The sequence below is a fragment of the Globicephala melas genome, chromosome 11 (genome assembly GCF_963455315.2).
Source record: "Globicephala melas chromosome 11, mGloMel1.2, whole genome shotgun sequence".
Classification (NCBI taxonomy): Eukaryota; Metazoa; Chordata; class Mammalia; order Artiodactyla; family Delphinidae; genus Globicephala; species Globicephala melas.
The window spans coordinates 80,168,617-80,223,848 of record NC_083324.2 but is presented as its reverse complement, the minus strand read 5'-3'; the positions used below and the strand labels follow the sequence as shown (position 1 = coordinate 80,223,848).

At 46.9% G+C, this 55,232-nt stretch overlaps 2 protein-coding genes across 7 annotated transcripts; both read left to right on the top strand.

The window, feature by feature from the left end:
- Nucleotides 1-1,911: 1,911 nt before the first annotated feature.
- LOC115850862 (BOLA class I histocompatibility antigen, alpha chain BL3-7-like) lies at nt 1,912-49,142 on the top strand. Of its 5 annotated transcripts, none has more exons than XM_060307326.1 (8): nt 1,912-2,027; nt 2,349-2,618; nt 2,820-3,095; nt 3,716-3,991; nt 4,110-4,220; nt 4,651-4,683; nt 4,826-4,873; nt 5,037-5,345. In XM_060307326.1, the coding sequence occupies exons 1-8, from the start codon at nt 1,964-1,966 to the stop codon at nt 5,039-5,041; spliced, it is 1,083 nt and encodes a 360-aa protein (XP_060163309.1). In that variant the 5' UTR covers nt 1,912-1,963; the 3' UTR covers nt 5,042-5,345. The 5 variants fall into 5 exon arrangements, with proteins under 5 accessions (XP_060163309.1, XP_060163310.1, XP_060163307.1 ...); XM_060307327.1 differs by having other exon boundaries at nt 1,936-2,027; nt 4,651-4,718; XM_070046744.1 differs by having other exon boundaries at nt 1,958-2,027; nt 2,461-2,618.
- LOC115850966 (BOLA class I histocompatibility antigen, alpha chain BL3-7-like) lies at nt 45,568-49,142 on the top strand. Of its 2 annotated transcripts, XM_060307323.2 has the most exons (8): nt 45,568-45,720; nt 46,042-46,311; nt 46,513-46,788; nt 47,409-47,684; nt 47,803-47,913; nt 48,344-48,376; nt 48,518-48,565; nt 48,729-49,142. In XM_060307323.2, the coding sequence occupies exons 1-8, from the start codon at nt 45,657-45,659 to the stop codon at nt 48,731-48,733; spliced, it is 1,083 nt and encodes a 360-aa protein (XP_060163306.1). In that variant the 5' UTR covers nt 45,568-45,656; the 3' UTR covers nt 48,734-49,142. The 2 variants fall into 2 exon arrangements, with proteins under 2 accessions (XP_060163306.1, XP_060163305.1); XM_060307322.1 differs by lacking the exon at nt 48,729-49,142 and having other exon boundaries at nt 48,518-48,654.
- Nucleotides 49,143-55,232: the final 6,090 nt, after the last annotated feature.

The following is a 55,232-nucleotide window of genomic DNA, read 5'->3' as shown; positions in this document are numbered from 1 at the left end:
ACTGTTTCCAGGTCCAAAGGGGAAACACCTGTCCCCTACCTCCCTTCCCGGACTGAGGACACTCTCTGGGATCAATTTCCAAGGGGTAAGTTCTCTCCTAGAGGAGCCCCGGGGGCAGGGCCCTCAGCTAAGTGTGGGGAGGCAGGGAGTCCAGCTTAGGGAGAGGGATTCTCCAAAACGAAGAGGAGGCAAAGGCAAGGGTCAGTTAGGAGATTTTCCCAGGTTTATTCGAACAGCAGTTCTCAGAGTGTGATCTGTGGAACCCTTGAAGTCACTGAGACCCTTTCATGAGATCCATGAGGTGAAACCTACTTTCATAGCATTACTAAGATATTATTTGACTTTCCATTATGTTGACATTTGCTTTGAGGTATAACTCAGCAGCGATGGAGACTACTGTAGCAAACTGCAATATAATTATTTTCACCACAGCTTACTTGCAGGAAGAAAAAAGCAGGTTTGCTTTAAAACATTCTGGTTGATGCATTACAAATTTTTATCTTTCCTTAATAAGCTATAATGGAAAAGAAAATGAAAAAGAGTGTATATACACATGTATAGCTGAATCATTTTGCTGTACAGCAGAAATTAACACAACATTGTAAACCAACTATACCTCATTAAAAAACAACTTTAAAAAATACATAAAAATTCTTTTATTTCCTAAATCATCCTTAAATCCACTTTTTTTTTATAGCCACGCCCCACAGCATGTGGGATCTTAGTTCCCTGAAAAGGGATTGAACCCTTGAACCCAGGCCATGGCAGTGACAGCTCTGAGTCCTAACCACTGGACGGCCAGGGAACTCCCTTAAATCCACATTTTAAAAGTACCTTCTAAGATGACATGGGAAGTACCCATCAAGCCCTTCTGCTACATTCCAAAGTACTATGTCCCAAGGAAAATAACTTGTGTGACCTGAACTACCCTCTTCTTCATGGAATACAATGTTTACTTGAAAGAATGAATGACACTGGAAGATCTATATAACTTAGTGAAACAACGTATTAGTTTTTTAAAATCTTATTTTAGTCCAAGAGACATTCAATGTGCAAAATAGGGTTAAGGAGTTTAACGTAACAGAATAGGAAATAGTTAATAATATTGTCAGGTCCACTTTGCAAATAACCTTTGAGAAGCTACCACTTGTGTAGTTTTCGTTTTGTATCAAAGATTAACATCCATGACTGTCTGAAAAGGTTTTTGAAAATACTACTCCTACATATGTGTGGGCCTGTTTATTTTCATAGACTTCAATCAAAAGAACGGATTCATTGAAGAAGCAAACATGAACATCCAGGGCTCTTCTAATGAGACAGACAAGAAACAGAGAGACTTGCAAAAATATAAAAATCTGAAAAGCTCCACTTTTCCCACTACCGTGTTTATTTTGGGAAGTAGCTATTTTTCATATTAAATCATGGGTTATTAATATTATTCTAAATAAATTAATTTAAAAGTTTTAAACTCTATTATTTCTACTTTGGAAAGTACCGATAGAAGTATCCACGTAAAATTATCTGGGGGGTCGTCACTAGTTTGTAAGACTGTATAAATATTCTGACCACAATGCTGTGAAAATCGCTGACTACACAGTCCCTGGGCCAGGACTCAGGGAGACACTGTGACAAAGAGCTCTCGGTGCAGGAGGGGAGGGATCAGGCAGAGTCCCAGGTCCCGGGAGGGGCAGGCTCTCAGGCTCTCAGGCTCTCAGGGTGTCAGGCGGTCTCTGGGGCGGGGACGCTCCGTGGTGGGGATTCCCAGTCTCCCGGAGTTTCACTTTCTCTCTCACAACCTGTGTCGGGCCCTCCTGCCTGGATACTCGTGACGCGACCCCACTTCTCACTCCCATTGCGTGTCCGGTTTCTGGAGAAGCCAATCAGCGTCCCCGCGGTTCCCGGCTATAAAGTCTCCACCGATCCGCCGCCTGCAGTTTCTCCTCAGACGCCGAGGTGGTGGGTCATGGCGCCGCGAGCCCTCCTCCTGCTCCTCACGGGGGCCCTGGCTCTGACCGAGACCTTGGCGGGTGAGTGCGGGGTCGGGAGGGAACGGCTTCTGCGGGGAGGAGCGAGGAGACCCCGGGGGTCGGGGGTCAGGACTCCCAGGGAAGGAGCCACGCCGCCGCCCCCGGTCCAGACCCGCCCCCTCACCCCGGTCCCCGCCTGTCCCTCCCTTGCTTCCCGCCCCCTCTTCTCTCCCCGCGAGGTGCCGGCCCTTCTCCGACCTCCACACCTTTTCCGTCTCACGAGCCCCTCGCCCCCTCCCCCCTGCCGGCCCCGTCACCTGGGACCCGGGGACCCGCGCCGGGAGGAGGGTCGGACCGGATCTCACCCCTCCCCGCCCCCAGGCTCCCACTCCCTGAGGTATTTCTACACCGCGGTGTCCCGGCCCGGCCGCGGGGAGCCCCGCTTCATCGCCGTCGGCTACGTGGACGACACGCAGTTCGTGCGGTTCGACAGCGACGCCCCGAATCCGAGGATGGAGCCGCGGGCGCCGTGGGTGGAGCAGGAGGGGCCGGAGTACTGGGATCGGGAGACGCGGAACTGCAAGCACGCCGCACAGATGTACCGAGTGAACCTGAACAACCTGCGCGGCTACTACAACCAGAGCGAGGCCGGTGAGCGACGCGGGCCCGGGTCCGGGTCACGACCCCCATCCCCAGGGACGGTCCGGCGTCGCCCCGAGTCTCCGGGTCCTAGGGTCACCCCAACATTGCGGGACCCGCCCGGCCCCCCGACTCGGGAGGAAACGGCGGGACTTTACCCGGTTTCATTTTCAGTTTGGGTTTAATCGCTGCGGCTGGTCGGGGCGGGGTCAGGGTCTCACACCGTCCAGGAGATGTACGGCTGCGACGTGGGGCCGGACGGTCGCCTCCTCCGCGGGTACACACAGTACGCCTACGACGGCGCCGATTACATCGCCCTGAACGGGGACCTGCGCTCCTGGACCGCGGCCGACGCGGCGGCTCAGATCTCCAAGCGCAAGCTTGAGAAGGCCAGTGATGCGGAGCACCGCAGGAACTACGTGGAGGACAGGTGTGTGGAGGGGCTCCTCAGATACCTGGAGAACGGGAAGGACACGCTGCAGCGCACAGGTACGAGGGGCCGCGGGGCTTCCCTGGTGTCCCCTCGGGCTGAAGCTGGCTTCCCACAAGGGGAGGAAATGGGGTCCCTGTGGGAACACTGCCCCAACTTCTTGTCGGGAGAGGGAGGAATCCGCCCAGGTTTTCATATTCTGTACAAGACAGTGACTCGCCGGTGGCCTCACTTCTCTGAAAGACAGTGAAGGAATCCAGTCTCTTTGGGGAAGAAACAGGAAACCATCCCTGAAATAACTGACCAACGGTGCCCTTTGACCCTGACCCCCATCTTGTGAACCATGACTTTCTCTCTCAAGCCTGTTCTCAGCCTGAGAACATCTTAGGAGGCCTGACTCCAGCTTTTCTGAGTCATTCAGCCTCCACCAAAGTCAGAACCATTGCTCTGTATTCTCCCCTTAACATGGAGCCTCCTACCTTGGCTTTCATCCTTATCATAGAACTTGACAAGGACTGGGAGATCTTCCCAGACCCCGGAGCCCAGGCTGGTGTCTGGTGTTTTTGCTGCTTCTTTTCAAACCTGTTGTGCTGTTCATTCTCAGGATGGTCACATGATGCTGCTTCAGTGGCCCATGAAGGTAACACTAAGTGTGAATTTTCTGATTCTTCCTCCTCAGACCCTCCAAAGACACACGTGACCCAGCACCCCATCTCTGATCGTGAGGTCACCCTGAGGTGCTGGGCCCTGGGCTTCTACCCTAAGGAGATCTCACTGACCTGGCAGCGTGATGGGGAGGATCAGACCCAGGACATGGAGCTTGTGGAGACCAGGCCTTCAGGGGACAGAACCTTCCAGAAGTGGGCGGCCCTGGTGGTGCCTTCTGGAGAGGAGCAGAGATACACGTGCCACGTGCAGCACGAGGGGCTTCAGAAGCCCCTCACCGTGAGATGGGGTAAGGAGGGACATGTGGGGTGGAGCTTCCTCTCAGATAAAGCAGGAGCCCTTCTGGACACGTTCAGCAAGGTCGGGATTCAGGCCTGAAGTCAGGGCCCCTTTCCTTTCTTCCACAGAACCTCCTCAGCCCACCGTCCCCATCATGGGCCTCATTGTTGGCCTGGTTCTCTTGGTGGTCACTGGAGCCGTGGTGGCTGGAGCTGTGATCTGGAGGAAGAAGCACTCAGGTAGGGAAGGGGGGAGGGATCTGAGTTTTCTTGTCTCACTGGGGGGTTCAAGCCCAGGTGGAAGCTTGCCTGCGTGTGTATTGGGCAGCACCATTCAGAGACATTGCTTGTCAGTGTGCAGACTGGCACTTACCCTTTTGTAAAGCATGTGTGGAAATGAAAGACACGTTTTTCACCTTCATAATTCCAGTTGGGGACCAGGTTACCAGCACTTGAAGGTCAGAGAGGGAATGTTCCTGCTGACAGACCCCCAGGAGGGAAGAAGTTGATCCAGTCCCCGCACATCTCCTTTCTTCGTGTTCCTGATCCTATCATGGGTTTTGGTCAACAGTTCTGGAAAGTTCTCTGTGATCCAGGACTAGGGGGTTCCTCTAGGATCTCACAACTCAGTCTTCTCCCTGGCCTCTCACGTGATGTTTTCTTCTTACAGGTGAAAAAGGAGGGAGCTACGCTCAGGCTGCAAGTAAGTGTGCAGGGGCTGTGATTCCTGAGACCCTTGTGAGGGTGCAGACAGGAGGCCCTGGGGGGGGCTCACCCTCCTAAAGTTCCTTCTCTAGTTTCTCTCCTGTGGGTTCTGACCACGTCCTGGTTTTGTTCTCCCCCAGGCAGTGACAGTTCTCAGGGCTCTGATGTGTCTCTCACGGATCCTAAAGGTGAGACCCTGCAGGACCTAGATTGCGAGAGGTGTTGGGGCGGAGGAGATGCCCCGGGTGGTGGGGATCCTTGAATGGGACATTTGAGCATGTGGGGGGCTGTTGGGAAGGTCAGCACTTACATGACTGACCTGAATTTGTTCATGATTATTTTCTTTCACAGTGTGAGGCAGCAGCCTCGTGGGGACTGAGTGATGCACCATCGTACTTCTGTGGCTTCAGATCCCGTGACTCCTCTTTCTGCAGCTGCATCTGAATGTGTCTGTGTTCCTCGTAGCATAATGTGAGGAGGTGGGGAGACTGGCCCACCCCTGCCCACCACAACCCCTCCCCACCCTGACCTGTGTTCTCTTCCCTGATCCACTTGCCTGTTCCAGCAGAGGCAGGGCTGGGCCACCTCCATCCCTGTCTTAACTTCATGTTGCACTGAATAATAATGTCTTGCCTGTTGGAAATAAAATCTGTAGATGAATTTTGTTTTTTCTAATTCCTGCCATGAGGCGTTGATGGGATAATAAAGGAAAGGATTCTTAAAGTTTGAGAGAGAAAATACATGGAAGCGCTGAGAACCTTCCAGAATCTGTGTGCTTGCTGTGCTCTGTCTGTTGCAGGTGGCACAGGAGGAGGCGGTGAGGAGCTGAGTGTGGACGCGGCCTGTGCCCACTCCGTGCTCACTGCATCGTGGGCTTTGATGGGGTCACTGCTCTGCCAGGTCATCTGCTCTGTTCCTTTGTCCTCGTCACTTCAGTAGAACCTTGTCCCACCAGGACGTGTGATCTCAGAGGCTCAGAAATCAGCTGGGCCTCGTACTGTCTCCAGGACTGTGGGCAGCAAGGGCTTCCTGTAACCAGGTAGCCTTGGCTCGGGCCTTGCTCCCATCCTCGGACCCTGTCTTTATCATGCGTGTTTATATTTTGCTTATTTAGTTGTTGTTGTTGTTGGAATAATGACTGTTGCTTTTCATGTGCAGAGTTTGGTCTCCTTCTCTGGGTGTCCCCATCTCTGACAGCAGCCGGAGTCATTTTGCCTGTCTTGTCCCCACAAGTCCAAGGGGGCCCTGCACACAGGATTCTCAGTAGTATCAAGAGAGCAATTTTCAGCCTCATCCAGCTCTTGCCCGTCTTCTAGAGATGTCTGCTGGGTTCTTCTTTCCAACTTTTCCCCATCATTTATTTCCCCCCATGTTTTAAAAGGAACCAGATTCTGGAATTAGCAAACAGAAGGGACCCAATAGTCTCTCATCTTGACTTAATTCTTGCTGGATTTCTCTCTTCTCTGCAGCCTGGCCCCTCTTCTGCCCTTAGATCTTCTAAGCCTAGTGCTGACTCCAATCCAAACTGATGGATTTAGAAAGCAGAGTCTAACAGAGTCAGGGTACGTTGGAATATAGGACGCAAAAGTGCAGATATTCTTTTCTGAAGCGAGAAGGAGCATGGTGTGTGGTGTGCAGACTGATTGATGTGGGAGGGAGGGGAGATCAGCCCTTGTGAGAAAAGTACAGACATCACTGATGTCATTACGAATGGACGTTGGGCTGTAGCTGCCACAAGACAGCATGTGGCCTGAGGTCACGTTAATAAAGACACTGTCTCTAGAATAGGGAGGTGCTCTACACTGATCATTCATTCAATTGATATTTTTGTGTGCCAGATACATGACACACTATTTTTGCATCTAGGAAACCTCAGGGAACTAAGAACAGACAAAACTTGTCAGCCATGTGGAGTATATGCTCTAGGGGAAAGGGCAGAGTGCACTATGAGACTAGTAAGTGAGGGAAGTGTTTACATTAGAAGTTGGTAAGTGCTTTGAGGAAGGTGACCCAGCGTGTAAGTGTGTGGGGACAGGGATGATGTCTGTTTTACTAGGGCAGTCAGTGTGGGCCTGATTGAGAAGGTGACCTTTCAGTAGAGATGTGAAGGACATGAAGGTATGTCCATGAGGATGTCTGGGGCAAGTTCTCTCCAGGCAGGGGAGCCTCCAGTGCCAGTGCACTAGCAGGAGAGTGTCTGTGTGTTCAAGGAAGAGTGAGGAGGCCATCGTGGCTGGAGGAGAGAGGAACTGAGATGAGATGCAGTGTCCGGACAAATCATATAGACCTAGACAATATTAGAAGGGTTTTGATTTTGTCTGAGTAAGATGCGGAGTTTACATGATGGTTTGAACAGAAGATTGACCTGATGTGACTACTCTCTAGAAACATCTGGCTGCTGGGCAGAATCAGGAGGTGAAGGGCAAGAGATTCCATAGAGGAAACTGTAGGAAATGGTGCAGTGTCCAGGCTGGAGATACTGGTCCTTGTCTGGGGTGTGAGCAGGGAAAGTAATAGTAACTGATTGGATTCTGGATATATTCTGAAAATGGCGTTTTACAGCAATTCCTAATGGATGAAATTTGTGTTATAAGAAAGCAGAATGAAGGAAGACCCCAAATTTTGAGATTTGCAAGTAGACATGTGGGGCACCTTCCGCAGAAATGGAGAGACTCTGGAAGCAGCATATTTGAGGAGGCGGCAGCACTGGCATTCGCTTTAGGAAAGTACAAACTGTGTTTGGGGTTCAGGTGAGATGACCTGGCTGGGGAAATAGTTGGAGGAAGTGACACCCTATAAATGAGGTTTAAAGCTTTGCGAACAGATGAGGTCACCAGGGGAGAATTGGCTACAGAAGAGGAAGGACAAGGACTGAACCCTGGACCCCCCAGCGCTATGCGATCTGATCAGACCACACACCCAAGCAGACCGCACGGTTCTGAACACCGAGTCTAGACAGCAAAGAGACCAGGGGGTCCCGATCTTCCAGTGCACCACCTGCACACCTCAGGTGGAAGGGAGCGTGAGAATCTGCATTTTCAACAAGTTTGGTGCTGATGTTGCTGGTCTTCAGATCACACATTTAGTAGCAGCAATGTAGACCAGGATTCCCACGTGGCTGTGCATCAGCCTCACCTGTAGGGCTTGTTCATAAGGGATTCCTGGACCTCGTGCCCTCATTCTGAGATGGCGGGTTGGGGAAGAGGCCTGAGTACTTTGTAACAATCCCTACAAGCAGTCCTGAGGCTCAGGCAGATTGGGATCCACTGAGGTCAGGGATCAGAGAGTAATCAGGGTGGGGAGGGGTTTTAAATCCGCATTGAAATGTTTCTTCCCTGGGAAGAAAAAGGCAGGACATTTTCTGGGAGATACGTGTTTTCTCTACCATGCAGTATAGCCAGGTGGAAAATTTAAGAAGCAGTTATCCACTCAGCATAAAGAAAAGTTTTTGAGTTCTAAGAGGGTAGACCTAAATTTTCTCCACACACACGAAAAAGGTGATAACGTGGCATGATACAGTTGTAAGCTAATGCTACGGTGGTAATTATTTTGCAATATTAAGTGTATCAAGTGAAGTTGTACACCATAAACTTACTCAATATTGTAGATCAATCATATCTCAATAAAGCAGCGGGGAAGAGTCTCTGAATCCCTGCTATCTCAGAGTTTCGCTACATGGTATTCTCATGCAATTCTTTATGGGCAAAAAAGGGTTTCAAATTGTTCTAAATGGAACGGGGGGCGGGGACGGTGCGTGGGGAAGAGAGATTGTAGTTTTGTTTTATTTCAGGAAAAAGCCACAGAACAGCCCTGAGACTACACAGCCAGGAACAGAATCCACAATCCCACCCAGGTCGGGTCCCACAGAGGAACCGCTGCCCCTGCAGGTGGGCACAGATGCCACTTTTCAGAGCACTGTCAGCCCGGATGCTGGACAGCGCGCCCTGCGGCTCGTCCTGCTGTCTCTGCTGCTCCTGACAACTGGATGACACTACTGCCGCCTCTGCCACATGTGCCAAAGCGTTCAGCACAGTTCCCGCCTCTCTGTGTCACCACGTCCTGAGTCAGAGTCCAGCATGGGGTCACCTGCCTGGTGGAGCCTCAGGCTGTTTCAACCTGCCAGAATGTTTGGAAGCAGGTTTTTCTCTCCTATGGAAGGAGGTGGTCTCTACCTCCTACCAAGATCTTCAAGTTTGAAATTCCCCTAACTTGGGAAGAGGGTACAGATTCTAGGGGTGGAGGTTGAAGGTGAGGAAGGGAAAAAGAATGACAAATTTCAATTTTTGCAGCAGTGATCTAGACGAGCACTTGACCTGGTACATTGTAAGCAGTCAGGTTGGATGGATGAATAAGTAATAAGTGACATCTTTCAACTTCTTCTGTGATGTTCTGTTATGGGGTCCAGCTTCTGTCTACTCCAGTTTATACTCAGATAAGCAGAGTGCATTTTTCAATAATGAAATGATTACTCAAAATGTCCTCTCCCTACCTTTGTCTCTTTCTAAGCTTAAAAAAACAAGATCTATAAGTCTTCATGGGATCCATACATAAACACTGACATTTTATACTGTTTCATATTTCTTTGTACATGCACATCTTTCTGGGGAAAGTATCCATATCACTTATCAGTTTACATGTGATCGCCACAAAAGTCTTTAAAAAGTATCAGTACGAGTTTAGACACCAAGTTACTCAATCTCTGGTCCATGAGGAACTAATGATCCAACTGTCTTAGCAGATCCAATGACATGATATACATGCTCATCTTTTTCTTGGCAATTACCAGTCTGGGACAAGATAAAGGTAGAAGTTTACTCGCTTACACTCACTTTCAATGTCTATGTGTTTCTTATTGTGAGCTGAGAGCAAACATTTCACAAACCAGCATTGGCTCACACAAGTGATAAAGAATCATTGGTTTGGGTGGACTCGTATTCTCGCACCTACCATGGTGCCAGATAAATAGCAGGAGTGAAAAAATAGGTCATGGAGACTCCATTCCCAGTACCGCGATAGAATTTGTTTTAAGGCTGCCTCTTCCAGTGAAAACAAATAATAAAGTATAAAAAGCTTCCATAAGTACAGTACCAAGAGAATAATTGTTTAGGCCAAAATATAAACGTGGGTAATAACCCAGAGGGAAAAGTTGTTTTTATCCTTAGGGCATCATCCAAATCTGGAAAAATCTTACCTTTGGTTTTCTCAAGCTTATGAGCTGTAATTGGAAATGTTACCCAGAGAGCTCATATTGTTGTATTTTTGTTTGTTTGTTTGTTTGTTTTGCGGTACGCAGGGCTCTCACCGCTGTTGCCTCTCTCGTTGCGGAGCAGAGGCTCCAGACACGCAGGCCCAGCGGCCACGGCTCACGGGCCCAGCCGCTCCGCGGCACGTGGGATCCTCCCGGACTGGGGCACGAACCCATGTCCCCTGCATCGGCAGGCGGACTCTCAACCACTGCACCACTAGGGAAGCCCCTCATATTGTTTTTTTTTAATCTGTGAAGTAAAAGCTTTTAGTCAGAAAGGCTTAGTGGAATCCCCTGAAAGAGCCTCCCAAGCTCAGCTATGACAGAGCATTAAAAACAATATTGTGTCTTGGGATAATGAAAGAAGTTAACGTCATCCTCACAGACTTAAAGGATGCAGGGGTGGTGGTCACATCACGTACCAGTTAACTCACCACTGTGGTTCTTGCGGAAACTGGAAGCATCGTTGTCAATGACAGTGAGACAGCGCTAACTCTCAGCGCTGCTACCTGGCTTTTCATTTCCTACGTTTATGTTTCTACCTACAAAGTTCTCTCTTTTAAAAATCCCCAGTTACCTGGAAGATCGGGCCAGTTTTTGGGGAATACAATTTTGATCTGGATTCCTGTGACGTGAGCCCCAAAACCTTTGACTTGAACTCCTTATTTATTCTGGTCTCTGCATTGCTACCCTCAGCCGTGTGACAGGCCATGTAGTCGGATGGTCCCAAAGTCATCCTGTGGTCGGCAGACTCTAAGTTGGTCCCCGATGCTCCCTCCTCTGGTATCTATGCCCCTAATACTTTTGGAACATAAGCTGGACCTAGTGACTCACTGGTAACAAACGAAATAGGGGAAGTGATGAATGTATGTTTGGGGATCACCGGGGAAAAATATATGAGGGACCTGGGGTCCGCTGTCTCAGGGCTAGCTGTCCAGGCCTGGCTGGGGAAGCAGAGATTCCCGATGGAACCCAATGACAACCGATGCTGCATTCTCTCCCTACCTGAGGAGTTTCTCCTCTAGATGTCAGCCTCCACAGTCACTGCCATCAGACAGGAGGAGGAGGAGGAGAAGACCACAAGCAGGGATTCTCATCCTGGCTGGAATGTCAAGAGAACTGTCTGTGAAAAGGACAAGAAGGGACGTGAAGAAACGAAGGCTCCCAAATCTCTAACACCTGGTGACCCAAACGCTCCCCTATCAGACCCCATGGCTAGAAAGATGAGGAGGGTAACCGTCTCCCTGTGCTGCGCCCCCAGCCCTGGCCCAGCTCTCCCTTTCTCCATTTACAATAATGTCCCAGGAGCCCAAGTGGTGACACTGTAAATATACCTCTGCTCATCTTAGAACAGACCACCACAGCCCCACACTCCTGGGAAGTCCTTTTCTCCCGATATGTATTCAGTATGTGCAGCAGAAACCAAATAACAGTGGTCTCACAGGATGGAAGCTTGTGTGTGGCTCCCATGCCAGTGAGGCAGGCAGTTCCAGGGCTGCTAGGGTGGCTCTGCACCACGAGGATGTCCAGCGTCCAGGTCTCCTTGACCTTCCTTCTCTGCTGTCCCTGGGATGTTACCATTGTTGGCATGACCCAAGGTACCTAAGACCATGTTCATGGTCCATGAGCAACCAGGGAAAGCAGGGAAGGAAAAAAGGTTTCTTCCCTTTAAGATCAAAATTATAAAGTTCACATCTGCTTCATCATATTGGCCAGAACTTAATCAAAAGGATACAAGTAGTGGAGATTGAATGGTATTTTTTTTTTACTTTAATTAATTAATTAATTTAGGCTACATTGAGTCTTCATTGCTGGGCTTTCTCTAGTTCCGCTTAGCTGCATTGCAGGGGCTTCTCATTGCGGTGGCTTCTCTTGTTGCGAGAACAGGCTCTAGGCGCACAGGCTTCAGTAGTTGTGGCGCACGGGCTTATTTGTTCCGCGGCATGTGGGATCTTCGCCGACCAGGGATCGAACCCGTGTCCCTTGCATTGGCAGGCAGATTCTAAACCACTGCGCCACGAGGGAAGTCTCGAATGTGTTTTTATTCTAGGTGACTTTGTCCAGAAAAAGAACTCTATTACTATGGAAGGGAGATGATTTTTGCTATACTTAATTTTTTTTTTTTTTTTTTTTTTTTTTTGCGGTACGCGGGCCTCTCACTGTTGTGGCCTCTCCCATTGCGGAGCACAGGCTCCGGACACGCAGGCCCAGCGGCCATGGCTCACGGGCCCAGCCGCTCCACGGCATGTGGGTTCTTCCCAAACCGGGGCACGAACCCGTGTCCCCTGCATCGGCAGGCGGACTCTCAACCACTGCGCCACCAGGGAAGCCCTATACTTAAATTTTTTTTAATCAGCAGTGGAGAACTGTTATTATCAATATCTTAAGCTGAGCCAGATTTGTAGTTTAAAAATAGAATAATCTTACAATATATTGCTAACTGATAACAAAATTGCAGATAGAATATGTGATAAATACCACCTGATAAAATGAAATCGCTCTCTATAACGCTGTCGAAACTGGTAACAGTTACTGTGTCCAGGGAGGGAATTTGGAAGGGTTTTGGATGGGATGGAGGAGGAAAGTTACGTTTCACTGTATGTCTTCTATGTCATATGATTTTTTTTAACTTTATGCATGTATTAGTAAGTTGAAATAAATGTTGAATGACCAAAGAAAACCCCACACTCATTTAGTAATCATTTACTAGGCGGTTACTAGATGTCAGGCCCTGTGCTGGGCCTCAGTGAGTGACACATCAAGGAACTCACGATGGAGTGAAATGACCTGGCAAATGCAACATAGTCTATAATTAGTTGTTGGGGAAACAGCTTCCAGGAGGGAGGGAGCTGACTGAGAGCATACTGTGTGCCGGGTGTGGTACTCCCTGCCGGGGACATAAAGAAAGCTAAGGTCTATGCCTTGGTGACCTAAATGTCTCACCCCGATGAGGGTCTGTGGCAGTCCATGATTTCCCAGGAGCCCCACTCTTATCCTGTCCCTGTGTGGGACGTGAGCTGAGGAATGGAGAGACGACCTTCGCCCATTTGGTCCAAAAATTAGTGGAAAGGGTTAGTTAGAGAACACACTTTCTTAATGAAACTGAGTAATCAACATGAGAGAAAATCGCTAAGAAATAATCTGGATGAAGGGGAGGAAACCAACAAACTAGAATCACAAGGACTGACTCTGGGATCCTGTATGAAAGTAAGATGTGAGGAATAGTGGGAGCCCAGGGTTTGCTGGCAGGATGACACAGGGAAGAAAATGTGGGTGACTTTAGTGACAGCACTTTCCTAGAGGTGTAGGAGGTTTGAAAAGTAAGGGGGCAAATATTCAGAGGGGACCCTCTCAGATTCCCACAGAATTGGAGAGAAACCTTTCCGATGAAAGCATTGATTCTTGTATCCAGGTCGGTGCCGTGATAAACACAAGTCAGTTCTGCAGATCATCCTGCCTGAGGCGGACCCACAGTGACAATGACTGTTCAGTGACTGTGCAATCCGTGTGTGAACACGACCAGGGCAGAGTCCTCACTACCTCGTGCTCCTGCTTCTCTGACCTGGAATGTTCCAGTGCAGACAGACTCTGAGATGCTACCCAAGGATCCCTGCCTCCTGGGGTTCACACCTTGTGGCTCTCCGCCCCTGAGTGTGGGTGGGACCTGTGACTTGCTTCTGATCAATAGAATATGACAACGAGGATGTCACTCCTGAGATTAGATCATAAAAGAGCAAGACCCCATCTTGCTGGCTGACTTTCTACTGTCTTCACTGCTTGCAAGCTCTGAGGAAGGAAGCAGCCGCGTTGGCAAGTCCTACATGGCAGGAAATTAAGGTCAGCCTCCTGTCGACATGCAGCAGAAGTCTGAGGCTGCCAGTGTAACAGCCCACAAGAAACTACTCAGTCTTCTTCCCTAAGGCAACGCTTTCCTTCCCTTGGTGACAGACATTCTGCTTTCTCTTTACCAGCGTAATGTCAGCTTCTCTGTCTATTTTAGTTGCTGTCCTCTCAGTTCATCCAGGAGGCCCCAGAAGGGAGCAGCAGGCAGGGTGGGAGGAAGTGCTGGTGAGCAGGGCTGTGGCCAGACCCCTCCTCATGTGTCACCTTGGACAGCAGATGTTCCCAGGAAGTCAGCTGGCAGAAGAGCAGTCGGGGCAGCAGGAATGGGAAGGAGATGCGTGAGCACCCCTGTGACTCTCAGGCCCACGAGGGGCCGTGGTTTCAGGCTGTGGAATAACACAGTGATGAGTAAACTCTGCATGGGCCCTGCTGGTCGTCACCCTTCAGCATCTGGAAAGCCCAGCTCACACCCAGATGCAAACACCACTGAGGCCCTCCAGCCCAGATGTGACCCTCACTTCCCCCAACCTCCGACAAACACACTCCAGCAGCCAATGGAGAACCAACTCTCCTGTCACTTCAGACCCCATGGACACACCTATAGGGAGTGTGAGAAACGCAATAGACTCCCAGCCAGTCTCAGAGCCCAGAGTGGACAGGGAAGCTGTCAGAGCCCCCAGAGGAGGTGACCCTTAGTGAGGCTGGTGAACAGTGTATGGGAGTCAACACAGCAGAGTGAGTACAGACCTGGGAACAGCGGTCAGACCGCTTCCTTAGAGTCATGGCTCAGCCAACTGAGAGCCAGCCAAGTTCTCTGAGGCCTCAGTTTCCTTGTCTGTAAAATGGGGTTGATAGCTGCCCCTATCTCAGAGGACTCTGATGAGATTTAAATGATTTGCTTCATGTAAGTCCCTTAAAATGGTATCTGACACATTTATTAAGGCAAAATCCTGGGAAGGAAGAGAGTCCACACATGCAGCTCCTGTTTCTTTCTTCCGAGAGGATGAGGACCACTTCTCCCCAACACTCATCACCTCAGCCTCTTCTTACTCATGTGCAGATGGAGAGCTGTCCTGTCTCTTATATCCCCTGAGGTGGGAGGGGCACCTGGAGAAGGCCAGGGTGGGGGCCAGGATGAAGACGCATCAGAGCAATGCACACCCGCACACCACAAAAACACACATACACATACAGAGGCCCACACATGCTTGTGTACACTCACCCACACACATATACACAGACATCCACACACATTTGAGGAGGAAAGGAGAGGGAGGGGCCCTGACCTCACACCTGATCCCTGACCCTGCTGAAAGTCCCCAGAAGGGCTCCTACTTCCCTGAGAAGAAGGTTCCCCCTCAGATCCCTCCACACCGGACCTCAGAAAGAGGGGTGCAGTCAGCCCCTTGTGCTGCACGTGGCACGTGTGTCTCTGCTCGTCTCCAGAAGGCAATACCAGGGCCGCCCACTTCTGGAACGTTCTGTCCTCTGAAGGCCTGGTCTCTACAGGCTCCATGGCCTGGGTCTGGTCCTCCTCACCACGCTGCCAGGTTAGGGTGACCTCTGAGGGCCCAAGATCTCAGGGTGCCCTCTCCGTCAGGGCTGGGATGGTGTGTCACCTGTGCTCTGGAGGCTCTGTGGTAGACAAAGCAGGGAGGGCTCAGGCAGGGGCTTGCTGAGTAGCATCGACTCCAAAGATCAAGACACCATAACTCCTGATGGTTTGGCTGCCAACCAGCACGAGGCAGGGACCGTCCTATAGGCAGCGGGTGAAGGGAACGAGCACTAGACAGCCAGGTCCAGGACACGGAGGTGAGAACTCTGTCCAACATTCTCCTCCAGGATAAGATCCTCTTCAAGAACTCTCCTCCCTCTTTTTTTTTTTTTCCTGTCAGTGGTGTGCAGGGTTTTTTCTAATAGTTTTGTGTTTCATAGTTTTTAAATCTTGTGACCAGACAAGTTTGTTGCCATTTCTACCACTCTCCACTTATTGAGGCTTTCTTTTGTACGTTGTAAACTTTTGGACAGTTCCAAACATTTGAAAAGAAGGTACATTCTCTGTGTTCTTGGAATAGGATTTGCTATATCTCCATGAAGTTTTTCTTAGTAGTTTTGTTATTTAGGTATTTTGTATTGACACTTATTTTTTGACTTCTTGATATGTTATGGACTAGAAGAAATCACTCAAAGATTCCTATTAGCAATGAGTTTTTGCCCATTTTACTTGTATTCTTATAGTTTTTGCTTTTTATATTTTGATGCTTTCTTTCTGTATGACCTTTAGGGAGAGTTATATCTTAATTGTGGATTATAATTTCCTTAGTAACATAAAACACCCTCTGTAGTCTCACTTAATAATTTTTTGCTTTGAATACAATCCTGTTCGAAAATAAGATCAAGACCTCAGATTTCTTTCATTTCGTATTTAGCTTACACATCTCTGCCCAGCACTTCCTTAATTTTAACTTTAAAGCTTTAAAAAATGTATATTTAGGGCCTTCCCTGGTGGCGCAGTGGTTGAGAGTCCGCCTGCCGATGCAGGGGACACGGGTTTGTGCCCTGGTCCGGGAGGATCCCACATGCCGCAGAGCGGCTGGGCCCGTGAGCCATGGCCGCTGAGCCTGCACGTCTGGAGCCTGTGCTCCGCAATGGGAGAGGCGACAACAGTGAGAGGCCCGCGTACCGAAAAAAAAAAATTTTTTTTTTAATTTAAAGAGTACTGGGAGAATGAATCTAAAAGAGGTATCTTTGAGAGTGGAGAGAAATAGTATTGTCTAGGACTAGAAGTTTAGGGCTTAGTTTAAAAACAGGGAATATGCCCGAAGGTACTCTTTAATGAAGCACCAGGTGGGTTCAGCAGATGTTCGCCGGGATACTTACATGAACCACTTTAGACTGGACAGCTCTGGGTGTCTCCTGAATTGATTTCTCTATTTCACTTGAGTTTTCACGGTGCTTTGTCACCTTCTAAAATTATATTAGCCAACAGTAAGAGAATTTAACCTAGAAGATGTGGTGTCAGAATTGCTTACTGTCCTTTGGTACTTTTATTCCAGGAAAATTGATGAGGGATCTGGAATATAAAACAAGTGAGCATCTGGAGGGGATAGTGGCTGAAGTTTGCTAATTGCAGCTTTCCTATGAAGCTCCATTACTTATGGGTCAGCTCTTTCGTTTTAAAGAGGAAGGTCTTCGTGTGACTAATGTATCCAAATTCTTTATCCCGAGAATTCAGATTTCAAACCCACAAATCTTTCCCCAGATTTGTGCAGCTGCAGTGATCTCAGTCCTTACCGTTTTGCCCTCTCAAGTCTCATCACACTGCCTGTGCCCTTGAATTTTCTGTGTTCTCTTCATTTTCCAGCTGTGGTTGCTAATAGTATGAGGTCACAAGCAGTTTCTGGCCTGCTCCCCTGAGGAGTCCACCCCCATTGTCATAAAGGCCCCAGAACCTATGGGATAAATCTCAATTGCTGTCTTTTGTGATGCCACACCTTTGTCTCCTTGTGCCCACAGTGAGGATCATCCTGAATTCCCAGACAGCCAATGGCTTCCTCTCAGTGTTTCCAAATGGGAAGAGCATGATATTCACTGGCTTGTGGATGAACACATAGCAGCATGGTCAGCGATTTGATCCAGAGCCTGGTGTGCTGGGCAGTAAGGGCTTCACGCGGGGCAAAGTGTATCAGGAAGTGACAGTGGACAGGATCTGGTGGGGAGCAGGGGAGGAAGAAGCAGCAGTGAAATACGGGGGTGGAAGCAGAGGTGTGTTTGGCAGTGGCTATCTTGGTGGATTTCTAGGCATCCCTGATGGGTCTAGTTCTCCTGGATATAGAGGTGAGAAGGAGCAGTCGGAGGGGAATGGTCGCAGGACGTTGGAATGTGGCCAGAATTCTGCCTGCTGAGGGCAGCAGGAGAGTCAGTGGTGAGAAACGGGTTTCTCAGCTTCACCCCCGAGGAGGGTTTCTGGACTCTGCAGCTGTCTTCAGCTGGGGTCTATATACGCACCGGCCCTGAGCCTTGCCAGATCCTGTCCTACTGTCCAAGGCTGACTGGAGCTGCTCTGGATTATGATGGTGGGAAGGTAACCTTTACCAATGCCAGAACTCAAGAGTTTCCCTATGAATTCTCAGCTTCCTTCACTGGGAGAATTTCCCCTTTCCTGTGGCTTGACTGCATGAGATCCAGACTTACGCTGAGACCCTGAGAGGAGACCTCCTGGGCACAGCCCTGGCTGTTTGCATTGATCCTCTGCTCCTTTACCTCATTCCCAACTCGCTGCCTCAGCTGGGTGGTCCTGCTGGGTTTCTGAATGCGCTTAGATGACTGGAGCCTTACGGTAGTCAGGACTCTCTTGTCCTCACCGCTTTGTCTCTAAAATGGGAGTAGTAACGCTTGATCTGCTTTCTCTACAAGGGAATGGTTGAAATGTCTTTAAAGTACTTATTAAAATGCGTGTTAATTATTAATTTTTCTCTTCAGTTGCCTTTGATTTGGTTCTTCACTGCCACGGAGATAAAGGTATGAGAACGAGTGACTATATCATAGGACTGCAGCCCCTGCCACGAATAGGAATTGATTACAACAACCATATCCATTTCTAGAGCACCTTTTCTGTCACATAATTTCTCCTGCCATGCTTCTAAGCAGCTGAGGAAACAGTAAATGTTTTGCAACTCAGACCTGCTTACCATTGATACATTATGAGACTTGAGCTATCTGGAGTGGGAATTAGTTTATTTCTTTCTGCTATGCTCTGATAATTTTTGCAATAAGAAGCGGGGAGTGGAAGCCATGTGAGGTTCAGGTGTATATGAGTTTTGGAGGTCACTTGGACCTGAGTTCAGTCTTATGTCAGCTGTGTTTTGAGGTGGTAGAAATAGATACTTAGCTTAATATTAAATTAGTAGTCTTAAGTATAAGCAGCAGAAAACAAATTTGGCTTATTTTAGAAAAAGGTAAACTTATTAAACGTTACTGGGGCTTGTGGAATGTAAAGAAGGAGGGATATGTGTGCCTACCTGCTTGCAAATTCTGCCCCAAGAGAGCTGGGAGTCACTGTCGGCGCTGCAGTGAGAGGGAGGAGCAGCTGGGGGGGTCGCAGGGGTTGAGAGGATGGTTGGGGTTGGCAGCACCTAAACAGAACATACCACACATGAGGACAAGCTAGTGGAGAGCGGGTGTGATCTGGTGGGGAGCAGAGGAGGAAGAAGTAATGAACACACACAGGGGTGGAGCCAGAGCTGGGTTTGGCAGCAGCTATCGTGGTGGATTCATAGACCCAGCTGATGGGTATAGTTCTCCTGGACATAGAGATGAGAATGAAGAGTTGAGGAGGGAATGGTCTCAGGAAATTAGTGGATAGAACAGGCCGTAGTTCTTCATGTAAGTAACTCCTAAAGAAAAATTTGGCATAAGTGCACCAGATTGCCAGAGAATAGGATGCCTGCCTGTGCCCCAGCAATATTAAAGGTTAGGAAAGCGTGCTTTTGGCTTCTGTAACGAGAGGTGGTCTCATCAAGACTCATGTAGTTTAGCATTCTTAAGACATGGGAGCAGATGCTAGTTGCCTAAGAAGAACGTCCCTTATTTAAATTGCTGGGTTCAAGAGATGTGGGTATACTTGCTCTGATAGCTCAGTTGTATAAGAATGTTTTGTAAAAAAAAATATGACCAAACAACAGAAGATTCCTATAACTGTATCTATCAATACAAGCAAGTACAAGTCGAGTGCTGACGTTGTATGTTCAGATCCTCACTATAGAAGGGACAAAGCAACGTGCAAACAGATTTTTTCTATATGGTGAGTGGCCAAAGGTTTTAACTATTATATTCAATGACGGTGCAGTCCATGTTTCACTTACAGGACTGAAGGGAACAGATTTTATAGGTTAAGGATGTAGATAGAGGATGTTGCAGTGCTTTTGGTTAGAAGTAATTATGAGATGAAATGTGAGTAATTACTAAAAAACAGGGTCAGAATTTAGCAAGACAATGTTGAAACTGTTCCTCCTTAGAATGTTTCTTAAGTCAAAGATTAATGTTAATAAGATACTTAATAGACAGATAAATAGAAAAAAAGTCAGAAAAAAGAAGCCAAGAAAAGAAATTATGTCTGATAGTAGAACCACAGGAAGAGTCCTCTGGGGATTCCAGATTCTGTGCCAAGAGAGTGACTCTGAGGTCCCGCCCTTCTCTCAGGACAACTAAGGCATCCAGTCTCTCCAGGTATGGAGGGGAAGACAATCCCCGAAGTAACTGATTAGCAGTTCCCTTTGACCCCGGCGGCAGCAATGGGCACTATACTCTGGGCGACTTTCTCTCTCTCAGGCCTTGCTCTCTGCCTCACCCTCAATCTGTCTGGAGGTCTGACTCCAGCTTTTCTGAGTTACTCGGCCCCCACACAGGTCAGGACCAGAAGTGGTGTTCTCCAACCCAGAAACCTGGAGCCTCTTACTCTGAGTTGTCTCAACCTGAACTTACAGCTATCCAAGGAACAGGAGATTATCCCAGACCCCACGTCCAGGCTGGTGTCTTTCTCCCCCCAACTCAACTGTCCTGTCTGTTCCCAGGATGGTCACATGAGTGCTGCTGGAGTGTCCCATGACGGTTGCAAAATGTCTGAATTTTCTGATTCATCCCGTCAGATCCTCCCAAAGACACATGCAACCCATCACTCTATCTCTGACCGTGAGGTCACCCTAAGATGCTGGGCTCTGGGCTTCTACCTTGTGGAATAACACTGATCTGGCAGCATGATGGGGAGAACCCAACTCATGGCACAGAAGTTCTAGATAGAGAAAAATATACCATGCTAACACTAATCTAATGAAAGCAAGAGTAGCTATATTAATTTCAGACACAGCAGACTTCAACACATGGAAGGTTATCAGAAATAGCAAGAAAGGCGTCACATACTGATAAAAGAATGAATTCTCCAAAAAGTCATAACAATCTTTAATGTGAATGCACCTAACAACAGAGGGTCAAACGATGTGAGGCAAAAACTGATAGAATTGATAAGACAAATAGATGAATCCAATCTTTTAGTTGGAGACTTCAACATCCCTCTCTCAGAAATGGACAGAACAAGCAGGCATAAAATCAGTAAGGACATAATTGAACTCAAAACACTATCAATCAACTGGATATAATCAATATCTATAGACTACTTCAGCCAACAACAGCAGAATACACAGTCTTCTCAAGCTCACATTAAACATTTACAAAGATAGACCACATTCTGGGCCATAAAACACACCTTAACAAATTTTTTTTAATAAATTTATTTATTTTATTTCTGGCTGCGTTGGGTCTTCCTTGCTGTGCACGGGCTTTCTCTAGTTGCAGCAAGCGAAGGGAACACTTCATTGTGGTGCGCGGGCTTCTCACTGTGGTGGCTTCTCTTGTTGCAGAGCATGGGCTCCAGGCATACGAGCTTCAATAGTTGTGGCTCACGTGCTCTAGAGTGCAGGCTCAGTAGTTGTGGCACACGGGCTTACTTGCTTCTCGGCAAATGGGATCTTTCCAGACCAGGGATCAAACCCGTGTCCCCTGCATTGGCAGGCGGATTCTTAACCACTGCTCCACCACGGAAGTCTCCACTTAACAAATTTGGAAGATTAGAAGTCATACAGAGCCTGAACCAAGATGGAGGAGTAGAAGGACGTGCTCTCTCTCCCTCTTTGAGAATACCAGAATCACAACTAGCTGCTAGACAATCACTGACAGGAAGACACTAGAACTCACCAAAACAGATATCCCACATCCAAAGACAAAGGAGAAGCCACAATAAGATGGTAGGAGGGGCACAATCACAGCAAAATCAAATCCCATAACTGCTGGGTGGGTGACTCACAGACTGGAGAACACTTATACCACAGAAGTCCACTCACTGGAGTGAAGGTTCTGAGCCCCACCTCAGGCTTCCCAACCTGGGGTTCTGGCAACGGGAGGAGGAATTCCTAGAGAAACAGACTTTGAAGGCTAGTGGGATTTGATTGCAGGACTTTGACAGGACTGGGGGAAACAGAGACTCCACTCCTGCAGGGCACACACAAAGTGATGTGTGCATCAGGACCTGGGGGAAGGAGCAATGACCCCATAAGAGACTGAACCCGACCTACCTGCTAGTGTTGGAGGGTCTCCTGCAGAGGCGGGGGATGGCTGTGGCTCACTGTGGGGACAAGAACACTGGCAGCAGAAGTTCTGGCAAGTATTCCTTGGCATGAGCCCTCCCAGAGTCTGCCATTAGCCCTACCAAAGAGCCCAGGTAGGCTCCAGTGTCGGGTTGCCTCAGGCCAAACAACCAACAGGGAGGGAACCCAGCCCCACCCATCAGCAGACAAGGGGATTAAAGATTTACTGAGCTCTGCCCACCAGAGCAACACCCAGCTCTACCCACCACCACTCCCTCCCATCAGAAAACCTGCACAAGCCTCTTAGACAGACTCATCCACCAGAGGGCAGACAGCAGAAACAAGAAGAACTACAATCCTGCAGCCTGTGGAACAAAAACCACATTCACAGAAACATAGACAAGACGAAAAGGCAGAGGGCTATGGACCAGATGAAGGAACAAGATAAAACCCCAGAAAAACAACTAAATGAAGTAGAGATAGGCAACCTTCCAGAAAAAGAATTCAGAATAATGATAGTGAAGATGATCCAGGACCTTGGAAAAAGAATGGAGGCAAAGATTGAGAAGATGCAAGAAATGTTTAACAAAGACATAGAAGAATTAAAGAACAACAAACAGAGATGAAAAATACAATAATGGAAATGAAAACTACACTAGAAGGAATCAATAGCAGAATAAATGAGGCAGAAGAACAGGTAAGTGACCTGGAAGACAGAATGGTGGAATTCACTGCTGCAAAACAGAGTAAAGAAAAAAGAATGAAAAGAAATGAAGACAGCCTAAGAGACCTCTGGGACAATATTAAACGCAACAACATTCGCATTATAGGGGTCCCAGAAGGAGAAGAGAGAGAGAAAGGACCCGAGAAAATATTTGAAGAGATTATAGTCAAAAACTTCCCTAACATGGGAAACGAAATAGCCACCAAAGTCCAGGAAGCGCTGTGAGTCTCCTGTAGGAGAAACACAAGGAGAAACATGCCAAGACACATAGTAATCAAACGGGCAAAAATTAAAGACAAAGAAAAATTATTGAAAGCAGCAAGGGAAAAACGACAAATAAAATACAAGGGAACTCCCATAAGGTTAACAGCTGATTTCTCAGCAGAAACTCTGCAAGTCAGAAGGGAGTGATGAAAGGGAAGAGCCTACAACCAAGATTACACTACCCGGCAAGGATCTCATTCAGATTCAATGGAGAAATCAAAAGCTTTACAGACAAGCAAAACCTAAGAGAATTCAGCACCACCAAACCAGCTCTACAACAAATGCTAAAGGAACTTCTCTAAGTGGGAAACACAAGAGAAGAAAAGGACCAACAAAAACAAACCCCAAAAAATTAAGAAAATCGCCATAGGAACATATAAATCAATAATTGCCTTAAATGTGAATGGATTAAATGCTCCAACCAAAAGACACAGGCTTGCTGAATGGATACAAAAACAAGAACACATATATGCTGTCTACAAGAGACCCACTTCAGATCTAGGGACACATACAGACTGAAAGCGAGGGGATGGAAAAAAGATATTCCATGCAAATGGAAATCAAAAGAAAGCTGGAGTAGCAATATTCATATCAGATAAAATAGACTTTAAAATAAAGAATGTTACAAGAGACAAGGAAGGACACTACATCATGATCAAGGGACCAATCCAAGAAGAAGATATAACAATTATAAATATATATGCACCCAACATAAGAGCACCTCAATAAATAAGGCAACTGCTAACAGCTGTAAGAGAGGAAGTCAACAGTAACACAATAATAGTGGGGGGACTTTAACACCTCATTTACACCAATGGACATATCATCCAAAATGAAAATAAATAAGGAAACAAAAGCTTTAAATTAGACAGTAGACCAGTTAGATTTAATTGATATTTATAGGACATTCCATGCAAAAACTGCAGATTACACTTTCTTCTCAAGTGCTTACGGAACATTCTCCAGGATAGATCACATCTTGGGTCACAAATCAAGCCTCAGTAAATTTAAGAAAATTGAAAGCATATCAAGCATCTTTTCTGACCACAACGCTATGAGATTAGAAATGAATTACAGGGGAAAAAATGTAAGAGACACAAACACATGGAGGCTAAACACTACATCGCTAAATAACCAAGAGATCACTGAAGAAATCAAAGAGGACATCAAAAAATACCTAGAGACAAATGACAACGAAAACATGTTGATCCAAAACCTATGGGATGCAGCAAAAGCAGTTCTAAGAGGGAAGTTTATAGCTATACAAGCCTAACTCAAGAAACAATAAAAATCTCAAATAAATAATCTAACCTTACACCTAAAGGAACTAGAGAAAGAAGAACAAACAAAACCCAAAGTTAGCAGAAGGAAAGAATCATAAAGATCAGAGCAGAAATAAATGAAATAGAAAAAAATAAAAGAATAGCGAAGATCAATAAAACTAAAAGCTGGTTCTTTGAGAAGATAAACAAAATTGATAAACCATTAGCCAGACTCATCAAGAAAAAGAGGGAGAGGACTCACTCCAATAAAATTAGAAATGAAAAAGGGGAAGTTACAACAGGCACTGCAGAAATACAAAGCATCCTAGGAGACTACTACAAGCAACTCTATGCCAATAAAATGGACAACCTGGAAGAAATGGACAAATTCTTAGAAAGGTATAACCTTCCAAGACTGAACTAGGAAGAAATAGAAAATATGAACAGACTAATCACAAGTAAGGAAATTGAAACTGTGATTAAAAATCTTCCAACAAACAAAAGCCCAGGACCAGATGGCTTCCCAGGTGAATTCTATCAAAAATTTAGAGAAGAGCTAACACTCATCCTTCTCAAACTCTTCCAAAAAATTGTGGAGGAAGATGCACTTCCACACTCATTCTGTGAGGCCACCATCACCCTGATAGCAAAACTAGACAAAGATACTACAAAAAAAGAATATTACAGACCAATATCACTGATGAATATAGATGCAAAAATCCTCAACAAAATTCTAGAAAACAGAATCCAACAACACATTAAAAGGATCATACACCATGAATAAGTGGGATTTATCCCAGGGATGCAAGGATTCTTCAATACATGAAATCAATCAATGTGACACACCATATCAACAAATTGAAGAATAAGAACCATACGATCATCTCAATAGATGCAGAAAATCTTTTGACAAAATTCAACACAACACCCATTTATGATAAAAACTCTCCAGAAAGTGGGTATAGAGGGAACCTACCTCAACATAATAAAGACCATATACGACAAACCCACAGGAAACATCATTCTCAATGGTAAAAAACTGAAAGCATTTCCTCTAAGATCAGGAACAAGACAAGGATGTCCACTCTCACCAGTATTATTCAACATAGTTTTGGAAGTCCTAGCCCCGGCAATCAGAGAAGAAAAAGAAATAAAAGGAATACAAATTGGAAAAGAAGAAGTAAAACTGTCACTGTTTGCAGATGACAGGATACTATACATAGAGAATCCTAAAGATGCCACCAGAAAACTACTAGAGCTAATCAATGAATTTGGTAAAGTTACAGGATACAAAATTAATACACAGAAATCTCTTGCATTCCTATACAATACTGATGAAAAATCTGAACGAGAAATTAAGGAAACACTCCCATTTACCATTGCAACAAAATGAATAAAATACCTAGGAATATACCTACCTAGGGAGACAAAAGACCTGTATGCAGAAAACTATAAGACACTGATGAAAGAAATTAAAGATGATGGCAACAGATGGAGAGAAATACCATGTTCTTGAATTGGAAGAATCAATACTGTGAAAATGACTATACTACCCAAAGCAATCTACAGATTCAATGCAATCCCTATCAAATTACCAGTGGCATTTTTTACAGAACTAGAACGAAACATCTTAAAATTTGTATGGAGACAAAAAAGACCCCCAATAGCCAAAGCAGACTTGAGGGGAAAAAACGGAGCTGGAGGAATCAGACCCCCTGACTTCAGACTATACTACAAAGCTACAGTAATCAAGACAATATGGTACTGGCACAAACACAGAAACACAGATCAACGGAACAAGATAGAAAGCCCAGAGGTAAGCCTTGAGGGAGGAGATATGGGGATATATGTATACATATAGCTGATTCACTTTGTTATACTGCAGAAACTAACACACCACTGTAAAGCAATTATACTCCAATAAAGATGTTAAAAAGAAAAATGGGGCTGGGACAACTGGACGTGCACATGCGAAAAAATAAACAGAATCTAGATGTAGACCTTACACCCTTCACAAAATTTAAATCAAAATGGACCACAGACCTAAAGGTAAAAGCAAAAGTGTAAAACACCTAGAAGTAACATAGGAGGAAACCTAGATTACCTAGAGTATGGCAGTGACTTTTTAGATAAAACACCAAAGGCACAATCCATAAAAGAAACAAGTGATAAGCTGGACTTCACTGAAATGAAAAATATCTGCTCACAGAAAGGCAATATCAAGAGAATGAGAAGACAAGACAGAGACTGGGATAAAAATTTGCAAAAGACGCATCTGATAAAGAACTCTTATTCAAAATAGGCAAAGAACACTTACACTTCAACAATAAGAAAACAGTCTCATTTAAAAATGGGCCAAAGGGACTTCCCTGGTGGCACAGTGGTTAAGAATCCGCCTGCCAATGAAGAGAACACAGGTTCAATCCCTGGGCCGGGAAGATTCCACATGCCGCGGAGCAACTAAGCCCGTGCACCACATCTACTGAGCCTGCACTCTAGAGCCCGTGAGCCACAACTACTGAGCCCACGTGATACAACTACTGAAGCCCGTGCACCTAGAGCCCGTGCTCCACAACAAGCGAAGCCACCGCAATGAGGAGCCCACGCACTGCAACGAAGAGTAGCCCCCGCTCGCCACAACTAGAGAAAAGCTTGCACGCAGCTACGAAGACCCAAATGCAGCCAAAAAACAAAAAAAGTACCAAAGACCTTAATAGACACCTTACCAAAGAAGATATACACATGGCACATAAGCATATGAAAAGATGTTCCCATTTTATGTCATTATGGAAATGCATATTAAAACAATGAGATACTACTACGCACGCATTGGAATGGCCAAAATCCAGAACACTAAGAAGACCAAATGCTGGAGAGGATGTGGAATAACAAGAACTCTCATTCATTGCTGGTGGGAAGGCAAAATGGTACAGCTACTTTGGAAGACGGTTTGGCAGTTTTTTACAAAACTAAATACATGTACTCTTAGCAGACAATCCAGCAGACAATCCAGCGGTTGTGTTCCTCGGTATTTACCTAAAGGAGTTAAAAACCTGTCTACACAAAAATCTGCATATGAATATTTATAGCACTTTTATTCATAATTGTCAAAACTTGGAAGCAACTCAGACATCCATCAGTAGGTGAAGGGATAAATAAACTGTGGTACATCCAGACAATGGGATATTATGCAGTGTCAAAAAGAAACGAACTAGCAAGACTTGTAAAGACTTGGAGGAACCTTAAATGCATACTACCATGTGAAAGAAGCCAATCTGAGAAGTCTATATACTGTATGATTCCAAGCATATGACATTGTGGAAAAGGCAAAACTCTGGAGACAGTAAAAAGATGTGTTGCCAGGGGTTGGGGAGTGAGGGGAGGAATAAGTAGGCAGAAAATAGAGGATTTTTAGGGTAGTGAAACACTCTGTCTGATACTATAATAATGGACACATGTTCCTATACATTTGTCCAAACCCACAGAATGTAGAGTTCCAAGAGTCAATCATAATATAAACTACGGACTGCGGGTGATGATGATGTGTCAGTGTAGGTTCATCAGCGGTAACAAACGCACCACTCTTCAGGGAACATTGATAATGGGGCATGCTATGCATGTATGGGGGCAGGGAGTATATGGGAAATCTCTGTATATCTCCCTCAATCTTGCTGTGCACTTAAAACTACTCTACAAGGGCTTCCCTGGTGGCGCAGTGGTTGAGAGTCTGCCTGCCGATGCAGGGGACACGGGTTCGTGCCCCGGTCCGGGAGGATCCCACATGCCGCGGAGCGGCTGGGCCCGTGAGTCATGGCCGCGGAGCCTGCGCGCCTGGAGCCTGTGCTCCGCAGCGGGAGAGGCCACAACAGTGAGAGGTCCGTGTACCGCAAAAAAAAAAAAAACAAAAAACAAAAAAAACTACTCTATAAAAATAAAGTCTTAATAATATGTGAACGAGTGTTATCTAAATATCCAGCATCACAGAAAAGTCTGCCTTCTTGTGAGAGGACTCTTTCAGTTGCAAGTTAACAAAACTGGAATGAATCTATCTTTGGCAAAAGAGGTTTAACATGTTGATTTACCAGGGAAGGCCGGGGGTGAGGCCAGTTAGATACATGATTGGACCCGGAGACTCAAACTTGTCATCAGACCTCAATTTCTCTTCTCTTTCACTGTTCCTGGGGAAGACAGACAATATGATCTCTAAGCCCCTCACATTACCCACTTTCACAACTTTAGCAGAAAGATAAACATCTTTCTCACACTGACCATACATAAAGTACTGGAGAGGAAAGACTACCCTTGGACCAGTCCCTGTTGCTAGGTGGATGTGGTACAACGTGGTAACCTGACTTGTCAGGCCTGAGTCATGTGATTTCCTCATCCCTCGGTTCATTATATTTCCTAAGTCATTTAAGGTCATGCTGATTATTAAACCATGTAACGATTAAACAAAATGACTTTTGCAAATTCTCAGAAACATAAAAAAATAAGTGAGAACATTAACTATTAGAACTGCTGGGTGTCCTTTTATTTCCTCTCCTTTATATTTCTACCTAGCCTTTTGCCTCTTCCATTCCCCAAATTACATAGAAGACTGGGCTACCTTTCTGGCATCATAATTTTGTCCTGTATTCCTGTGGGATGAATACAAAATCCCTTGGACCTCAGCTCTGATCTCTGCACTCCTGGCTACAGCCCTGTGAGATGCCACACTTTCAGGTCGTTGCCAGAGTCCCCCTGTGGTGAGCACACTTCTAAGATGTGATTCCCATCTCCTGGTGTTCATGCACTTGTGTAATTCCCACCTTTGGAGTATAAGCTGGACCTAGTGACTCATTTGTAATAAAGAGAATACAGTGAAGTGATAGAATTTTATGATCACCAGGGCACAGGGAATGAGGTCAGCTGTTCAAACCAGTTGGGGGAAGCACACACTCCTCACGGAATCTGAGGCGGAATGACCCTGCACTCCTTTTCTACCTGAGGGGTTAATCCTCTAGATTTCCACCTCCACAGTCCCTGTCACCAGACAGGGTGATGAGGAGGTGACCAGCAGTGATTCTGGTCCTAGATAGGATGAGCAGGAGGTCTGGTCCGCAAGGAGGACAGGAAGTGAAGAAACAAGGACTGCCAAATCTAACACCCGGTGACCCAAACACTTCCCTAGGCCAGACCATGGCTAGAAAGATGAGGAGGGTAACAATCTCCAATCTCCCTGTGCTGCCCCCTCTGCCCCAGTTCTCCCTTTCTCTAACTCACAGTAATGTCCCAAGAGCCCACAGAGGTGACACGAAATATATCTCTGCTCATCTCCAGAACAGACCACCATGGTCACACACTCCTGGGAAGTCCTACTCTCTCGATATGTATTAATTCAGTATGTGCAGCAGAAACCCAAATAAGAGTGGTCTCACAGGATGGAAGCTAGTGTGTGGCTCCCATGACAGTGAGGCAGGCAGTTCCAGGGCTGCTAGGGTGGCTCTGCACCACGAGGATGTCCAAGCATCCAGGTCTCCTTGACCTTGGTTTTCTGCTGTCCCTGGGATGTTGCCCTTATCAGCACGACCCAACATACCTAAGACCATGTCATTGGTCCATGAGTAACCAGCGAAAGCAGGAGAGAAGGGAAAGTCTCATTGTGTATCTCCATCAGAGCTCTTGGGTGACCAAGTGCATCATCAATGAGCAGTAATAGTTTGAAAGGAATCTTTTTCTGAGCAGTAAGTTTCAATAGTGGGCTGACAACCTTTAGTCCACCATGTTGTAAACAGATGTGCTCTCATCTAGGCTTTGTTGTTCTATTTACAGATCACAGGCAGAGTAGATTTAGCATAAACCTTAAAGGGCCTGGGATTTGAGGAATGGAAAATACGCACTGGCTTCAAGTTTAAGTCACCAGCTGCATTAGCCCCTAACAAGAGAGTCAGCCTGGCCTTTGAAGTTTTGAAGCCAGGCATTGACTTCTCCTCTCTAGCTATGGAAGTCCTAGATGGCATCTTCTTCCTCTAGAAGGCTGTTTCATCTATACAGAAAATTTGTTATTTAGTGTGGCCGCCTTCATTAATGGTCTTAGCTAGACCTTCTGGATAACTTGCTGCAGCTTCTACATCAGCAGTGTTGCTTCACCTCGCATTTCCATGTTACAGAGGCGGCTTCTTTCCTTAAACCTCATGAACCAACCTCTGCTAGCTTTAAACTTTTCTTCTGCAGCTCCTCACCTTCTCGGCCTTCATAGAATTGAAGAGAGTTAGGGCCTTGCTGTGGTTTGGAATTTGGCTGAAGAGAATGCTGTGGGTGGTTGATCTTCTATTCAGAGCACTAAAACTTCCTCCATATCAGCGATAAGGCTGTTTTGCATTCTCACCATTCGTGTGCTCACTGGAGTAGCACTATTTATTTTCTTCAAGAACTGCTCCTTTGCTTTCACAACTTGCCTAACTGTTTGGTGCAAGAGGCCTAGCGTTCAGCCTATCTAGGCTTTTGACATGCCTTCCTCACTAAGCTTAATCATTTCTAGCTTTTGATTTAAAGTGAAACATATGCTACTCTCCTTTCACTTGATCATTTAGAAGCCATTGCACGGTTTTTAAATGGCTTAATTTCCATGTTGTTGTGTCTCAGGGAATCGGGCAGCCTGAGGAGAGGGAGAGAGATGAGGGAACGTCTGGTCGGTGGAGCAGTCAGAACACACACAGATTTATCCATAAGTTTGTTGTCTTCTATGGGAGTGGTTCCTGGTGCCCTCAAACAATTACAATAATAACATCAAAGATCACTGATCACAGGCCAGCATAATAAATATAATAATATGAAAAGTTTGAAATATTGTGAGAATTACCAAACTCTGATACAGTGTATGGTCAGGCCATTCAGGACGGCTGTTCTCTTGTTCTCTTGTACATCCCCTGTCCGACCAAGGCCTGCTTCACCTACACAAGACTGACCTGCTACATACTTGCCCCTAGCCCTAGCTAGTGATTGTTCTTATCAGGGAGGATGTGAGGGGTGTGCCCTCTACTGGTTTCCCTGGTAATTAATGAGCCCACCTGATGTCAATTCCCCTATAACTGGTAATATACCCCCTGGCCCCCCGCACACGGTGGGGTGTCGCTCCAGGATCTTGCTTCAGATGTGTAAACTTCCCCATCCATTACACCACTGACACCTCTGTTGCTGACTCCGAGCCTTTCTTCTGTCTTGAAGCTGGGCAGGCACAGGCCTTGTAGGCCTGCGGGGTGCAGCCCAACACACAGAGACATGAAGTGAGCAAATGCTGTTGGAAAAGTGGCGCTGATGACTTGCTCACTGCAGGGTTGGCACAAACCTTCAATTAGTAAAAAATGCAGTATCTTCAAAATGCAATAAGACGCGGTACACCTGCACAGGTCGACACCAATTACTTAGTTGAAGCTTTGTCTAAAACTCTAGGAAGGGAGGGGTGAAATCAAACAGTGTCTATTTCAGCTCCTTGGGGGAAGGTGTAAGATTACGGTGGGTAAAACTATTGTTTCCTTCTCTTTTCTGGAGCTCTCCCATCTCTCCCAGGCTGGCCATTCTGTGTAGCAGGAGACAGATGATCGCAGGCAAAACCCAGGCTTTTTCTCCCACCCTCCCGTCCTTCTATCTTTGCCATTAATATTGCGATCATCAGATTACAATATTCCCATGTTTGGATTTCCCCTGCGACCCCATTCACTCAACTCTGACTCTACCGCGGGCACCGTCAGACCCCACAGGTTAGTGCTCAGTCCTGCACGCCCGCCCCCTCCTTAAGATGCCAATCTCGAGTCCAGGTTGTCACCTGTGTTTCTGACCGACTGGCTACAGATTGGATGTTCTAATGATCCCCCACTCGGGTTTGATTAATTTGCTAGAGCGGCTCACGGAACTCACAGGAACACTTTCCTTACTAGACTACTGGATGTAACTCTGGAACAGCCAGACGGAGGAGACACAAAGGGCGAGTGTGTGGGAAGGGCGTGGAGCTTCCCTGTCCTCTCCGATGGGGACACTCTCCCCAAATCTCCGTGTATTCACCAGCGTGGAGGCTCTCTGAACCTCATCATTTTGGGGTGTTATGGAGGCTTCATTAAACAGGCACGATTGATTACATCATGGTGCATTGCAGTAGGTGAAACCTCCAGCCCCTCTCGGCTCCCAGGACATGGGGGATGCGGTGGTACCGGAAATTCCAACTGCCTATTAACATGGTTGCTTCTCCTGGTAACCAGCCCCCATCCTTAGGTTCAGTCCTAAAGCCAACCTTTAACATAACAAAACACACCTCTGCGGCTATCATCACTTAGGAAATTCGAAGGATTTTAAGAGTTCTGTGCCAGAAATATAAAATTAGGAAAATGAATGAATGTGTTTTCTTTTGTTTTCTTCCAAGTGTACGGGTTTATTGAGGGCATGGGGGTCTACAGGACAGCCCCAGGTGCCTGTGGAGAAGGCCCGCCATCGGCCTAGAGGGCCGCGGCCCCGGGGGCAGCCGGGGATGGGGTCTCCAAAACCTGGATTTACTTGAAAGTGTGACTCTCCGCTCCACCGCGCCCAAAGCCTCTGGGTCCGAACATGGCGCAGTAGCAGGGTTGGTTGCAGTAGGGCTTGCCTTCATGCTCAGTGTGTCCCTTCCCCCCGAGGTCAGCGTCTTTCCACATTTCTCACACTTCAGGCAAGGCCATGCCAGTCCTTCCCCAGGACGTCACCCGCTCAGCCAAGTACACCTCCTTGTCACACTTGGGGCACTTGGGCACGGTGGCGCCGGATCCGGGGCGGGTGGCTGGGCGGGAGCACACCGGAGCGCGGGACTCGGAAAATGAATACGTTTAAATGCAATTTATAATAGCATCAGGATAAAATATTTAAGTATCAATTTAAAGAAAGTGCGCCACATAAGTACACTGAAATTATATAGTTTTGCTTAGCGTTTCAATCTCTTTGGTAAAGTATTCCTTCTGTTCATTCATAGTATTCCTGAGCTCGTTATACTGCCTTTCTGAATTTTCTTGTAGCTTGTGGCGTTTCCTCATGAGCTGTTTTGAAATCTCTATCAGTTATGTCACAGTATTCCATGACCTTAAGTTTGGTTTCTGGAGAACTGTCCTTTACTTTTCGTGATGCAGTGTTACTGTGGTTCTTCGTGTGCTTGCTGTGCTGTTCCTCTGCCAGCACTGGTGAAGTGCGGAGCATTTTTCTGCTTCATTCTAACCATTCAACAAATTAGAGAGCAGAGGCTTTTCTCTTCTCTTCCAGGAGGTGGCGCTAGAGCACAGGTTTGGGATTCTCCTACCTGTGTTACCTGCTTGGGAGAGTTGGCGCTTTCCACCTCCATCAGGGGTGTGGTCCCGTGCCCTCTTATTGCTTCTTGTGCCTCCAGGGATTTTGCTGCCTTGTTGCTGCCTGTGCCACTGGCATCACTGCCTGTGACCTGGGATAGTGGGCTCTTCCCTCGTGTCCGGGATCCCCTGAACCACGGGGGAAGAGGGGGGCGTGGGTAGCTGGGGTGGTGCAGGCACCTCTGCCATGTCCCGAGCTGTAAGGTTCTCCGGCTCTGCTGCTGCCAGTGGGTGGCTGGAGGGGCCAAAGTCATGGGCGTCTCAGGGGCTGGTGGCTGGGGCCCCAGGACCCACTTCTGCTGCTGCCTAGTTACCTGGGGCCCTGGGCACTGCTGAGGCTGGAAGGCTGGATTCCTGTGTCCTGTTGCGGCTGCTACTGGGTGTTCTGGGGCTTCCAGCTCAGAGGCCGCAGGTGGAGAACAGGATCGCAGGCTCCGCCTCTGCTCTTCCCTCGGTTCAGCCTCGTCTCTGTGTCCCAGTCCACCCACCTTTCCATGCACACTGGTGGCATTCTCCGGAGTCCTGGTGTGTTGGGCAGAGTCACCTGTGGTGTGTCGTGGATGTTTCCTGGTTGTGGATGGAAGGGGGGAGAGACAAAGGCAGCTTTCCACTCCTCCGTGTGGCTGATATGTCTCCTCCAGGTCGCAGTTTTATGTCCAGAATCAGCTGATTCTGTTCAGCTGGAAGCCTGGCTCAGCTGCAGCCTGTGGGGCCCTGGGGAGCCTCCCCTGACCTCTGACCCCGAAGTCCAGGGTCAACATCAGCGCCAGAAATTAGATCTGAGTCCAGGACCACAGGGCCTTTAAATTCAGGTTGGGAAGTGGCTGGAGGGATCCAGACAGCAGGTCCCTGTCTATTATTAGGTCCACGGAGGGGAAGAAGAGACAGGACACTGGGGTGTCCTGGGCTCTCGGGACTGGGGAGGAGCGGAGAGGACCTTTGAGGCTTCAAACGGTGGCGGATTTCATGCCTGGACAGGAGGGGCCATGCTTGGTGTCCTTGGGTACGGTGTTGGGACGCCTGGGTCCTGTAGGTCTGGGGAGGGGGGAGGTCGTTTTTGTGTCTCAGGGAAATGTTAGGGGGACCCCCGGCCCCAGACTCATGGCTGATCTCCTTGTCCCACTGTGGTCTCCAGGCTCCACTCCATGTCCTGTCCTCTGCTCTCCTGTCCTCTGCTCTCCACCTCCACCAGCTGGGCCCATCTTTTTCCAAAGGTCTTTAGCCAGTCTTTTTGGCACAGTGGTCACCGCTGTCTTAGCTCACAGGGAGACGATGTCCAGGTAGCCCCGGGCTGTGAGCTGGGATGGACTCTCCCTTCCTTGAGTCTCCCTGCTGCCCCCAGCACCATGTGTGTGTGGGGTGGAGTGAGGACTGGGGGTGAGGTTATTTCTCTGGAAGAGAGGAATTCCTTTAACCACCTCCCCTCTCTCCTTTTCTCTTTTCTCTTTCTTCCAGGTGTATTTGAGTTATACCATACCTGTAAGGACAGGAAAACACCTAAAACATAAGCATAGTTTACCAGCAAAATAGAGAGCTGACACCTGTGTACTTACCATCCAAGTGAAAAACAGAGCCTCTACCAGCGCCCAGGCCAGAAGCCCCTGAGCCTCTCCCCACACAGACCCCACCCTTCCCGCATACGTGTCCACTGAGTGAGCCGCCCTGCGCCTCTCCTCTCTCATTCCTCCCCCTCCACTCCTGTTGGCCTCCATCCCCTAATGTCACTGTTTCCTTCCTCTCCTCACTTCTCCAGGAGCCTCCCCATCTTCATAGGCAGATATCTTAGGGGATCTCCTCCCCCTCCCCCGCTTCTACCCCATTCTAGGGATGGAGGTTCCAGAGTTGATTCCCTAGAGGAAGAGTCTATAACCCTGTCAGCAGCTGCAAGAAGTGACAAGGACTTGGGGTTCAAGGTCCCACCCCTGGAGAGTGAGGACACCCAGTCTGTTTGTGGGGTCCACCCTGGACTTGGGAACCAGCTTTTAATGGCCTCGAAATCTGCCTCCCTGAGGCCTTAGTCCTTCCTTGGTAGTTTGATGGGGAGAAAAAGGTCCGTGTCAGCATGTATTCTGAGTAACAGTTCAGACTTTGAACTTGACACTGGATGAACTCCAACTTCTGTGCGCAGCACTGACCCACTGTTAGGAGCCCAAGGAAACCCTGGGCAGGTCTTTTGTAAGGGGGTCAAAGGGGAGCTCAGGTCGCCTGTCATCAGCAACTGTGGCCACACGGGGGCGCCACCACTCCGCCCTCTCCTATTCAGCACAGTGAAGGGAGAGGAGGGGCTGTGGTCTGAGTCCACAGAGATGGCTGCCCTGGAGGCTGGTCAGCAATCAGGGGATGAAGATGCTGCCTGAGCAGCTCTGGGGTCGGGCTCGGGGATGCGGCGGGGATTAGAGGGGAGGAGAGCCCTGGAGCCCTGCCTTGTGTCTGAGGTTTCCATCTTTCCTCTCCACAACCCATCTCTCCAGCTCATTGATGAAAACACTCTGGAAAACTCAAAGTCGATTCTTATTTCACTCCCTGTTCGTTTCAGGCAGATATTCTTTTTTTTTTTTTTTTTTCATTTTAGTGTAGTTTGAGATTCACAAAAACAGTAGCAGAGTTAGTAGAGAGTTCCTGTAACTCCCACGCTCAGTCTCCCTGTGGTAATATCTTATATCACCATCATACATTTGTCACAGCTAATGAAGCAATGTTGATACATTATTACTAAACTCAAGTTTTATTTGGACTTCATTAGTTTTTCCTTTTCCTGATCTACGATCCTATGAAAGACACATTGTGCTAAGTCCCAATCATGTCTCCTTCAGGCTCCTGTGGCTGTGACAGTCTCTCAGAGGTCCCTTGTGTTTGATGACCTTGATGTTTTCGAGTACTGCTCAGGGATACTGTAGAATGTCCCTCTATTCCAGTTGGTTGACTGGGGCAAAGTATTTTGGGGAAGAAGACGACAGAGATGAAGTGACATTCTCCACACAACAAGGGTGTATACTCTCCACTTGATAATCAGTAATAAGTTCACCTTATCACCCAGCTAAGGTACATTTCCCAGGTCTCTCCTTGTGAACTTCTATTTTTACTTCCCCACTTTCTGCACTGTAGCCTTTAAAAGGAAGTCACTACGTGCAGCCCACACTTGAGGGGCGCTCTGCTATAAACTTTGGTGTGCAGGGGTTTGTGCATATATAAGTTTTCAGATGAGTTGCATGAGGACTAGAGCGCTGAGTAGACTGGATGGAGGGTCTATGTGCAGCTTTATAAGAAACTGCTGACCATCATTTCTAGGGGCTGTGCTGCTTCGTATTCCTGCCCCAGTGAGTGAGGGTTTCCGTCGCTCAACATCCTGGACAGCACTTGGTATCACCAGTTCTTGGATTCTACCTATTCTAATAGGTGTGATGATACATCATTTTTTAAAATTTACATTTCCTAATAATATATGATGTTGAGCATCTTTTCATATGCAGTTCCATGGATAGATCTTCTTGAAGAGGTGTGTGTTCAGACTTTCCTTCATTTTTAAATTGTTTTCATATTATTGAGTTTAAGCATTCTATATATATTCTAAAACAAGTCCTCCATCAGATATGTGAATTTGCAAATAATTTCTCCCAGTCTGTGGCCTGAGCTCTTTCACTGACATAAGAGTATTCATAAATGCAGAGATATATTTGGGGAGAAGGAAAATGAGAATTTGCCAACCGCAGTGGTTTCCAAGTAGAGGACTTGGGCAAATGGGGAACAAGAGGGAGAACATGAATTATTTATTTTGTATACCCTTGAGTACCTTTTCAGTCCCCTTCTGTGTAGGTAAATATGCTTTCAAAAATTACATTAAAATCCTTTGCACTTGTAAAACACCTGACACATCCTCTTCAGATCATGCATTAGGAAACACATTCTCTACTTTGGCACCCAAAGTCTTTTAACTGAGCTATTCTGCCACAGAAATTCCATTACTGGAAAAGATGGGCTGGATTGTAGGGAGAATTCTGCTCACTGAAAATAGCTGAAAATGCCATGTAAAATATAAAAACTATCTTAGAAGCATCAAAGAGGTGACAAGGTCCTAATAAGTGACCACACTGAAAAAAGAAGGGAAAAATCCTGCTTGACCTCCAAAGAAAACACGGTCCTGAGAAAAGGAGAAAAGGCTGTGTGAGTTCACTGCCCAGAGCTCAGGCACGGAGCCCAGCACGTCCAGCTCTGGGCCCACAGCTCTTCACTTTTTCTGCCCACTTGCCTTCCTTTTAAAAATTTAAACAAAGCTTTTGAATTCTTATTATGATGTATATGTGTAACGTATAATATAGGATATAATGTATGTTCACTGTAAAGTAAGTAATAAAGTGTCGAAAGTGATAAATGACAAAGTAAAAAGAATGTAATCCTCACATTTGCAGATATTTTGTTGCATTTTTCTTTCGTTTCTTATACATCCTCCTGTTGTTGCCCAAGAGCTGGAAATTTCTCTAAGCTGAACAGCCCAGACCTCAGTGGCCCCCACCCTGCACTCTGCAGACGCCATTTCCCAGTCAGCTCACTCTCACACCCCTGAGAGGGCGATTTCTCATTTCCTCCTTTCCCCTCAGACCCCTCCACTCATCCCTCACTCCCTGTTCTTAATGATGAGCATTTTTTTTTTTACTCAGAAAAAAAAATCACTCGGGTGAGAATTACATCCTCCTCCTCCACTATTCCCACATCTGCACCTATATCTCACCTTCCCACCAGTGATGATGGATGGTCCCCTCCTGTCTGAGGCTGCCCCTCAGCGTGGGTACAGGATCCGACTCCATCCTCCCCTGTGTCATCAGTTTCCCACTCTCTACTGCTCCTTCATCCCTGCCTACAAACATGCTGCAATTCCTCCCATTAAAATTAATCAAACAAAAATAAATAAATCAAAACAAAATTCTCCCATAAACATCCACCACTCTGTGTACAGTTTCCTCCCAACTACTGCACCATTTCTATGACTCTTCTTAACAGAACACTTCCTAAGGCCAAAGGCCATTCTCTCATCTACTAGGTTGTCTTTTTATTTTTAGCTAATGGATATGTGCACATAGTTTTAAAAAGTAAAATACTTCTTTAAGACTTGATATCTGGACCGATGTCCCCAATCTTCCATGTCCCCTGTCTCTTGAATCTCAGAGAGAAGCTCTTTTAGTTCTTAAGCGGATTCTCTAATTGTTTCTTCTATGTCTCTAAAAAGCATGCCTTTAATACTCCTTTGCTTTCAGTTTTATGTATCATCTTTAGTTAATTGGTTTTTCTTTCACACACCCCTGTCTTCCCAAAATAGTTATAATTATACATCTATCAGTTTTGTAATTTTGATTAGCTCGCTGTGCAATATTTGCCTTATGATGATGACAGAAATGCTAGTCACAAGTGAGCATTTAGTAGACTATGATCACTTTTCTTGAATGGATATTTAAGATTTCGCTGGAATAAATAATGTCTTACTTTGGTGGTACTCATTTTTTTTTTTTTTTTTTTTAGTTTATTTGCCTGCTTTGGGTCTTCATTGCTGCATGCGGGCTTTCTCTAATTGCAGCGAGCGGGGCTACTCTTTGTTGCTATGCGCGGGCTTATTGTGGTGGCTTCTCTTGTTGCGGAGCATGGGTTCTAGGTGTGCGGGCTTCAGTGGTTGCAGCAGGCGGGCTCAGTAGTTGTGGCTCACGGGCTTAGTTGCTCCACAGCACGTGGGATCTTCCCGGACCAGGGCTCAAACCCTTGTCCCCTGAACTGGCAGGTGGATTCTTAACCACCTCATCACCAGGGAAGCCCCATATTGTACTCATTTTAAATCATTATAAAACTCTGTGCAGAATCTAAGTCTTTCTGAATACATTCAAGCACATCGGATATTCCACCAACTTCACCTCTTTGCACAGACTCTCTCACAGCCCTCTGTGCTGCCACACAGAGACTGGTTCCCTGCACACCTGGGGCAGGGCTGATGTCCCGGATCTCCTTCTCCTCATTCTGGGCGGCCCTCTGCCTCTCTCTCCTACTGTATAATTTTACAAGGCTTCCCTGTTGCCTGGATCCCATGTTTCCCTGCTGTTGGTTTTCTCCATCATTTCCCCCGCACTTTGTCTAACAGTATCCTGAAGAAGGGAACATGGAAAGGAAAACATTTTAACTCTGAAATGTCTTAGGCTACCCTAGGACTTACTCTCATCTTGACTCAATATAGAACTCTGTGTTGGAAATACTGATTATTTTCCTTAGAATTTGGAAGGCGTTGATTCACTGTCTTCTAGCCTCCAGGCCCATGTTTTTTGCCTCTTGAAGTTTTCAAGGTCTCTCTTCTTTTCCATCCTTTCTGCAATTTCACTGTGATGTTTCTTAGTGTTGGTCTGTTTTCATCTACTGCAGTAAGTTTGCTTAGGCCATTCCAGATGTAAATTTTTGTCTGTAAACTCCAAGAGGTTTTCTTGAAAAAATTATTTTATTATTTCCTACTCTCCCTTATTTTTGAAACTTGTATTGCTTACTCACTGGAATCTCTTGATTGATAGTGGAATATTCTTATAGGTCTTCTCTCCTCCTTGCCATTACTTTTCTATTCCTTTTACTTACTGTGAGTATGACTGTAATTTTTCAATTCATCTACTGAATTATACACTTCTATGACATTATTTTTAATTTCAAAGAGCCCTTTTTGGTTCTATGATTTTATATAATTGTATAGAATTCTGTTTTGTTTAATATACCATATATCTTTCACATCTTTCAAATATTATTGCTAACAGTGGTAGGGGAGCTGTCAGGTCTCTTGGTTATCTACTTTCATGATATCATGAACTTCTTCCTCACAGCACTTAGCTCAGTAGTGATTTACATTTATCTTTGTCATTTCTGTCCATCTCCCTCACCACAGTGCCTGTCACATATCACCCAGGTCCCACCTGTTGTTCTTCATTTTTTCTCCAGTGTCTCCAGATCCTGATTGAAGGTGGCCTTGAGATATACACTCCTTAACCTCTCTGAGTCTCCACTTCTGTGTCTTCTCTCTCTGAGTCTCTCTCTCTGTGTCTGTACAAAGGGATCACATGTTGGGTGCCTCATGGGTTTGCTTTTTTTTAAATTAATTAATTTATTTATTTATTGGCTGCACCAGATCTTCATTGTGGCATGGGGGATCTAGTTCCCTGACCAGGGTTCGAACCTGGGCCCCTGCATTGGGAGCTTGGAGTCTTAGCCTCTGGACCACCAGGGAAGTCCCCTCGTGGGTTTGCTTAGAGGAATAAATTTGACCCACTATGTAAATCACATGGCATTATTGCTTTAATTCTTATTAAGTGTTCCTCTATTCATAGTTACCATCATTACAATGACTATAGCATTTAGCTTGTTTCCATTCTTTGCTTTTATAAACCACAATTCAAGAACATCCTTGAATATATATTTTTGAGAACATGTGTGGTTATCTTCGCAGGATAAATTTCTGAAAGAGAAATTTCTATGTCATAATGTAAACATATTGAAGGCAACCCTCCTACACTGTTGGTGGGAATGTAAATCGGTACATCCACTAGGGAGAACAGTATGGAGGTTGATTACAAAAGTAAACATACAAGAACCATGTGACCCAGCAATCCCAATCCTGGGCCTAGATCCAGAGAAAACCATAGTTTTAAAAGACACGGGCACCCCAACGATCCTGGCAGCACTATGTACAATAGCCAAGACATGGAAGCAACCTAAGTGTATAAGGACAGATGAATGCATAATGAAGATAGGATACATATACACAATGGAATATTACTCAGCCATAAAAAGGATGAAATAATGCCATTTCCAGCCACAAGGAAGGAAGCGAAACTGGAAAAGACAAGTATCCTATGATATCACTTACAGGTGGAATCTAAAAATGGATACAAATGAACTTCTTTACAAAAGAGAAACAGCCTCACAAACTTAGAAAACAAACTTACGGTTACCAAAAGGGAAATGTGGTGGGCAGGGAAAAATGAGCAGGTTGAGACGAACATATACACACTACTATTTATAAAATAATCAACAAGGACCCACTGTATAGCATAAGGAACCCTACTCAACACTCTATAATAACCTATATGGGAAGAGAACCCAAAAAAGGACATATATATGTCTATGCATAAGTGAGTCAAGTTGCTGTACACCTAAGAAAACAAAACGCCCCGCAACATTGTAAATTACCTATACACCAATACAAAATTTAAAAATTTTTAAATGTAAATATACTGAAATTGAGACATTCTGCATAGTGACCTTTAAAATTTTTGTACCAGTTTTCAATCCCATCAATCTTTATGACAGTATATTCTCCCTAAATTCCTGTCAATACTCTCCTCTTACTATTATCTTTGACAAGATGATAGATTTTAACTTATTCCCATTTCTTATTCCAGATTTGCATTTTTCTTTACATTTATTTGTTATATATTTGTTTGACATTTGCATTTCTTATTTTGCGAATTGTTTTCTAATACACTTTAATTATGTTTTGTTTGGGATTTAGTTATTTTAAACACTGAATTCAGGAAGGACAAAGCAGCCTCCAACATCAGAAGCTGGTCTGACGTTTACCTTAGGCCTCAGCGTTGCCAGAAGCTGGGCTGGTGCTCACCACGCAGCCGTGTTCTTCTCCTGTTGGACATATGTCACCTCACAGAACATCAACATCAGACAAGGACACCTGAGACCATGACACAGTGAGACAAAACAAGACCACAACATCATTTTGTCCAAGCACAGACCAAACAAGGCAGCACTATGCACCTCACAATGTATCAAACCTCTCCCTGTGCTGATACCAGCGACCATGGCTTCTTTCCAATCACAGCTGCATCCTCACTCTAGTCTTTCCTCCTTACAGGGAAGATTCACCGACATGCCCGGTCATAGAATTGCCCCCACTTCCTGACAACACCCAATGTAGAGTGAGCCCCTCCTCCATACACCCTCCTCCAAATCACCCAACCAGAGCCCACTTCCTGTATATGTTCTAACACCTCACACTAAGACACCGTGGTCCCCGATGGTGTGTCATCTCCCTCGCTGCATCCAGTAATAAATCCAACTTGTTTGCCCACAGATTTTCTCCTGGTGGTCTTTGGCTGAAAAACATTGCTACCTGTTTGTCAATCTTTTTGTCTTTGAGTTTGATAAGGGCATGTGTTAGTATCTTTGTGAAAGTCTGGTTGACATAGAGAAAATTTATGATTTTTTAGTGGTTTTTCACCTTTGGGTCATATAACTCTTCATTCCCCAAATGTAAAAAATTCAAGTATTTTTTTGTCTAGGAGAGAGGGGTCCAAGGGTGAAGGGAAACAGAACTGATTGAATTTGGGGGGAACGAATAGCAGGAGCAGTCAGTAAAGAATTCTAAGCTGGTGGATTCTAAGGTTTACATCTCCTGCTTTATCATTTCACAAGTATGTACAGGTCCTGCAAGGTATTTGATATCTGCTGTGTTCAGTGAATACTTTCTCTTGGGCTAAGTGAAGACTTCAGTGTCTGCTTATATTTACCAGGTTAATGAAAAGAACAGCAAGAGCTCAAGCTTATAAAGACAAGAATTGGCTCCAGCGATGGGTAGTTTTGAACAATATGACCTTAAGGTGATAAACCACGGTGTCCTTAATGTCTGAACACTCTAGTTGTTAAAATACATGTTAATGAAACTTTCTGCGCATGCTGCATTTTAAGGATATATCTAAGACCCACATAGACAAATCCATGATTTCCATGTGAAGGTTATTTTAATATGCATCAACTTATGAGTCACACAGTATCTTTTTGGGGGAAGAGACTGGAAATTAAGAACACTATAGATATGCAATGCCCAATAGGCTAGCTACTAGCCACACATGTAATGTTATTTAAACTAAATAACATTAAGGTGCTCAGCACAGTAGCCACTTCTGAGGTGCTAAAGAGCGACCTGTAGCTAGTGGCTACCTGATTTTGACAGTACAGATATAGAACAATTCCTTCACCACAGAACATTCTATTGGACAGGACTGCTCTTCATGTTTTCTGGGCCTCAAGTCACATATACTTGACCCATGAAAGGGCCAATATTATTTCTCTTAGAGACGATGTCAGATTTCTGTCTGGGATATGAATACATACTTAGCTGGTGTGTAACAAAACCAAACTAGGTTATGAGTGGGTACGGTGCCTTCAGGCACAAACTGTTTCCAGGTCCAAAGGGGAAACACCTGTCCCCTACCTCCCTTCCCGGACTGAGGACACTCTCTGGGATCAATTTCCAAGGGGTAAGTTCTCTCCTAGAGGAGCCCCGGGGGCAGGGCCCTCAGCTAAGTGTGGGGAGGCAGGGAGTCCAGCTTAGGGAGAGGGATTCTCCAAAACGAAGAGGAGGCAAAGGCAAGGGTCAGTTAGGAGATTTTCCCAGGTTTATTCGAACAGCAGTTCTCAGAGTGTGATCTGTGGAACCCTTGAAGTCACTGAGACCCTTTCATGAGATCCATGAGGTGAAACCTACTTTCATAGCATTACTAAGATATTATTTGACTTTCCATTATGTTGACATTTGCTTTGAGGTATAACTCAGCAGCGATGGAGACTACTGTAGCAAACTGCAATATAATTATTTTCACCACAGCTTACTTGCAGAAAAAAAAAGCAGGTTTGCTTTAAAACATTCTGGTTGATGCATTACAAATTTTTATCTTTCCTTAATAAGCTATAATGGAAAAGAAAATGAAAAAGAATGTATATACACATGTATAGCTGAATCACTTTGCTGTACAGCAGAAATTAACACAACATTGTAAATCAACTATACCTCATTAAAAAAAACTTTAAAAAATACATAAAAATTCTTTTGTTTCCTAAATCATCCTTAAATCCACTTTTTTCTCTTTTTTTTGGCCACGCCCCACAGCATGTGGGATCTTAGTTCCCTGAACAGGGATTGAACCCTTGAACCCAGGCCATGGCAGTGACAGCTCTGAGTCCTAACCACTGGATGGCCAGGGAACTCCCTTAAATCCACATTTTAAAAGTACCTTCTAAGATGACATGGGAAGTACCCATCAAGCCCTTCTGCTACATTCCAAAGTACTATGTCCCAAGGAAAATAACTTGTGTGACCTGAACTACCCTCTTCTTCATGGAATACAATGTTTACTTGAAAGAATGAATGACACTGGAAGATCTATATAACTTAGTGAAGCAACGTATTACTTCTTTAAAATCTTACCTTAGTCCAAGAGACATTCAATGTGCAAAATAGGGTTATGGAGTTTAACGTAACAGAATAGGAAATAGTTAATAATATTGTTTCAGGTCCACTTTGAAAATAACCTTTGAGAAACTACCACTTGTGTAGTTTTCGTTTTGTATCAAAGACTAACATCCATGACTGTCTGAAAAGGTTTTTGAAAATACTACTCCTACATATGTGTGGGCCTGTTTATTTTCATAGACTTCAATCAAAAGAACGGATTCATTGAAGAAGCAAACATGAACATCCAGGGGTCTTCTAATGAGACAGACAAGAAACAGAGAGACTTGCAAAAATATAAAAATCTGAAAAGCTCCACTTTTCCCACTACCGTGTTTATTTTGGGAAGTAGCTATTTTTCATATTAAATCATGGGTTATTAATATTATTCTAAATAAATTAATTTAAAATTTTTAAACTCTATTATTTCTACTTTGGAAAGTACCGATAGAAGTATCCACGTAAAATTATCTGGGGGGTCGTCACTAGTTTGTAAGACTGTATAAATATTCTGACCACAATGCTGTGAAAATCGCTGACTACACAGTCCCTGGGCCAGGACTCAGGGAGACACTGTGACAAAGAGCTCTCGGTGCAGGAGGGGAGGGATCAGGCAGAGTCCCAGGTCCCGGGAGGGGCGGCTCTCAGGCTCTCAGGGTGTCAGGCGGTCTCTGGGGCGGGGACGCTCCGCGGGGGGGATTCCCAGTCTCCCGGAGTTTCACTTTCTCTCTCACAACCTGTGTCGGGCCCTCCTGCCTGGACACTCGTGACGCGACCCCACTTCTCACTCCCATTGCGTGTCCGGTTTCTGGAGAAGCCAATCAGCGTCCCCGCGGTTCCCGGTTATAAAGTCTCCACCGACGCGTCGCAGTTTCTCCTCAGACGCCGAGGTTGTGGGTCATGGCACCGCGAACCCTCCTTCTGCTCCTCACGGGGGCCCTGGCCCTGACCGAGACCTTGGCGGGTGAGTGCGGGGTCGGGAGGGAACGGCTTCTGCGGGGAGGAGCGAGGAGACCCCGGGGGTCGGGGGTCAGGACTCCCAGGGAAGGAGCCACGCCGCCGCCCCCGGTCCAGACCCGCCCCCTCACCCCGGTCCCCGCCTGTCCCTCCCTTGCTTCCCGCCCCCTCTTCTCTCCCCGCGAGGTGCCGGCCCTTCTCCGACCTCCACACCTTTTCCGTCTCACGAGCCCCTCGCCCCCTCCCCCCTGCCGGCCCCGTCACCTGGGACCCGGGGACCCGCGCCGGGAGGAGGGTCGGACAGGATCTCACCCCTCCCCGCCCCCAGGCTCCCACTCCCTGAGGTATTTCTACACCGGGGTGTCCCGGCCCGGCCGCGGGGAGCCCCGCTTCATCGCCGTCGGCTACGTGGACGACACGCAGTTCGTGCGGTTCGACAGCGACGCCCCGAATCCGAGGGAAGAGCCGCGGGCGCCGTGGATGGAGCAGGAGGGGCCGGAGTACTGGGATCGGAACACGCGGATCTACAAGGACACCGCACAGATTTTCCGAGAGAGCCTGAACAACCTGCGCGGCTACTACAACCAGAGCGAGGCCGGTGAGCGACGCGGGCCCGGGTCCGGGTCACGACCCCCATCCCCAGGGACGGGCCGGCGTCGCCCCGAGTCTCCGGGTCCGAGGGTCACCCCAACATTGCGGGACCCGCCCGGCCCCCCGACTCGGGAGGAAACGGCGGGACTTTACCCGGTTTCATTTTCGGTTTGGGTTTAATCGCTGCGGCTGGTCGGGGCGGGGTCAGGGTCTCACACCCTCCAGTGGATGTACGGCTGCGACGTGGGGCCGGACGGTCGCCTCCTACGCGGGTACATACAGGACGCCTACGACGGCGCCGATTACATCGCCCTGAACGAGGACCTGCGCTCCTGGACCGCGGCCGACGCGGCGGCTCAGATCTCCAAGCGCAAGCGGGAGGCGGCTGGTGCTGCGGAGCAACTAAGGAACTACCTGCAGGGCACCTGCGTGGAGGGGCTCCTCAGATACCTGGAGAACGGGAAGGACACGCTGCAGCGCGCAGGTACGAGGGGCCGCGGGGCCTCCCTGGTCTCCCCTCGGGCTGGAGCTGGCTTCCCACAAGGGGAGGAAATGGGGTCCCTGTGGGAACACCGCCCCAACTTCTTGTCGGGAGAGGGAGGAATCCGCCCAGGTTTTCGTATTCTGTACAAGACAGTGACTCGCCGGTGGCCTCACTTCTCTGAAAGACAGTGAAGGAATCCAGTCTCTTTGGGGAAGAAACAGGAAACCATCCGTGAAATAACTGACCAGCGGCGCCCTTTGACCCTGACCCCCATCTTGTAACCATGACTTTCTCTCTCAAGGCCTGTTCTCAGCCTGAGAACATCTTAGGAGGCCTGACTCCAGGTTTTCTGAGTCATTCAGCCTCCACCAAAGTCAGGACCATTGCTCTGTATTCTCTTCTTTACATGGAGCCTCCTACCTTGGCTTTCATCCTTATCATAGAACTTTCCAAGGACTGGGAGATCTTCCCAGACCCCGGAGTCCAGGCTGGTGTCTGGTGTTTTTGCTGCTGCTTTTCAAACCTGTTGTGCTGTTCGTTCTCAGGATGGTCACATGATGCTGCTTCAGTGGCCCATGAAGGTAACACTAAGTGTGAGTTTTCTGATTCTTCCTCCTCAGACCCTCCAAAGACACACGTGACCCACCACCCCATCTCTGACCGTGAGGTCACCCTGAGGTGCTGGGCCCTGGGCTTCTACCCTGAGGAGATCTCACTGACCTGGCAGCGTGATGGGGAGGATCAGACCCAGGACATGGAGCTTGTGGAGACCAGGCCTTCAGGGGACAGAACCTTCCAGAAGTGGGCGGCCCTGGTGGTGCCTTCTGGAGAGGAGCAGAGATACACGTGCCACGTGCAGCACGAGGGGCTTCAGAAGCCCCTCACTGTGAGATGGGGTAAGGAGGGACATGTGGGGTGGAGCTTCCTCTCAGATAAAGCAGGAGCCTTTCTGGACACGTTCAGCAAGGTCGGGATTCAGGCCTGAAGTCAGGGCCCCTTCCCTTTCCTCCACAGAACCTCCTCAGCCCACCATCCCCATCATGGTCCTCATTGTTTGCCTGGTTGTCTTGGTGGTAACTGGAGCCGTGGTGACTGGAGCTGTGATCTGGAGGAAGAAGCACTCAGGTAGGGAAGGGGGGAGGGATCTGAGTTTTCTTGTGTCACTGGGGGGTTCAAGCCCAGGTGGAAGCTTGCCTGCATGTGTATTGGGCAGCACCATTCAGAGACATTGCTTGTCAGTCTGCAGACTGGCACTTACCCTTTTGTAAAGCACATGTGGAAATGAAAGACACGTTTTTCACCTTCATAATTCCAGTTGGGGACCAGGTTACCAGCACTTGAAGGTCATAGAGGGAATGTTCCTGCTGACAGACCCCCAGGAGGGAAGAAGTTGATCCAGTCCCCGCACATCTCCTTTCTTCGTGTTCCTGATCCTATCATGGGTTTTGGTCAACAGTTCTGGAAAGTTCTCTGTGGTCCAGGACTAGAGGGTTCCTCTAGGATCTCACAACTCAATCTTCTCCCTGGCCTCTCACGTGAGGTTTTCTTCTTACAGGTGAAAAAAGAGGGAGCTACACTCAGGCTGCAAGTAAGTGTGGAGGGACTGTGATTCCTGAGACCCTTGTGAGGGTGCAGACAGGAGGCCATGGGGGGGCTCACCCTCCTAAAGTTCCTTCTCTAGTTTCTCTCCTGTGGGTTCTGACCACGTCCTGGTTTTGTTCTCCCCCAGACAGTGACAGTGCTCAGGGCTCTGATGTGTCTCTCATGGATCCTAAAGGTGAGACCCTGGAGGGCCTAGATTGGGAGAGGTGTTGGGGTGGAGGAGATGCCCCGGGTGGTGGGGAGCTTTGAATGGGACATTTGAGCATGTGGGGGGCTGTTGGGAAGGTCAGCACTTACATGACTGACCTGAATTTGTTCATGATTATTTTCTTTCACAGTGTGAGACAGCAGCCTCGTGGGACTGAGTGATGCACGGTCCCACTTTGTGGCTTCAGATCCCGTGACTCCTCTTTCTGCAGCTGCATCTGAATGTGTCTGTGTTCCTCGTAGCATAATGTGAGGAGGTGGGGAGACTGGCCCACCCCTGCCCACCACGACCCCTCCCCACCCTGACCTGTGTTCTCTTCCCTGATCCACTTGCCTGTTCCAGCAGAGGCAGGGCTGGGCCTCCTCCATCCCTGTCGTAACTTCGTGGTGCACTGAATGGTAATGTCTTAGCTTGCTTGTTAGAAATAAAATCTGTATATGAATTTTTTCTAATTCCTGCCATGAGGTGTTTTTGGGATAATAAAGGAAAGGATTCTTAAAGTTTGAGAGAGAAAATAAATGGAAGTGCTGAGAACCTTCCAGAATCTGTGTGCTTGTTTTTTCTAATTCCTGCCATGAGGTGTTTTTGGGATAATAAAGGAAAGGATTCTTAAAGTTTGAGAGAGAAAATAAATGGAGGTGCTGAGAACCTTCCAGAATCTGTGTGCTTGCTGTGCTGTGTCTGCTGCAGGAGGGACAGGAGGAGGCGGTGAGGAGCTGAGTGTGGACGCGGCCCGTGCCCACTCCGTGCTCACTGCATCGTGGGCTTTGATGAGGTCACTGCTCTGCCAGGTCATCTGCTCTGTTCCTTTGTCCTCGTCACTTCAGTAGAACCTTGTCCCACCAGGACCTGTGATCTCAGAGGCTCAGAAATCAGCTGGGCCTCGTACTGTCTCCAGGACTGTGGGCAGCAAGGGCTTCCTGTAACCAGGTAGCCTTGGCTCGGGCCTTGCTCCCATCCTCGGACCCTGTCTTTATCGTGCGTGTTTATATTTTGCTTATTTAGTTGTTGTTGTCGTTGGAATAATGACTGTTGTTTTTCATGTGCAGAGTTTGGTCTCATTCTTCTCTGGGTGTCCCCATCTCTGACAGCAGCCGGAGTCATTTTGCCTGTCTTGTCCCCACAAGTCCAAGGGGGCCCTGCACACAGGATTCTCAGTAGTATCAAGAGAGCAATTTTCAGCCTCATCCAGCTCTTGCCCTCCTTCTAGAGATGTCTGCTGGATTCTTCTTCCTAACTTTTCCCTATCTTTTAAAAGGAACCAGATTCTGGAATTAGCAAACAGAAGGGACCCAATAGTCTCTCATCTTGACTTAATTCTTGCTGGATTTCTCTCTTCTCCGCAGCCTGGCCCCTCTTCTGCCCTTAGATCTTCTAAGCCTAGTGCTGACTCCAGTCCAAACTGATGGATTTAGAAAGCAAAGTCTAATAGAGTCAGGGTGCGTTGGAATATAGGACGCATAAGTGCAGGATATTCTTTTCTGAAGCGAGAAGGAGCATGGTGTGTGGTGTGCAGACTGATTGGTGTGGGAGGGAGGGGAGATCAGCCCTTCTGAGAAAAGTACAGGCGGCATTGATGTCATTGCAAATGGATGTTGTGCTGTAGCTGCCACAAGACAGCATGTGGCCTGAGGTCACGTTAATAAAGACACTGTCTCTAGAATAGGGAGGTGCTCTACACTGATCATTCAATTGATATTTTTGTGTGCCAGATACATGACACACTATTTTTGCATCTAGGAAACCTCAGGGAACTAACAACAGACAAAACTTGTCAGCCATGTGGAGTGTATGCTCTAGGGGAAAGGGCAGAGTGCACTATGAGACTAGTAAGTGAGGGAAGTGTTTACATTAAAAGTTGGTAAGTGCTTTGAGGAAGGTGACCCAGCGTGTAAGTGTGTGGGGACAGGGATGATGTCTGTTTTACTAGGGTGGTCAGTGTGGGCCTGATTGAGAAGGTGACCTTTGAGTAGAGATGTGAAGGACATGAAGGTATGTCCATGAGGATGTCTGGGGCAAGTTCTCTCCAGGCAGGGGAGCCTCCAGTGCCAGTGCACTAGGGCAGGAGAGTGTCTGTGTGTTCAAGGAAGAGTGAGGAGGCCATCGTGGCTGGAGGAGAGAGGAACTGAGATGAGATGCAGTGTCCGGACAGATCATATAGACCTAGACAATATTAGAAGAGTTTTGATTTTGTCTGAGTAAGGTGAGGAGTCTACAAGATGTGTTCTTTTGGGGTTTTTTTGTTTTTTCTTTTTGCGGTACGCGGGCCTCTCACTGTTGCGGCCTCTCCCGTTGCGGAGCACAGGCTCCGAATGCACAGGCTCAGCGGTCATGGCTCACGGGCTCAGCCGCTCCACGGCACGTGGGATCTTCCCAGACCGGGGCACGAAACCATGTCCCCTGCATCGGCAGGCGGACTCTCAACCACTGCGCCACCAGGGAAGCCCCTACAAGGTGGTTTGAACAGAAGATTGACCTGGTGTGACTACTCTCTAGAAACATCTGGCTGCTGGGCAGAATCAGGAGGTGAAGGGCAAGAGATTCCATAGAGGAAACTGTAGGAAATGGTGCAGTGTCCAGGCTGGAGATACTGGTGATTGTCTGGGGTTTGAGCAGGGAAAGTAATAGTAACTGATTGGATTCTGGATATATTCTGAAAGTGGCGTTTTACAGCAATTCCTAATAGATGAAATTTGGGTTATAAGAAAGCAGAATGAAGGAAGACCCCAAATTTTGAGATTTGCAAGTAGACATGTGGGGCACCTTCCGCAGAAATGGGGAGACTCTGGAAGCAGCATATTTGAGGAGGCGGCAGCACTGGCATTCGCTTTAGGAAAGTACAAACTGAGTCTGGGGTTCAGGTGAGATGACCTGGCTGGGGAAATAGTTGGAGGAAGTGACACCCTATAAATGAGGTTTAAAGCTTTGCGAACAGATGAGGTCACCAGGGGAGAATTGGCTACAGAAGAGGAAGGACAAGGACTGAACCCTGGACCCCCCAGCGCTATGCGATCTGATCAGACCACACACCCGAGCAGACCGCACGGTTCTGAACACCGAGTCTAGACGGCAAAGAGACCAGGGGGTCCCGATCTTCCAGTGCACCACCTGCACACCTCAGGTGGAAGGGAGCGTGAGAATCTGCATTTTAAACAAGTTTGGTGCTGATGTTGCTGGTCTTCAGGTCACACATTTAGTAGCAACGATGTAGACCAGGATTCCCACGTGGCTGTGCATCAGCCTCACCTGTAGGGCTTGTTCATAAGGGATTCCTGGACCTCATGCCCACATTCTGAGATGGCGGGTCAGGGAAGAGGCTGAGTACTTTGTCAGAATCCCTACAAGCAGTCCTGAGGCTCAGGCAGATTGGGATCCACTGAGGTCAGGGATCAGAGAGTAATCAGGGTGGGGAGGGGTTTTAAATCCACACAGAAATGTTTCTTCCCTGGGAAGAAAAAGGCAGGACATTTTCTGGGAGATACATGTTTTCTCTACCATGCAGTATAGCCAGGTGGAAAATTTAAGAAGCAGTTATCCACTCAGCATAAAGAAAATCTTTTGAGTTCTAAGAGGGTAGACCTAAATTTTCTCCACACACACGAAAAAGGTGATAACGTGGCATGATACAGTTGTAAGCTAATGCTACGCTGGTAATTATTTTGCAATATTAAGTGTATCAAGTCAAGTTGTACACCATAAGCTTACTCAATATTGTAGATCAATCATATCTCAATAAAGCAGCGGGGAAGAGTCTCTGAATCCCTGCTCTCTCAGAGTTTCGCTACATGGTATTCTCATGCAATTCTTTATGGGCAAAAAAGGGATTCAAATTGTTCTAAATGGAAGGGGGGGGTGCACGGGGAAGAGAAATTGATTGTAGTTTTGTTTTATTCAGGAAAAAGCCACAGAACAGCCCTGAGACTACACAGCCAGGAACAGAATCCACAATCCCACCCAGGTCGGGTCCCACAGAGGAACCCCTGCCCCTGCAGGTGGGCACAGATGCCACTTTTCACAGCACTGTCAGCCCTGATGCTGGACAACGCGCCCTGCGGCTCGTCCTGCTGTCTCTGCTGCTCCTGACAACTGGATGACACTACTGCTGCCTCTGCCACATGTGCCAAAGCGTTCAGCACAGTTCCAGCCTCTCTGTGTCACCACGTCCTGAGTCAGAGTCCAGCATGGGGTCACCTGCCTGGTGGAGCCTCAGGCTGTTTCAACCTGCCAGAATGTTTGGAAGCAGGTTTTCCTCTCCTATGGAAGGAGGTGGTCTCTACCTCCTACCAAGATCTTCAAGTTCGAAATTCCCCTAACTTGGGAAGAGGGTAGAGATTCTAGGGGTGGAGGTTGAAGGTGAGGAAGGGAAAAAGAATGACAAATTTCAATTTTTGCAGCAGTGATCTAGACGAGCACTTGACCTGGTACATTGTAAGCAGTCAGGTTGGATGGATGAATAAGTAATAAATGACATCTTTCAACTTCTTCTGTGATGTTCTGTTATGGGGTCCAGCTTCTGTCTACTCCAGTTTATACTCAGATAAGCAGAGTGCATTTTTCAATAATGAAATGATTACTCAAAATGTCCTCTCCCTACCTTTGTCTCTTTCTAAGCTTAAAAAAACAAGATCTATAAGTCTTCATGGGATCCATACATAAACACTGACATTTTATCCTGTTTCATATTTCTTTGTACATGCACATCTTTCTGGGGAAAGTATCCATATCACTTATCAGTTTACATGTGATCCCCACAAAAGTCTTTAAAAAGTATCAGTAGTAGTTTAGACACCAAGTTACTCAATCTCTGGTCCATGAGGAACTAATGATCCAACTGTCTTAGCAGATCCAATGACATGATATACATGCTCATCTTTTTCTTGGCAATTACCAGTCTGGGACAAGATAAAGGTAGAAGTTTACTTGCTTACACTCACTTTTAATGTCTGTGTGTTTCTTATTGTGAGCTGAGAGCAAACATTTCACAAACCAGCACTGGCTCACACAAGTGATAAAGAATCATTGGTTTGGGTGGACTTGTATTCTCGCACCTACCATGGTGCCAGATAAATAGCAGGAGTGAAAAAATAGGTCATGGAGACTCCATTCCCAGTACCGCGATAGAACTTGTTTTAAGGCTGCCTCTTCCAGTGAAAACAAATAATAAAGTATAAAAAGCTTCCATAGGTACAGTATCAAGAGAATAATTGTTTAGGCCAAAATATAAACGTGGGTAATAACCCAGAGGGAAAAGTTGTTTTTATCCTTAGGGCATCATCCAAATCTGGAAAAATCTTACCTTTGGTTTTCTCAAGCTTATGAGCTGTAATTGGAAATGTCACCCAGAGAGCTCATATTGTTGTATTTTTGTTTGTTTGTTTGTTTGTTTTGCGGTACGCGAGCCTCTCACCGCTGTTGCCTCTCTCGTTGCGGAGCACAGGCTCCAGACGCGCAGGCCCAGCGGCCACGGCTCACGGGCCCAGCCGCTCCGCAGCACATGGGATCCTCCGGGACTGGGGCACGAACCCATGTCCCCTGCATCGGCAGGCGGACTCTCAACCACTGCGCCATCAGGGAAGCCCCTCATATTGTTTTTTTTAATCTGTGAAGTAAAAGCTTTTAGTCAGAAAGGCTTAGTGGAATCCCCTGAAAGAGCCTCCCAAGCTCAGCTATGACAGAACATTAAAGACAATATTGTGTCTTGGGACATTGAAGGAAGTTAACGTCATCCTCACAGACTTAAAGGATGCAGGGGTGGTGGTCACATCATGTACCAGTTAACTCACCACTGTGGTTCTTGCGGAAACTGGAAGCTTCGTTGTCAATGACAGTGAGACAGCTGCTAACTCTCAGTGCTGCTACCTGGCTTTTCATTTCCTACGTTTATGTTTCTACCTACAAAGTTCTCTCTTTTAAAAATCCCAAATTACCTGGAAGATCGGGCCAGTTTTGGGGGAATATAATTTTGATCTGGATTCCTGTGAAGTGAGCCCCTAAAACCTTTGACTTGAACTCCTTATTTATTCTGGTCTCTGCATTGCTACCCTCAGCGTGTGACAGGCCATGTAGTCGGATGGTCCCCAAAGTCACCCTGTGGTCGGCAGACTCTAAGTTGGTCCCCGATGTTCCTCCTCTGGTATCTATGCCCCTGTCTAATACTTTTGGAACATAAGCTGGACCTAGTGACTCATTGGTAACAATGGAATAGGGGAAGTGATGAATGTATATTTGGGGATCTCCAGGAAAAAGATATGAGGGACCTGGGGTCTGCTGTCTCAGGGCTGGCTGTCCAAGGCCTGGCTGGGGAAGCAGAGATTCCGATGGAACCCAATGGACAACCGATGCTGCATTCTCTCCCTACCTGAGGAGTATCTCCTCTAGATGTCCAGCCTCCACAGTCACTGCCATCAGCAGGAGGAGGGAGGAGGGAAAAGACCACAGGCAGGGATTCTCATCCTGGCTGGAATGTCAAGAGAAACTGTCTGTGAAAAGGGACAAGAAGGGAGTGAAGAAACGAAGGCTCCAAATCTCTAACACCTGGTGACCCAAACGCTCCCTATCAGACCCCAATGGCTAGAAAGATGAGGAGGGTAACAGTCTCCCCTGTGCTGCGCCCCAGCCCTGGCACAGCTATCCC

Coding starts and splice junctions, on each gene's coding strand:
- LOC115850862 (XM_060307327.1), top strand. CDS start 1,964: ATGGCGCCGCGAGCCCTCCTCCTGCTCCTCACGGGGGCCCTGGCTCTG. Junction 2,619..2,819: donor CTACAACCAGAGCGAGGCCG/GTGAGCGACGCG, acceptor GGGCGGGGTCAG/GGTCTCACACCGTCCAGGAG. Junction 3,096..3,715: donor GGACACGCTGCAGCGCACAG/GTACGAGGGGCC, acceptor CTTCCTCCTCAG/ACCCTCCAAAGACACACGTG.
- LOC115850966 (XM_060307322.1), top strand. CDS start 45,657: ATGGCACCGCGAACCCTCCTTCTGCTCCTCACGGGGGCCCTGGCCCTG. Junction 46,312..46,512: donor CTACAACCAGAGCGAGGCCG/GTGAGCGACGCG, acceptor GGGCGGGGTCAG/GGTCTCACACCCTCCAGTGG. Junction 47,685..47,802: donor GCCCCTCACTGTGAGATGGG/GTAAGGAGGGAC, acceptor TTTCCTCCACAG/AACCTCCTCAGCCCACCATC.